The following is a 71,307-nucleotide window of genomic DNA, read 5'->3' as shown; positions in this document are numbered from 1 at the left end:
TTCCATCTCAGTCGTAAGCTACTGTTTATAATTTATAAGGAATTGATAACATGATCTTCTGTGTGTGACACCACACACCATGTTATCTACAATATAAATTAATTGAACAACTACACTTAGCATATAAATATAGATATTGACCAATGTGATTCTTATTTCTAAATATATATTTATACAAAAAACTAGGCTTTTATTATACATTCCAACAATAAGGTTTTCACATTTTCTTGAGAAAATGAGGGCAAATCTAGGATCAATTTTAGGTTTAGCTAAGGATTAAAGACACTTAAATAGAATATCTAAGTATATTTTATATATGCTAAATTGCATGATTATTTTCCCATCATATGCCATGACATCATATTTTGCATTCATGCTTATTATGAAAAACAAACAAAAATACCATGCCATGTTATACATACATCATGTAACAATAGTATATTTTCTTTTAAAAATTATTTCTTTTTGATGTATGTCATATCTCATCATGCATTATTTTAATTTCCTTATAATTAATGACAGTAGCATTTACTAACAAGTGACATTCTAGGTGGATGTTCAAAATTTCTAAAATGCCTAGATAGTTATACATGATCCCTAGTTTAGGGCAAAACCAAAATCTACATCTCACAAAGACTATAAGGTGACTTGTATGTGTGTTTGTGCACATTATATACAAGTGAGATGTTAGCATGATAAACAAGACTCAAGATGTTGATTTAGTGCATCTATTTGAGTTTTTATTTCATCAAAACACATAGTTATTGTTGGAGTATATACTGAAAGCCTAAGCTTTTGTAAACATTTGTTTTGAATAAAGAATCACATTTGGTCAAATTATCTACATTTGTTTGAAGTTGTTCAATTAATTTATATTGTAGATAACATAGCATGTGGTGTCACATGCAGAAGATAATGTTATCAGTACCTTATAAATTATAAACAGTAGCTCACGACCAAAATGGAAAGGAACAAACCATTAGAAGGTCATAGTGTAATTAGGTATTAGTTTATCTTGACTATATAATTACACTAGTACACTCAGAGTGTATTGAGTAGGACCATTTGAGGTCGTTTCTTTTATACTGACTTTATAAAGGAACAAAGACCTCAGTTATTATGGAAGTGTGTGCTCTTAATCCTAATGTAATAACAAGCACATATATTTGATATTTATTTCTTTAATTTATCAATGGGTGAGATTTAGTTCGTTGAATCAATAAACCCGATAAGTTGGGAAATGGTATCACTTATAGTGTGTGTTGTTGATTATAGAAGGAAACTGTGTCCTAGAGATATTAGGTTGATAATGTCCTCAAGAGGAGCTCATAAAGATTGTCATGTTAAACCCTGCAGGTGGACTTAGTCCGACATGATAATAAGGTTGAGTGGTACTACTCTTGGATTTAGATATTAATTAAATGAGTTGTCAGTAACTCACTTAATTAGTGGACATTTGATATCTTAAACACAGGGAGACTAACATACTCATAATAAGAAGGAGCCCAAAAATATAATTTGGGATTGGTGCGGTAGTTCAATGATAGTTCTCTAGTAGAATGAATTATCATTGATAAAATTAAGTTGTGTGTTCGGGGCGAACACGGGATGCTTAATTTTATCGGGAGACCAAAACCAATTCCTCCTCTCGGTCCCTATCGTAGCCTCTTATTTGTAGAGTTCTATACCCACCTATACCCACCTTATATACCCACCCAATAGGGGCCGGCCAAAGCTAGCTTGGGCTAGGTATAAAATTGGGTGGCCGGCCCTAGCTTGAACCCAAGCTAGTAGGGCCGGCCAAATTAAAATAAAAAAGAAATTTAATTTTAATTTTTATTATTATGTGGAAGATATAATTTAAAGAGAATTAAAATTAAAATATCTCTCTTGTAAAAGATCTACAAAAGATTAAAGAAAGAGATTAGATCTCTTTCCTTATTTGTAGATTGGAGAGATGTTTTATTTTTTCTTTAAAAATTATTCACATGTTGATAAAATTAAAATTATAGAAATTTCCTTTTATCAACTATGGAGAGATTTTAAAGAGAAATTTTATTTTTTAAAAATTTCCGGAAACAAATTAGGAAGTTTTAATTGTTGATTAAAACTTGTCCAATTTGTTCTCCAATGATGTGGCCGGCCATTGAAGTTTGATTTGGAAAATTTATTTTATTTTTCTAAATTAAATCATGTCAAGGAAATTGAGGAAATTTTATTGTAATTAAATTTCCTAATTTACCTAGGCCAAGGAATATAAAAGAAGGGGTGAGGGTGCCTTCAAGGAACAACCATTATTATTTTCTCTCCCTCTTTTCCTTGGTGTTGTGGCCGGCCATCATCTCTTCTCTTCTTCCTCTTTGTGGTGGCCGAAACTTTCTATTGCTTGGAGCTCTTGTGGAGGCCGGATACTACTTGGAGAAGAAGAAGAAGAAGGAGAGGAAGTTTGCATCTCTTAGAGCTTGGTTGGTGTTTTCTTCTTCCTTGGTGAAGCTTTCTTGTTTTGGCCGAACCTAGCTAGGAGGAGAAGAAGGTGCTTGGTGGTTTCTCATCTCGGAAGATCGTTGCCCACACAACGTCCGAGGTTAGAAGAGGAATACGGTAGAAGATCAAGAGGTTTTTCTACAAGGTATAACTAGTAATTTTTCTTTCCGCATCATGCTAGTTATTTATGGAAATAATACCAAATACAAGAGGCTTACGTTCTAGTATTTCGAATATGTTTTTCGAAGTTGTGTTCTTTTGTTTTTTCTTTTCCTTGTGATTTGATTGTTCTCTTTGGTTAACCTAAAGTTATTTTAGGAAATTAAATATTAGCTTTCTATAAAAGGTTTTGTCTAGTCGGTGGTGGTTGCTCCCATATCCAAGAAGGCCATGTGCCTCGCCACGTCAGTACTGGGAACCAATTATGGAAATTAATATTTAATGGAATTAATAACTTAAGGAGACTTGGGTCGAACGTGTTAAGTTCCGCAGGAGATCCAAGTCAAAACCTAAAAGAACAAATAGATTAAGTTTTGGATCAAACGTGTTAAGTTCCGCAGGCGATCCAAAATTTAATTTAAAAGAACACATGGTAGCTAGGAAAAGGTTCAGACCTTTGTACAAAATTTTTGTACAGTGGAACCTATAGGTTTTCCGAGTAGCAACCAACAGTTATATGTACTCCAATCATTGGAAAAGCTAATGTACAATCCATGTGCATTGAGCCCAAAGAACATGGTTGGAAATTGGTTTTGAAAATTATTTTAAATGTACTTTGGAAAACCTGATGAAAGCTATCTTTTGATAGTAATCATCATTGAAAAGTTAGACACAAACTAGAAGAAAACATTGAAGTTTTCAAAAGTTTTCAAGTTTGTATTAGTCTTTGAAAATAAGATGGATTTTCTTAGAAAACTATTTTTCTATGATAATATATACCCTAAATAATAACTACAAGAGTTTTCATGATTTTTAAAATTTTATAGAATTTTTGGGATATTTCTGAATTTCCCTGAAATTCACTTTCAAGAAATCAGAGTTTCAATCAATCACCCGATCTATTGGAGTATCTCAATCGATCAGGCGATCGATTGAGATAGAGTTTTCATGTGAGCAGAGACTCGCTGAATCGATCAGTCGATCGATTCACTCATGCCTGGATCGATCGGGCAATCGATTCATAGGCATTTTAAGTGAACAGAAGCTCGCAGAATCGATCAGACGATCGATTGAGAAAATGGCAATCGATTGAGTCCTAACTCAACCAATTGAAAAGACTGATTTTGGCTGGGAAAGCTTGATTTCAGCACTTTAAGCTACTTTTAGTTCCTTTAATCACTTCTAACCCCTTAGAATATATTTATATACATTTAAGGATAGTTTTCATGATGAAAACAAGCAGAAATGGTTAAGGAACACTTGATTGAAGTTTAGGACGAGGTTGGCTACAATATTGAATCTGTTAAACCTCAAAACTTCAAGTTTTTAGATTTCCTAAAGGTTTAGGGATTCCGAGTCATTATTGGTGCAATGACAGAAGTTTGGAGCATGTCTTTAAGGGGAGTTACTCTTTAAGGACATGAAAATTATTTTTTTTTCAAACACCATGGAAGGTGGTTTAACCTTCTTTAGAGTAAATGCTCAAGGTTGAGCATTAAAAAATAATGGAGGGTGGATATCTTCATTGTTAAGTTGTGAATACTCAAGGATGAGCATTATGAAATGGATTAATGCTCAAGGGTGAGCATTGGATACAATGAAGGGTATGAGACCTTAATTATGGTGTTGTGACCAACATGGTAGGTTATGAACAACATTGAGTAACTCTTTAGGGAGAGAATTTTTGATGTGTGCCAATAGAGGGGAGAATGTAGGGTTTAAATTAGACCTTCATTGCCCTCTAGGAAAGTTTGAGGGAGAATGTAGGGTCTAAATTATGCCTTCATTATCCCAAGGGGAAGTTTGTCCTCTAGGAAAGGGAGAGAATAAAAGAAACTCTCATTCATGCATTGGCATGAAGAAAAAGTTGAGGCTATGGGATTAGCCTAACTTAAAGATATTGTCAAAAATCAAAAAGGGGGAGATTATTGGTGCAATATCCCTTGGGTCAGGTTGACCGGGTTGACTAAGTTTGAGTTGGCTCAAGCTTAAGTCTTGATGTTTGAATTTCGATGTTTAACAATATATGGATATTGCAGGAGCAATCATCCGATTGTGGAGTTATTGGAGCAATTCTCCTCTGGTCAAGGTTTGACCAGTCTGATGTAAAAAAGAGTCAAGTAGGTCAAAGGATTGACCAGATACTTGATTGAGAAAGTTCTAACTGGAGGTTAGGCAAGGGGAAGTCCTGGTGAATGAAGTCAGACAATTGAAAATCCTGGTAAGTGAAGCCAGGTGAAAGACCTAGTGAGTGAAGCTAGGCAGTTGGAAAATCCTGGTGAGTGAAGCTAGGTGAAAGACCTAGTGAGTAAAGCTAGGTAGTTGGAAAATCTTGGTGAGTGAAGCCAGGTGAAAGACCTAGTGAATGAAGCTAGGCAGATGGAAAGTCCCGGTGAGTGAAGCCGGGCAGTGGGAAAATCCTAATAAGTGAAGCTAGGTGAAAGTCCTGTGAGTGAAGCAGGCAGATGGAAAGTCCTGGTGAGTGAAGTCAGGCAGATGAAAAGTCCTAGTGAGTGAAGCTAGGCAGATGGAAAGACCTGGTGAGTGAAACCAGGCACGTGGAGATCCAGGTGAATCAAGGTTGACTGGACACCTGCGTTGGGAAGCCCAAGTAGGTCAAAGGATTGACTGGATACTTAGCACGAGAAAATTCAGATGGGTCAAGGATGACCAGACATCTGGTGAAAGTCTAAGTGGGTCATGAAGGGTCGAACACTCAGCACAAGACGGCAAGTCCAAGTGGGTCAAGGTTGATCGGACACTTGGCACGAGGAGAAAAATTTAAGTGAGTCAAAGGATTGACCAGACACTTGGTGAAGAAGTCCCTGCAGGTTAAGATTGACCGGATGTTAGGCACAAGGAGTTCCAACAGGTCATGGTTGACCGGATATTGGATTTGGGGACCCTTGAGCTTGAGTTAAGCAAGTCAAGGGTGGTCAATCGATCGACCAATAGATTGGAACAAAGCCCAATTGATCAGCCGATCGATTGGGAGAATCCTACGATATACAGCAGCTCAATCGATCGATCGATCGATTGGGGTGTTTATCGCACAAACAGAAGCCTCCCCAATCGATCAGCCGATCGATTGGGCACTGCCAATCAATCAACCGATTGATTAGGGGTTGAAAATCACGTGTGACGCCAGAAAGCTGAATCGATCGGCTGATCGATTCAGGCTTTTCCAGCGAAGAGCACATAGGTGCTCTGAATTGATCAGCTGATAGATTTAAGCCTCCCCAATCGATTGGTCAATCAATTGGGATATGACCGTTGCACAGGATGTAGGTTTTGGATGACCGAGATCGCTGGAATCTGACGTGGCAATCAATTGGGAGGAGCCCCCAATTGATTGGAAGCCCTAGAAGCGCAGATATAAAGGCGACGAAGTGTTTAAATGTTGTAACTCTTCTTCTTCTTAAGCTCACTTGATCTTCTCCAACACTCACCGTCAATTCTTGGAAGTTCTTGGGGACAAGTGTTGTTGCACTTCCAAGGTTCAAGAGACGTTTTTCAACAACAAGGCCAAGCAAGGAGAGATTTTTCTTTTGTACACTTGTATTTCCTTCTTGTGTGTGTTGTATCTTATTGTGTGAGTCTTGTACGAGGTTTCTCCATATCCGGTAGTTACCGAGAAGGAATATTTTTCATAGTGGAGAGTGTGTCGTGTATGGATCCTTGGATTAGTCACCGCTTCTTGAGGTAGATACCAAGTAAATCCCTTGTGTTAGCATTGTGAGAGTTGCTTGAGTGTTTTCTGCTGCAACAACATCATCAAAGCAAGCAACCGAAGCACGACGAGCTATTCACCCCACCCCCCCTCCTCTAGCATTAATCTATTGGTTGCTACTCGAAAAGCCTAACAGTTCCACTGTACAAAAAATTTTGTACAAAGGTCTGAACCTTTTCCTAGCTATCATGTGTTCTTTTAAATTAAACTTGGATCGCCTGCGGAACTTTACATGTTTGATCCTAAATTTAACTTATTTGTTCTTTTAGGTTTAGACTTGGATCTCCTATGGAACTTAACACGTTTGATTCAAATCTACCTATGTTATTAATTCCATTAAATATTAATTTCCAAAATTGGCTTCCAGGACTGCATGGCGAGGCACATGGCCTTCTTGGATATGGGAGCAACCACCACCGCCTAGACAAAGCCTTTTAAGGAAAGCTAATATTTAATTTCCTTAAATAACTCTAGGTTAACCAAAAGGAACAATCGAATCACAAGGAAAAGAAAAATAAAAGAATACAACATCGAAAACTAATTCGAAAAACTAGAATCGCATGCCTCTTGTATTTGGTATTTTTACAAAGAAATAAAACTAGTATGATGCGGAAATTAAATACTAGTGTACCTTTTCTTTTGCAAGCAAAAAAAAACCTCTAGGTCTTCTACCGTATTCCTCTTCTAACCTCGGACATTGTGTGGGCAACAATCTTCCGAGATGAGAAACCACCAAAGCACCTTCTTCTCCTCCTTGCAAGGTTCGGCCACAACAAGAGCACCTCCAAGGATGAAGAGATTCAACCACCACCAGTGCTCCAAGGGATGCTAGAAAAGAGACTTCTTTTCTCTCCTTCTTCTCCTTCTTAGATCCGGCCACCAAAGCTATCTCCACCAAGAGAAGGTTTCGGTCACACAAAGGAGAGGAGAGGAAAAGGAGGGGCCGGCCACACCCAAGGAGAAAAGAGAGGAAAAATAGAATAGAGATCTTAGCTATGAAGGCACCTCTACCCTCCTTGGTTTTAGCAAATAAGGAAATTTTAATAAAAATTTCCTTAATTCCTTTGCCATGAAAAATAAAATTTAATTAATTAAAATCAAATTCCTTTTCTCACATATCATGGTCGGCCACATTCAAATCTCCAAGCAAATAAAATTTTAAACACAAATTTAAATTTCCTTATTTGCTTCCGGAAATTTATAAAAATTTCTCCAATAATTTTTCCCTTCATGGTGGATTATAAAAAGGAAATTAAAATCTTTCTTTTAAACATGTGGATAAAAAGAAAGTTATCTCTAAAAATTAAAATATCTTTTAATCTACAAATAAGGAAAGATATCAAATCTTTTCTTAATCTTTGGTAGAAACTTATAAAAGAGAATATTTAATTTTTTTAAACTCTCTTTTAAATCATGAACATGGTTAAAAGGAAATTTTTCTTGAAATTTAAAATCCACCTTTTAATCAACAAATAAGGAAAGATTTCAAATTTTAAACTCTTTTTTAAACATGTGGATGATTTACAAATAAGGAAAGTTTTTACCAAAAATTAAAACCATCCTTTTAATCTACAAATAAGGAAAGAGATTAATCTCTTCTCTTAATCTTTTGTAGAAAGCTATAAAAGGAAACTTTTAATTTTTTAAACTCTCTTTTAAAACCATGATATCCACATAAGAAATAATTTTAATAAAAATCCTTTTTATTATTCTAGTGGTCGGCCAGCTAAGCTTGGGACCCAAGCTTTGGCCGGCCACCAACTTGGCTCATCCACTTGGTCTTGGCCGGTCCTAGCTTGTGTTCCAAGCTAGCTTGGCCGGCCCCATTGGATGGGTAAGAAGGTGGGTATGTGGTGGGTATAAATCTCTATATACAAGAGGCTACGATAGGGACCGAGAGGAGGAATTGGTTTTGGTCTCCCGATGAAATTAAGCTTCCCGTGTTCGCCCTGAACACACAACTTAATTTCATCAATAATAATTCATTCCACTAAAGAACTATTATTGAACTACCGCACCAATCTCAAATTACATTTTGGGCTCCTTCTTATTATGAGTGTGTCAGTCTCCCTGTGTTTAAGATGTCGAATGTCCACTAATTAAATGAGTTACTGACAACTCACTTACTTAATATCTTAGTCCAAGAGTAGTACCACTCAACCTCATCGTCATGTCGGACTAAGTCCACCTACAGGGTTTAACATGGCAATCCTTATGAGCTCCTCTTGGGGGCATTCTCAACCTAGATTACTAGGACACAGTTTTCTTCTATAATCAATGACACACACTATAAGTGATATCCTTTCCCAACTTATCGGGCTTATTGATTTATCGAACTAAATCTCACCCATTGATAAATTAAAGAAATAAATATTAAATATATATGCTTGTTATTATATTAGGATTAAGAACACATACTTCCATAATAACTGAGGTCTTTGTTCCTTTATAAAGTCAGTATAAAAGAAATGACCTTTAATGGTCCTACTCAATACACTCTAAGTGTACTAGTGTAATTATATAGTTAAGATAAACTAATACCTAATTACACTACGACCTTCCTATGGTTTGTTCCTTTCCATCTTGGTCGTGAGCTACTGTTTATAATTTATAAGGTACTGATAACATGATCCTCTGTGTGTGACACCACACACCATGTTATCTACAATATAAATTAATTGAACAACTACATTTATCATAAATGTAGACATTTGACGAATGTGATTCTTATTTCTAGATAAATGTTTATACCAAAAGCTAGGCTTTTAGTATGCATCCTAACATAATCAACCCTAACACAAATGTTACGTTGTCTCATACTATCATCCAGGACATTTTAGGATTACGACCATCTGCATGCCCCTTCCAGTGATACCCCCCCCTCGGGATCCACCATTTAGCGATCGCTACTCGCATATCATGCTCGATACGATCTTTCATATTTTTTCGGGGGTCAGTGTGTACCGACTATGAACCTGTTTTGATCAGTCACCCTTAAAGTACAGGACTATGCCCTTTATAGGGTCTTAGTCACATGCATTTTGCCTCTGACTACTCGTGACATAGCGATGATACGTCCTTTTCATTCATTTCTCCTTTATGCATTATGTTATAAATTAGACATAGATATTAGTTTGCACATATTTCATATCATCATCTACTTATAAGGTATTACCACTAGTCGATGAGTTCATATGCCTTATTGCCACATTTTGACTGCCTACATAGCCTCATTGGACATTGATGTTGTTAGGATCCTTTGTACGGCTAGAGAGGGGGGTGTGAATAGCCGACCCCAATTCGTTCTCGATTCTTTCTACAATGTCGAGTTAGCGCAGCGGAAATAAAACAATAGAAGCGACAAAGAAAGAAATCAAACCTCAAACTCGATGGATGTAACGAGGTTCGGAGATTAGGGCTCCTACTCCTCGGCATGTCCGTAAGGTGGACGAGTCCGGTCAATCCGTCGGTGGATGAGTCCCCGGAGAACCGGCTAATATAAACTCCTTATGGGTGGAGAAACCTCGCCACACTCTTTTGCAACAGCAAACAAAGGAGTGCAACAATGGAGAAAACAAACAAGAACAATAGAAATTGTAATACACTTGCTTGCCTCTTGTTGTCGACTGGAACCTTGATGAAGCAGCAGCTTCTCGGATCCAACACCAGCAAGAAACTCACGCAGAGCTTCAACACCCAACGAGCTCAACAAAGCTCACAGAAGAAGAAGCAAAAGCTTGAGGAAGAGTACTTCGAAAGAAGAAGAAGAAGCCCAGAAGCCCTCACCCCTTTATACCGCGAAGAAGAAAAGAAACTAGCCGCTGCATCGCAACGGAACACCGATCGGCCGCACCGATCGCCCAGCGCGAAGCTTTTTGTCACCGATCGGTCCCCGCATCGATCAGGTGTCGCGATCAAGCCCCGATCGGTCGTGGACCGATCAGAACCTCCTGATCGGTCCATAGACCGACCGGCTTCGGCTCCTCCGCCACCGATCTCTTACGGATCAGTCGACCGATCAGGGTGGATCGGCCGACCGATCCACGGTTTCTTCGCAGGTTGCGTTGCCTCGATCGGTCTCCGCACCGATCGATTGCAACCGATGAGCCATCGATCTAATTCGATCGGTCACCGCATCGATCAAACGCAGATCACCGGATCGGTCACCGGACCGATCCAACTTTAGAGTGCCCTCTAACCTAGTTCGGAGAACGAGCCACCGAGCCCTCTCCGACTCCATATGCCAAGCTTCACTCACTTGACTTCTCAACACCGGATGTCCGATCACCCTTGATCCATCTGGATTTTCCTCGCCCGCTTCACTCACGGACTTTCCACCGGCTTCACTCACCGTGATTTCACACCGCCTAACATCCCACTTAGGACTTTCTCATTCACCTAGCTTCACTCACTAGGATTTTCACCGCTTCACTCACCAGATTTCCAATCTGCTCGGCTTCACTCACTGTGACTTTTACCTCCTGGCTTCACTCACCAGACTTTCCTCTGCCTGGCTTCACTCACCAGGACTTCCCAACCGCCTAACATCCCAGTTTAGGACTTTCCACCGCCCGGCTTCACTCACCGGACTTTCCAACCGCCTAACATCCCAGCTAGGACTTTCCGCCCGGCTTCACTCACTGGACTTCTCCGTGCCAAGTCTTCATACTTGGACTTTTCCTGCCAAGTCTCCATACTTGGACTTTTCCCGTGCTAAGCTCCTCGCTTGGACTTTTCCAGCCAAGTCTCCATACTTGGACTTTTCCTGCGCCAAGCTCCTTGGACTTTTCCATGCAAGTCTCCATACTTGGACTTTTCGCGCGCCAAGCTCCCTGCTTGTGCCAAGTCTCCATACTTGACTTTTCCCGAATCAGCTCTTGGACTTTTCCGCCAAGTCTCCATACTTGGACTTTTCCATGCCAAGCTCCTCGTTGACTTTTCCGCCAAGTCTCCATACTTGGACTTTTTCCCGAATCAGGTCAACCAGGTCAACCTTGACCTACGGTTGCACCAATAATCTCCCCCACATCTATTCTTGTCCCATACCAAGACAAGAACTCTCACGAGTGTCAAACATCAACATGCAACACAACTAGGTCAACCTTGACCTAAGGTTGCACCGACAATCTTCCCAAGTCAAACATCAAAATACAACTCGAGTCAAGTCAACTCGAGTCGGGTCAACCAGGTCAACCTTGACCTAAGGTTGCACCAACAATCTCCCCCTTTTTGATGTTTGACAAAACCATAATCAAGTTAGGTTAACCCGATAACCTAACTTAGGTTTTCCAACCATCTTCCAATGTCCAATGTTCTTTCCTTGAACATTCTCTAGACATTCTCCCCTTAGGTTAACCTGATAACCTAACTTGGGTTCTCTAATAATTCTCCCCCTTTTTGACACACATCAAAAAGTATTCCAATGTTCTTCCTCGAACATTCCTTGACAATCTTCCCCTAGCTTAGGTTAAACCGATAACCTAACTTGGGTTCTCCAATAATTCTCCAATGAACACTCTCCCCTTTTTGACACACATCAAAAAGAATAAGGAGGGTATCAAGGTCAAGAGTTTCTTCCTAATGAAAGTCCCATACCTTTCATTTGAAACTCTTATTTTCCCCTTGATACTAAGCTCAACAGTCCACTTAGTGATAATCCCATATCACTAATCCTCAAGGAGTAAAAACTCCCTAAAAGTCAACTCCCTTGACTAATAGTTAAAACTCCCCTAAAGGCCAACTCCCCTCGACCATTGCACCAACAATGTCTTGGAGAGTTTCAAACCTTTAGAAATCTAAAACCAACTTTCACCGAAATTTCGGACATGCAATTTCAAGACATTGCACGCTTATCGAGACCTCGGATCGGTCACCGACCGATCCACAAGACTGGATCGGTCCGGACCGATCCAGCCCTCCGGATCGGTCCACCGATCCAGACATCGATCACAGTGATTTGATTTTCCTCTCCGAAATTCGAAACCCCTAATAAATTCCAGAAAATTCAAAAATTGTGAAATTTTGAGGATACATTCCTCATATCATACACTACCATGGAAAAATAATTTTCTATGAAAATAGTTTCCATTAAATCTTGATACAAATTTCAAAAACTTTGAAATAGTTCAAGTTTTAACTCAACTTTGTATCACAATGTTCAATGATGAATGCTATCACTAGGAAAGCTTCATCAAGGTTTTTCAAATCAATTTTAAAATGCTTTTAAAACCATTTGAATTTAGGACCATAATCTTAGGGCTAAATGTACATGACTTGTACATAAGCTTTCCTATGATCCTCTATTTCTTGAATTAGGGTCATCTAGGTACAAGAATTATGCACCTTGATCCTAACTCATGATCCTAATATCTCACACACATCTAAAGTGTATCAAACCACATTCAAGTCAATTTGATGTGAGATATGGGTTAAGGTCAACTTAGGCTAAGTTCTCATGCATTTTCTAAACTACACTTTGATCTCAATATCAAAATGTGTTTTTCATCCTTAAACCAATTCAATTGATTATTAATGCAAGAGATGATGACATGGCATATAATGATATCATAAGTAAAAACATGTGCCAATGTCATGATGTCATGGCATAAAGTTTGAAAACTTAAATAAAGCATGACATATAAACTAGCCTAGCACTATCATGACATTTCAAATGATGATAAAACTAAACATGATGTCATGACATGTCATATGGCAAACAACCATGGTAAGTTAACACAAATAAAATACCTAGATTACCTATCTAAGTATCCTTAATCTCTTAGTTAACTTAAAATCTAACCCTAGATTGCCCATATATCCCTAAGAGAAAACCAAAATCCCAATTATGGTATTTCTCTAGGTTTCCTTAAATTGTGCCAAATAAGATTAAAATATTCTCACTTTGGCACACTTTACTCTTCCAAGGAGTGAATGATAAAGATTATCCCTTTCATTTTCAAAGGTTCCCAAAAACCTTGAAAATGCTCCTTGAGTGTCAATTTCCTCAAAGTTGGGTTAACTACCCTTCTTATTGGAGTGTGACACTCTCTAACCCATCTATGGGGTAGAGAAGATGCTCCTAGGAACCCAATACCTACTTGAGCTCATTGGGTTCACTAAATATTCACTAGGGATGACTTCCTAGCAACCCTCCTAATGACCCTCTTAGGCTTTAAAGCCTTGGTCATTTGGGTCTCATCAAGATCAACTCTAGGGGTGACTCCCCTTGTGACCTTGGTGGTGATCTTCCTAGCCCTAGGTTTTATTCCATAATCGAATGGAACATTGTGGTAAGTGGGCTTGACCACTTGGGACTTAGGTTTGTGACCCAAACCTTTCTTGTCCTTGGGCTTTGGTTTTTGACCCTTAAACCCTAGAGATGACTTCTCCAAGTTCTTAAGAGCCTTTTCCAAAGTATCAAGTCTTGACCTCAAGACTTGATTCTCCTTCTCTAATACCTCAATTTTTGATTTGTCATTTTTCTTTGAGGCATTCCTAGGCATGTGTCTAGTTGTTTTGGGGTTTCTACCTAGGTTCTCCTTAGCCTTAGATGAGTTAATTCTAGGGTTAGCATTTCTAGAATTGTTCTTATCTAGGCTAACATGTTTGGCACCTAAGCATGTGTATCGATTTCTAATGTTATCATGCTTATCATTATTGACTAGTGCAATAAAATTTCTAGCATGCATCTTACTAGTATTGCACGAATGAGACTTAAATGATACCTTAGGGTTTGCCTTAGCTCCCCCTATCGATGTGCCCGGTCTCTTGCCCTTGTGAGGTTGCCTCCCCCTCGGACAATGGCTCCTATAGTGTCCCCTTTGCTTGCATTGGAAGCACACGATGTGCTCCTTGCCTTTGCGTGTCGGGACTCCGGCTCCCTTGACTTTTGGTGCCGGTGGAGTCTTCCTAACCCTCCTTGGACACTTACTCTTGTAGTGCCCAAACTCCCTACACTCAAAGCATATTATATGTAACTTATTTGAAATTACGATGCTTGAGTTACCTAGGGTTGAGGATGGATGAAGGCTCTTTTCCTCATCCCTTCCGGAGGTAGATGCTTCTTCTTGCTCCGATCTTGAAGAAGAGCTCTCCTCCTCTTCTTCCTTGGATGTTGAGTAGCCCTCAACTCCCAATTCTCTATCTCCATGAAGTGAGCTACTTGATGACTCACTTGTCTCCTCTTCATGACTTGAAGTGGAGTTCTTCTCATGAAGTTTGGCCAAGTTGTTCCACAACTCCTTGGCACTATTGTATCCTTCTACCCTACACAAAACATCATTAGGTAAAGAAAATTCAATGATTTTCGTTACCTCATCATTGATGGTTGATTTGTGGATTTGCTCCTTCGTCCACTCCTTCTTCTTGATAGGTTTTCCTTCCTCGTCCATCGGAGGGGAAAAACCTTCTTGTACACAAAACCAATTTAACATATTAGTCCTAAGAAAGTACATCATCCTTACCTTCCAATATGTGAAGTTGTCGTGAGACTCGTAGAAGGGTTGAATCGTGACATCTTCTCCATAGAGATCCATTCTCTAGCTTTGCTCCCACGGGTGTTGATCCGATGAAGAGCGAACCTTCGCTCTGATACCACTTGTTAGGATCCTTTGTACGGCTAGAGAGGGGGGTGTGAATAGCCGACCCCAATTCGTTCTCGATTCTTTCTACAATGTCGAGTTAGCGCAGCGGAAATAAAACAATAGAAGCGACAAAGAAAGAAATCAAACCTCAAACTCGATGGATGTAACGAGGTTCGGAGATTAGGGCTCCTACTCCTCGGCGTGTCCGTAAGGTGGACGAGTCCGGTCAATCCGTCGGTGGATGAGTCCCCGGAGAACCGGCTAATATAAACTCCTTATGGGTGGAGAAACCTCGCCACACTCTTTTGCAACAGCAAACAAAGGAGTACAACAATGGAGAAAACAAACAAGAACAATAGAAATTGTAATACACTTGCTTGCCTCTTGTTGTCGACTGGAACCTTGATGAAGCAGCAGCTTCTCGGATCCAGCAGCTAGAACACCAGCAGGAAACTCACGCAGAGCTTCAGCACCCAACGAGCTCAACAAAGCTCAGCAGGAAGAAGAAGCAAAAGCTTCAGGCAGAAGAGTACTTCCAGAAAGAAGAAGAAGAAGCCCTGTAGAAGCCCTCAGCCCCTTTATACCTGCGAAGAAGAAACAGCGAAGAAACTAGCCGTTGCATCGCAACGGCTAGAACACTGATCGGTCTGCAGACCGATCAGCCTAGGCGCGTGAAGCTTCTGTTTGTCACCTGATCGGTCCCCATCGATCAGGTGTCGCGATCAAGCCCGATCGGTCGTGGACCGATCAGGGAACCTCTGATCGGTCCATAGACCGACCCCTTCGCTTCTTCGCCTCGTCTCTTCGATCGGTCCGCCGACCGATCAAGTGGATCGGTCGCAGACCGATCCACGGTTTCTTCGCAGGTTGCGTTGCCTCGATCGGTCTCCGCATCGATCGATTGCAATCGCGAGCCATCGATCTAATTCGATCGGTCACCGCACCGATCGAAACGCAGATCACCGGATCGGCCACCGCACCGATCCAACTCCTGCTTAGAGTGCCCTCTAACCTAGTTCGAGAACGAGCCACCGAGCCCTCCCCGACACCATATGCCAAGCTTCACTCACTTGGACTTCCCATCACCCGATGTCCGATCACCCTTGATCCATCTCCATTTTCCCTCGCCCGGCCTCACTCCCCAGGACTTTCCACCTGGCTTCACTCACCAGGATTTCACACCGCCTAACATCCCACTTAGGACTTTCTCATTCACCTAGCTTCACTCACTAGGATTTTCACCGCGCTTCACTCACTAGGTCCCACCTGGCTTCACTCACCAGACTTTTCCTTCTGCTTGGCTTCACTCACTGTGACTTTCCCTCTGCCTCACTCACCAGGACTTCCCAACCGCCTAACATCCCAGCTTAGGACTTTCCACCGGGCTTCACTCACGGACTTTCCAACCGCCTAACATCCCGTTAGGACTTTCCACCGGCTTCACTCACTGGGACTTCTCCGTGCCAAGTCTTCATACTTGGACTTTTCCTGCCAAGTCTCCATACTTGGACTTTTCCGTGCCAAGCTCCTCGCTTGACTTTTCCAGCCAAGTCTCCATACTTGGACTTTTCCGCGCCAAGCTCCCTGCTTGGACTTTTCCAGCCAAGTCTCCATACTTGGACTTTTCGCCAATCAGCTCCCCGACTTTTCCATGCAAGTCTCCATACTTGGACTTTTCCAGCCAAGCTCCTCGCTTGGACTTTTCCAAGTCTCCATACTTGGACTTTTCCAGTGCCAAGCTCCCTGCTTGGACTTTTCCGTTGCCAAGTCTCCATACTTGGACTTTTTCCCGAATCAGGTCAACCAGGTCAACCTTGACCTACGGTTGCACCAATAATCTCCCAAACATCTATTCTTGTCCCATATCAAGAATAGAACTCTCTCACGAGTGTCAAACATCAACATGCAACACAACTAGGTCAACCTTGACCTAAGGTTGCACCGACAATCTTCCCAAGTCAAACATCAAAATACAACTCGAGTCAAGTCAACTCGAGTCGGGTCAACCAGGTCAACCTTGACCTAAGGTTGCACCAACAGATGTCACCACGGATGATATCAGAGCCCTAAATGAGTTTAATATACTAGGTGCTAGAAACTTCATTTTAGCTAGTCTACATATAAATAATGAGGGTGTCCTATCCTGGAGGAGAGAGGCCCAGCATCAACCTGACCCAACCGCCCAACCTCCACTTGATCCGGCAGCCCAGTCCTAGCCTAATCTCGCAGCACAGGATCAGCCTGATCCAGCTCCAGGAGAGGAGGTAGAGATAGATGAGTACATCGCTAATCTTTTTGGGTTGCCCGCACCTCCAGCCCCTCGTACATTAGACGATGGAGTTATCAGACTTGAGGGATCCATGAACAGTCTTCGACAGGAGGTCTCCAGCCTTTGACAAGACGTCTCTAGTCTTCGAGAGGAGCAGACTTGTCATACTGGGTTGATGGACCTGTTGTGATCCTTGGGCTCTGACCCCTCTTCCTCGTCTTCTCAGTAGACCAGCTTCTAGTTTATCTAACTGATGTTATTTAGTGTTGACTTTGGTTATTTCTTTTATCATATTAGGTTGACTATTTCAGTAGTTTATGCTCACTATGGTTATTAGATGTTTTAGTTCTTTTATCTTATTACACTTATGATTACATCTACTTTTCCTTTAATTATTCAATAAAAATATCAGTTTCAGGGGAGGGTATCTGAAAACTATTTTTAAAAGTATGATATTTTCAAAAAGTGTTTTTAATGTATGTTGTTTAAAGTTTTTAATATATATAGTTCAAAAATTACCTTGAAAAGTGTTTTAAATACTTGCATCATTTGAAAAGTTCATTTTTAAAACCATATTTTTTTAAAAAAAAATTCTTAAAAATTTCTTTGAAGGTTTCCTTAAAAATATTTTAAAAATCTCTTTGATAAATATCTTTAGAATCTTTTGAAAAATTACTCTGCTTAAAATTAGCTTTAAACTCTACGTGTTGAAATTCTTGCAAAAATTATCTTTGAAAATGTTTTTTAATTATTTAAACATTTAAAAAATATTTCCAAAATTTTGAAACTCCTTTCAAATTTTTATGATAATTTCTTTCACAATATTTTTACCAAGTCATTATATAAAATCTTTTGAATATCATTGTATAAATTATTTTATCGAATTATTTGAAAAAGCCTTGTAAAATTTTCTTAAAAATATTTATTCTTCCCTCCAATGAACCTAAGCTTTTACCTTTGTCAAGTTGTTCAAAATCTAGCTGTAGTTTGGTAAAATAGGCCAACTCCTTGATCGAATTGCTATTATTTCTGCTTGATGCATAGTATTAATTTTTTTATGTATGCCAAAAGGAGAGGGATAGTGGGATAGATTAGAAAAATCAAATCATGTTAACTCACTTTACTCAATTTTTAATATTTCCTTAATTATATTTTTTTCTAACTTTAACCCAGGTTGTCATTACATCAAAAAGGGGAACAAATAGGTTAAAGTTAGATGTGTTGTTTGTCTAATCTTTTTACCAAGTATACAGGAGTTGACTGGTTTGAAGGACCTGACACCAGGCTGAAATCTAGCTAGGTCCGTGGGACCCAATAGCTGGTGCGAAGTCCAGATAGATCTATGAGACCCGATATCTGGCAGGAAGTCTAACTGGGTCCGCGGGACCTGACAACCGACCAAAGTCCAATTAGGTCCGGGGACTTGACAACTGACGGGAAGACCTGGTGGGTCAGAGGTAAGTCAAGTGACTGCAAGTGGTAAGTGAAGGTAAGAAACTTGAGGAGAGATCTAGTGAGAATGTGTTTCCCATTGAGGGAACTGTAGGTGTCGATCCGGCTTAGGTTTATTTCGGAATCCTAAGTTGAGACCCTGACTAGATCCTGGTCTCGGGGAGACAGGATCTAATTACTACTATTTTACTGAATTGGGCTAACTTTATTTTACAGGATATACTTATTTTTGCTGTCCAGGACTAACTCTTTTTTGTAGGGAAAAAGGTTGGAAAAAGATGAGTCCGGACGCCCGAAAAGGATTTGGGCCCGTAGTCCGGACCCTAAAGCTGGTCTGAGCGCTCGAACTAGCTCGCCCGGGCAGGTGTCGTGGGCACTCGGGCGGTCCGAGCGCCCGGAGTCGGTCCAGGCGTCTGGACCTGAAAACTCATTCAGGAGCTGAGTTGGAGCATGTTGACTTGCCGAACCACGTCGACAGGCGTGGTCCAAGCGCCTCGAGGAGCTCCATGCACCTGAAATGGGCCTATATAAGGGCCTTCGACTAGCAGCTTCAAAACATCAACAATTACATCTTTCATATTCAAGTGCTACTCTGAAAAGACTCCGACGACACTAAAAGGTTACTCCGAAGTTCGAAGAACGAGAGACTTCATTTTTCCTTTCTATTTGTCGCTAACTTTGTTATTTTCAGTTCTGGCACTCAACTTTTGTAATACTTTTACGAACTGATAGTGATTGTACAACGAAAGCACTCGACGAGTATAGACCTTGGAGTAGGAGTCGTCAAAGGCTCCGAACCAAGTAAAACTACTTGTATTAGCATATGATTTTCTTTCTTCTTCCGCTGCATAATTCGCTGTCGATTTTTGAAAAATGTTATTCACCCCCCTCCTCTAGCATATTTACAGTCCTACAGAGGATAGATCCAGTGAGGGCGTGCTCCCGGTTGAGAGAATAGTAGGTGTCAATCCAACTTAGGTCCATTTGAGAAACATAAGCTAAGACCTTGACTAGATAATGATCTCGAGGAGACAGAATCTAATTAATACAACTATCTTATTGTGCTAACTTTGTTTTGCAGGATAAACATATTATGGTTGTCTGGACTAACTATTTTTTATAGGAAAGACAAGGGTGAAAAAGAGGTGTCTGGGCGCCCGGTCTCTGGGTGCCTAAAGTTGATCTGGGAGCCTGAACTAGTTTCGCCTAGACGGGAGCCTAGCCAGGCACCTGGGTCGTTTGGGCACTCGGAGTTGGTCCAAGTGCTCGAACTAAAAAAGTTCATCCAGAAGCTGAGTTGGTACGTGACTACTCGCCGGTCCACGTCAACTGTACAAGCGCTCAGAGAAAGTCCTGGCACCCGAAGGTGGATGAACTTCGGGGATGAAGTTTCGACGAGAGCTCACCACGTCAGCATTGTCCTAGCACCCGGGATGGGCTCCAGGCATCCAAACGGGGCTATAAAAGGAGGCTTCAGCTAGCAGCTTCAAAACAACAATTGCTACAAACTTCATACTCACGCACTGCTTCAAAAAGATCTTCAGGATACCAAAAAACTACTCCGACAATCTATGCTCAAGTTTTCCAAGTTGTATTATCGGTATAATTTAATTTCTACAATTGTACTTAAAATTCTATAATTACCTTCATGATTATAGCGATTGCCCAATGAAAGCACTCAGTGAGCGCGGGCTTTGGAGTAGAAGTTGTCGAAGGCTCCGGATCAAGTAAAATCACTTGTGATAGCTTTCGCTTTTCTATTACTTTGATCATTTCCGCTGCGTCTTCTCATGATTTCCAAAAAAGCAACGAATACTATTCACCCCCTCTAACATCTTAACAAATCAACACTCCAGAGAAGTCAAAATATGCAATGGATGACATCATTAGACTCCTTGCTACCTCATAAATCCACAGGACCTGAAATGCACTCAATTGGACTTATCTAGGTCCATTAGTGAGTTTTGGTCAAAATCCATTAATCGACCAAGAGACCTCAGATTGCAACCAATTCAGGTTCTATGGATTTATGAGGTTACAAGGAGTCCAACGGTGTCGTCTATTGCATTTTCTTCTTTGTCAGAGGTGTTAAAATTTTATCAAAAAAATCAACTAAATCATAAAACATTCACATCAAGCCTAGGGGGTTAGGGTTTAGCTGATTTTTTTTGATAAATTTTTAATATCTATGGAGATGTTAAAAATTAAAATCCACAAGTTCTGAAATGGGTCCAATCTTTGGAGATTGTCCATTTCAGGTCCTGTGGACTCCTTACAATCTTAGAAATCCACAAGACCTGAAATAGGTTTAATCTTAAGTCTCTAGATCGATCAATGAGTTTTGACTAAATTAAATACATTGATGAATTTAAAGTTCTTGTGGATTTTAAAGTTACAAGAAGTTTAAATATGTTATCTATTATTTAATTTAATTTCTCAAATGTGTTAAAATATAATAAAGAAGAATCGACAAAAACCTTCACATTGGGTCTGATATGGAATCATATCAGATCCAACAACTTAATAAAACATGATATTGAGGGTTAAAATGGGAAGACTAATAAATTGAATATGCTCTTTGATTAATACCAGGGTGCACCCTATGCTAAATTGCCAAATTTATTTACACAATAGTGTTGCTCCTTTTTTTTATTCAAATAATTTTAAAATTTTAATAAGTGTTTATAATTTGATAATGATTTTTTTTTATAAAAAAAAAATAGTGCGAGCACTAACGTGGTGGTATTGTATGGACCCAAAAAAACAAACATTTTCGTAGCTCCTACTAGAGGTGTCCTAAGAGCATCCGCTTAAAACTCCCATTGTAACGTGGATGGAATGAAGGCGTTCCCTCTCCTTCGTTTTCTCTTTTCTTTTCTTGAAGAAGCGGCTCCGTGATAGAGATGTTCGTTCGTTCGTTTGTTTTTTTTTTTTTTTATTAAATGTTATTTTATTTATGTTTTAAAAAATAAAAATATTTAAAAAAGAGAGATGAGTGTTGAGAAAATTATTAATGTTATTTTAGGTTACTAATTTGTGAATTTAAATTTTATATAAATTTAATTATATATAATATAAAATATAAAGGACAGATAAAAACATATATAATAAAAACTATGAGACCCATAAAAAAAATTAATTTTTTTAATAATAGAGAGACATGTAAAATCCAAGGAACTCTTCTTTTAATTAAGTTTTTTTCAATTTTTAAAAAATAGTAAAATGGCGTTTATAATATGATAATGTTTTTTTTTTTTTTTTTTTTTTTGAGAAAAAATGGGTGGATCATTAAAAAAGAGTTGTTGAAAACAGTTTTTTGTTTTTTTTAACGGAGCCTGCAATTTAGGAGCCCCAATAATAACACAATACAATATTATAAGCTCGATGTGCTGGCATTAATTATCCATTTTTTCAGGGCCTTTTTATGAAATATCATTAAATAATTACTTCGATAACCACAAAGATATTTCAAACTATTTAAATGCAAATTTCGAAAACTAGTCCACGCCATGTCCCTATCATGGTCAGCAGCGCGACGATTACCAAGCGAAAAAAATCATTAAAATGTGTTACACGGGAATACTTTTAAAAATTAAATAAAAGCAAACGTCATTCGTACAATTAACCAACAAAGTCAAATTAATAACAGCAAATGACTTTGATCAGATCCTGAACCATTCGTAATTTTTTTTGTTTCTTTCAGGAAAAAATCATTCTGAAACTAAATTAATAATAATATTAATTATCTCAACGAGCAATTAATAATAATAATAATATTATAAATGTAAATTTATTGAAATCTGTTTCGGGGAGATTAAAATAGATATTGCACTCCTTAATTAAAAGATTAAAAGCATGAAATCTAGGTTCTTTTACGGCTCTCAAAGCAACGGATCTGAGTTCTGTGCGAATCTTAAAGCTACGGATACCTGTTTCCTCTACTCGCCGGAGTTGAGAAAGGCGGCGACGGTCTTCAACATGTTCGCCGAAATATCGCAGGCGGGGTTGATGAGGTGGAAGACATGGGAGGCGTCCGGGCCTTCTGCCTCCTCCAGCCGCGCTTCCCCCTTCCAGCCGCTCTGCCTCAGCAGTTCGTGGTACGCCCGCCCCCTGTCCTTCAGCATGTCCTTCTCTGCCACCGCCACTACCACCCGGCGGCCTGGAAGCGCCACCAGGCTGGCCGCCCCCTTCGCCGCCGGGTTGATTAGCGGATCGTCCGCCCCGTCGGTCCCTGGAGACGCCACCTGCCACAGTTTATCTATCATCTCTCTGTCCGCCGAAGCCCTAGATTCCGACCCGATCGGCTCCGATCCCCAAAAGAAAGGGTGAATCAGCAGCAAACCCTCGATCGCCGCTTCATCCCGCCCCAGCCCCTCCGCCGCCGCGCGCAGCGCTGCGTGGTGGACGATGTTGGCCCCGGCGCTGTCGCCGGCCAGGAACAGCCGCCCCAGATCCGCCCGCCCCTCCGCCAGCCACGGCTCCTCCGCCGGCCGCGACGCGACCCACCGCAGCGCCGCGAAGCAGTCATCGTACGCGGCCGGCAGTGGGCACTCGGGCGCACGGCGGTACTCGACGGACACGGCGACCACGCCCGCAGCGGCGACGAGGGCGTTGAGGTAGTTGTGGTAGGTAGGCGAGGCGGCGCTCTCGATGACGAAGCCGCCGCCATGAAAGTAGACGAGGACAGGGAGCGCGCGGTCGGGCTGGGGGTGGCCCGGGAGGTAAAGGCGAGCGGAGAGGTTGGTGGCGGGATCGACGAGAACGTCCTTGGAGACGACGCCGGTGGCGGAGTCGACACCGGCGGGAACGACGCCGGTGCCGAGGAAACGCTCGACGCGGCCGCTCTTGTAGACGCGGAGGAATGGAAAAGCATCGAGGGCAATTTCGTCGGGGGATTCGACTGGAGTGACGGCGGCCATAGCTGGAAGAAGAAGGGCTCGACGCTCGACGGGGTTTCAGTGAGGAAAGGGTTTAATTTATAATGAGCCTTTGTTTTTAAAAAACAAATTAATAATATTATTATTTTAAGATTATCGGATAATCCATAAGGTTAATATGAACAAATGATAAAACAAAAGGTTATTTTTCTTTTATTAATTTATTTTCCATTTTTTTGGAGTTTAAAAAATAATAATAATTGAGAGAAAAAAAAAGACAGTCTAGAAGCTGGCAATAAATACTCTTTTAATTAGTTTGGTATCGGCGCTAGAGTAGGTAAGACATTCAGTGACATAGTAGAAATGCCTTCTATTTTTTATTTTAATTTTGGAAAAATATTAAACTTGTAATAAACAAATTTACCTGTAACCGCTGAGCGATATCAATTGTAGATGTTAAATTTTAATATGAATTATAAACATTATATTTAATAAAAAAATAAAAGATAATAATTTTAGAACTAAGAATTACAGTACTATTAATTACTTTCCAACTGGATATAGTTTTAATAACTAATTTAATTTACCATGCACAATAAACATGAATCAATTTGCGACCTAATACTAAGATTGAGCATGTGTTTTTTCATATCTTGATTACATATACTAATAATTAATAATTATTTATAATTTATCTCTTTCGTATTAACTTAAGAATAAATTGATGGAGACATTAAGTGTGAGGAAATCATCTTTTACCACATGACCTACTCCTGAGATGAAATAAGAAGATCAAATTCAGATTTTAAATAGAAAAAATATTCTAAAAATCTCAATTTTCCCTGGTATGTGAATTATTATAGTAAAAATTAATTATGTTAATTTTAAACATTCCTCATAACTCATTTTTTAAATGATATGAAAAGAGATAAATCATAAGTGCAATTTACAGACAATCATCAAAAAACTAAAAATCTAAAGAATAGAAGAATTTTTTTTTCCGAAAACACGTGCCGTCCAGACCGGACCAATAGGTGAACTAGGAGGAAGGTAAGATTGTTTACCTCCCAGATTAATTGAGTGAATCTTGAACACTTGAATTATCAAAAAAATATATATATATATATATATATATATATATATGGTTCAGTTTACGACAAGCCTGTAATGGCTTTAGCAATGCTGCTCTGGAGCATGGCAATAGAATCAATGGCAGTCTTGGCAAGCCAACTCACGCCAACCTTTAACCGGTGCTCATCGGTCGGCATTCGGATCAAGTACGCTATCTTCCTCGCTGCAATGTTAGCAGAGCCGACATGAAGAATGCGACTTCAATCGTCATCGACTATTGATTATGCTGCAAACGAAGGAGAAGATTCGAGAGTGATGCTTACCTGCATGACCAAGAGGACCATCCAAGGTGAGTCCGTCAATGAAACTAGGTGAGATGGCAGCATCATTCATTCCCAAAGTCATCATCTCACCCAGGTTTTGGAACCTAAAAAGGAAGGGAAAAAGTGTGAATTGTATGAATTGGTTTTGAACTCCAAGTATATGTATGATATTCCACACTTTTTGCTATACATAACGGAAACTACATGCAGATGCGATTCTGTGCATGGTTATGTCGAAAGCGAGCGAGCTATATTCATCGGAAAATAAAAGCTGAACTAGTTACAAACCTAAATGGTAACAGAGGTCGACCATTAATGGCAGCCCAGAGATTCCAACCAGTAAAATCCGCTTGCTGAAAAGCAACCTGAGAAAATTTACAGTTAGTGTAGATCATTGGTTATCAGATGATGAGTCAAACAGATTGTAGCAGGTACTTGTGCGGTGGCCGGAAGTATTTTGCCAGAAGAATCTCTCAGAGCTGATGAATCTCCGATTGCAAATATTCTGGGATGCCCTCTTACACGGAGAGTTTCATCGGTCTCAGCTTGTCCCTTTCCATTCAGTGGGATTCCACTGTAATAATCAGTCGATGTCAGCTGTGGAATGAGAGGTTTAGACCCTACTGTCCACAACACCAAATCGGCTTCAAGAATTTGACTTCCAAGGCCTCTTTGAGCAGGTTGAAGGTTTAAAATGAATTTCTCGCCGCCAGTTGAAGCACCACTGCCTACTTCTGTGGATGCTGTCACCTTAGTCAAATCTTCAGAACTTGAAGTCTCTTTTATGCAACTTACGAAATATCCCAAGAAAAGCTGGACATTCCGAGATTGAAGAATCTGTAACATACAAATACACTTGTTTTATTTACAATTAATCGCAAATACAATGGCACTCTTCTAGTCAGCGACAACTCATTTTACACTCTGAGGAAGAAACTAATACGTTTTCAAATTTATGTAATAAAAATGATATTATTTGGTTCAAATTTATCTTTTCATCTGATGGGCTCTAGTAGTGCACCAGGCATTTTAAGCGATAATATAGTTAGGAATATCGATTTTAAATATATCACATAAGAGCTTATTAATACCCAAAGTATATTGTGAGCTGATACGAAACATGGATGCACAAATAGTTCCTAATTCTAAAATAAAATTGGACTAAAGTTCAAATTATAATTTTGCTATCGTTCTATTCATTATTCATAGTTTCAGATTTTTTGTATGGTAAATTGACCCCACTTCACATTGACTCCACTCCTCCCAGATGAGAAAATCTATGTACTATTGATTGTGGTTTATCGAAACATTTTCATCTCAAACATGTGGCAAGCTAGACCGAGAACACAATGTTGTGCAAGTTGTCCAATTCTCCAATAACTGGGCAGTTCATGATATTCACCATAAGGTAAAATCTTTCCAAGAGAGAGACTTTAAGTTAGCAAAAGGAGAATTCGATGACTACTGCTAACCCGCATAGACTGGGGACATAATAAGACAAACAAAAATGTTCAGGTAATTTTGATTGCACACACATTACTAGCTAGCCACACTTAACAAATACAAATCTTAGGCTTGATAAAGCTACTGACAGTAGTAAGCCTCTTCAACTAGTCAAAAAATATAATATGCAGAGAACTACCAAAAAATAAGTGAAAGATGAATAATTTAGGAGGTGATCGGAAATCTTACTCTTAGTGCAACTTCTCTATTTCCAGGAGGAGCATTAGGACAGATGGTTGGTTCAACATTAATTGCTTGAACTATTCCTTTATCCTTTAATCTTTCTGAGATAGTAGCAGCTAACTCCACTCCTGAGTAGCCACAACCAACAATAGCTACGGAAATGGGAGAACAAGCCTTTCCAAATCTGTTCCTCTCCAAACTCTTCAAGCGTTCATCAACTTTCTATAGCACAGAAAGAAAAAAAGTTACATACAGGATGTACAAAGAAAAAACAGGATTCATGAACAAAAATCTATTGTATGTAACTATGTTACTCAGATTTGGATGATTTGTCATCAGTGATCAATACTCAATAGGATGTCAAATATCAACTTAAGTGTCACTGTCAGACAGAATAAGAGAACCAAGACTTCAAGTATAAGAGCAAGGATGAAGCCAAGACTCACTAATATAAATACAGCAAGTGGCCCTACAAAGATAGTTATGAACACTTTCAAATCAGATTTGGCTGTCCTTGAGCAGGAAGATGATTGTCCAATTGGCAGTTGGTACCATTTTGTTTTTTGGTCAGCTTAAGTTTTACCTTGCAATAATCATGTCAAATGACATAAGAATGGTAAAAAGATTATTCTGTTGACAACATCATCATGATCCTTGCTTTCCTGGTGTCTAAGATAACAAGCAGAAAAATTAGAAGAAATGACAAACACTCAAACAGGAGAGTAAGTCAATTGATTAAGATGTTATTCTATATCTGATGCAGAGAAATCTAGAAATTTATCTGCATCTTGAAGATTTGAAATTTTTTGTTTCCAGTCAGAAATTATAGTTACTCATCAGCCCAAGAAAGAACTGCTACTTTTGTGAATGCAACTTTAAACAGTGTTAAAAAATCTTCATTGTATAACCTATTCTTTGTTGAGTGAACAAAGCATTACCTTAATCTAGTTGATATTACATATAGATAAATTAACCAAAAAGTTGGAATGCTATATGTAACATGAAGTAACATGCATAAAACCTCCAGGAGCTTACATGAGCATCTGCCAAGGTTGAGAATGGCAACGCATATTCAGCAGATCCAGGAACAACATCCAATTTAGATTCAGCTCCTAAAGCTAGGACCAGCCTGGCTGCCCGGTAGAAAGGAAATGTTGGGTCAGCAAGAGATAAACAGAACAAAGGACTAATAATTCAGTCATGCCGGCAACAACACCAGACTAGTATAAGAGATAGATTGAAATGAATGTTTCTGTTTAAAAGATGAAATCAGGCTTCTTAGAGATTAGAATAAGTGTTGATGACAGTTATTTTTTCAAGGATCAGCAAGGGACTAATAATTAATTTAGCATAATCTTAGATTAACAAAATGGTATTTTTCTTTCCATAAATGAGATTTATAGCAGAGGAATCTAATATACCAATCATATTCGATCATAACTCCACTTTCAAGATGAACAGTTCCTCCTAATGTGCTTCCGCGATCAGGGGTAGATTGATTCAAATGATCAGAAGGATGCAACAACTTTACTCTATCTTTGATGAACTGTATGCTGGTACTCTTCAGCAAATCTGTAAATAAAGGTGCTACTTCCCATGCATCTACTTCTGTCATATGATAGTAATCGAGGGAGGAATCACAACGATGCACAAATTAGGTGTCATATATATAAAGAAGAATCATTTCATCTGAGCTACAATATCTATACCTCCCGATAGCAATTCATACAGCATCGGCTTGAAAACAAATCTATCAGACTGGTCTACTAGCACAACCTGAAACATCAGGTTAAGGGATTAAAAAACACCAAAAGACAACCCATTCTTTCACAGTTATGAACACATCATAATCAACTCTCTAAGCCTCTCATGATCTTTCTCATAAGGTGGCTTTTCTATAGCCAAATTCTTCAGATATTTGAAAGGTCAAAACTTATATTATGTAGCACGAGAAAAAAGTAAGAAACTTCCCAGTCTAAAGTCCTGAGATAAACCAATATAGTTAGCATCTAAAATGTGGATAGTAGTATGGTTTCTTCAAACAAACAAAAGTTATAAAAGAAAAAGGTAACCATATCAAGACACCGGTAGTACATTAGGCATCACAACTTAGTAACTGAAAGCCTACCTGAGGTCTTTTGTCATCTGCCCAGACAAGAGATTCCAACCTAAGAGCTGTGTATAGTCCCCCAAATCCACCACCTAAAATGCAGATTCGTGGTCTCTGAATGATAAACATATTAATTAGTTGAAGAAGGAAAACAACTATATTTAAAGAAAAGCATCATCAAACTGAGTCTGAGACATGAATGTAAAATGTTGATAATCTCGGATTTGTTTTTGGTCTTTTAATCTCAGATTTTTTTAAAAAAAAGAAACAAGTTTAAGCAACTCCAATCTGGTAATGGCAAAAATATACACCTTAAAATAGAGTAAAATCATAAATTGATTATTCTCAATCATGTCCCAAGAAACATTTTTTAATTTTATTTGCTTTATGCAACAGTTTGTGTGTGACTCTGGGCCTACAGACAAGCGATCAGGTATAGTTGTACTGACCTGTTTCTCTGGCCATGTATAAGATGTAGATGCTGCTTCACCTCCTGATGCTTGAGCAATGAATTTAACTCCATTTCCACCCGATAATGTACTATGGAAGAACCCCAAGTGAGTTGCTGCAAAGATTGCCAAAGCACCTGCACATCTCTTGGAAATTCCGAAAGCTGATCTCCCGAAATGGTCTCTTAGTCCTGCAATCATTTGAGAAGCAACTAAAGTATTGAAACCCTTTTTCCCGAGAATTAATAGTTCCCAAGACAGCAATAGAAATCCAAGAAATTGACAGAATGCAATAAAATTGCAGCTATTACTTCACAGTGGTATGGAAAAAGCTAAAACTATATAGATTGCTAACAACACATAACACAGAATAGATGCAAATAAAACAAAAACTTAGATATTAAGTTACAGTGGCAGTACATCCTTAGATTTCCGTCTGTAGTATGTAGACTGAGACTGCGAAAGAGGTGGACACTGGTAATCGAGCATAAGCTATAGTAAACAGCCTCAAGCCCATTACCAACTCTTTGCCCTAACCTCCAAGACTCATGAATCCGACATTTCGAGCCATTACAACAACTCTAATTCAACACTACCAGAATCAACAAGCATCGAAGGTCAAAAGGGGGACCTTTGGAAGGTACTGAGGGACCGGCGTCGTTTTTGAACAGCCGAACACCAGGTCTGGGCCCGACCACCGACGGCCCTCCGACGAGAACCGGGAAGCGCCAGCAAGCTGAGCTGTTCATCGAGGTGGCAAAGGGTGGAGGAGATTGCAGTCGGAGAGCCAAAACCAAGACCATATCGGCAGAAGACGAGTGGAAATGGGGATGACGATTGAAGAGCTTCTTCCACCCGCGGCAGAAACGCTAGGGATGTGGCCACCCCCACCACCTACAAAAGATTTGGCTTCTTCTTGATATTTACAATTTTAGGAGGCGTATTGTGCATATTTTATATTTACGGGCCTGATTGTTTATTGGACTTGAAATGGGCCTACTCGATTACCCATTGGACTTGCATGCTTAATTCACAACCCACGTGAAGAGTGTTTTTTTCGTTTTTTGAAGTGTTTGTAAGTTGAAATTTTGATTTGATCGATAGTGTATGGAGCGGTGCGATGGTTTGACGTTGAATGTTATCACATAAAATCTTAGAGTTGAAATTAAGAAATTAAACGCATGTCTTATCACTTACACTAATGATTAATAGTCATCCTTTATTTATCTACTCCGTGTTGAACTAAGGACGAATTGACGAAGATGTTAGGACAAGTGAATTATCTTTTTGACACATGTTAACAAGCACACATTTTCAAAAATCTGTAGTCGGAATTGATTCCACCCCCATCAAGCATTTAGAATGATCCTGGTTTTAGAAACATCATATAAGTGACTTGTGCAGGTTTGCGAAAACTAGTAGATGTGGTCGAAACAAGGTAAATCGACATGAAAGGTGAAAGCCCCCTTACACTAGGAGGGGGTTCAACGAGACTTGGTAACATAAAAGCCCTCTCACTGTTTCACCATCATTTTCAAGATCCAGACTCAAGAAATGCATATCAAAACTTCTACGAATCCACTCCACAATAGAAACATTTCACCAGATTGGTTGAAGCATGTATTACAATCTCATTCTTTCATTCATCGCTAGGGCCTAATATCTTGTCCTTGGTATCTTGAAGGTTCGAGAAAAATTCATCCCTGTTTTCCTGAAAATTTATCAAAAACACAATAACTATGTAAAAGAATTTCATCCTTGTTTTCCTGTAGATTTATTATGGCAAGAACAATAACTATGTAACTGGTTTCAGAATTTGGAGGAAAAGAGGGGTTAAATTAAAGGGAAAAGAAATTGCACCTTGAAGATGAGATATCGCGAGGTGAACCAGATGGTGAAGCTGAGGCCAATAACTTCGAGAACCTTAGGGACCTGTTTCGTGGGGCAGTTTGGATTAATTGAATAAGTCTGGTAATACTGCAACTAGTTTGATCAATTAAACTTGAAATGGAAAGTATACCACAGGGACTGAATCAAGTGTAGAAATAACAGTAGACGAAATCCAAAGTGCAACAAGAGAACCGACTCCCAAGAAGAGGATGGGATAAGATTGTTCAGCGTCCTTCTGCATCATACAATAGAATGATTCATGTGAGCTAGTCAAACCACAGAATGTATAAGGATTTTTAAGGGGAAAAAAAAAACAAGGCCAGAGCATTTTCGAATCTTTTACTATGCTTAGGATATGATCTACTCTCATCTAAGAGCAGGTTATAACAATTAATATGAAAGCAAAACTAATCCTATGCATAAGCATAGTAATGTGTTGAAAATGGGCTATGAGTTGGAATTTAAAGTTTGGGACATTAAAGCCGAAAGTGGAGAAAATTATGACTCACTGGTTTAGAGTCACATGGTGGGTTATGATACAATAAAGAAATTTTATAAGCTTAAATGAGTAAGATACTAATAACTTGGGCTCAAACATTTTGAGTCAGTATTGAGCCTCACAAATTAATGAATTAGTTCTCTCATCTAACTGGGTTTCCGCGATTCATTCTTCTAAAATAACCATGCCACAAGAACAGATGTGTTATGATTTTTATCTCTAAAGTCTAGGCCAAAGGTCAGATTCATAAAATAGGGCATTTTGCAGACTGGAATATGTGCCAGCAGTTTGTATTTTCCCTGAATAAAACTTAGGCCAAGAAAAATAGATGGTTATTTTTGAAACAAGAGGCATGAAGAAGTCAGTTTTGTTTGCAGTTCATACCTTTGAAATAGCGGAAACATGATTAGCAAGTTCCCAAAACTTTGACCAAATCCAAAGCATAGTATAAGCAAGATTTCCTGATTCCTTAACTTTCTATTATCAACAAATGTCATTTCCTAAATCCTCAAGTCATTTTATATAGTAAAAGATTTAGCAAGATGAGTGTATGGAAGATATAGATACACACAGATCCATGACAATGGTTGTTAACTTATTGTTTCTTTAATATAATGTTATCAAAATCTTACTAAAATCCATTTAATAATTTCAACTGGCAACCGTCAAGCATAATGAACCAGGCTTTCATATAGTCTGTACAAACCCTATCAAGTTACAATTAAAGTATGTTTAAATGTACAAAATCTTCATTCCAATTGAAGAAACACTAACTGAGGTTCTGAAATTCAAAAGGTCATGCAAATTGTAGATAACAACAACATATTTTAGTCTTGATGTGCTTCTTTCAATTGTGGCCTTTTGGAAAAATCAGAAGGATATAGATTGCTTGGATCTCGGATCTCAATATTTTCATCTCTCAAACCAGAATTGATCTACACAAGCACAAACTGGACCAACACCACAAAGCAATGAGGCACCTATATAAGCAAAAACATATTTAAGCAAGGAGGCAACCCTTTATCACCATACCACAAAAATCAATACTTTGTTATCTTGAGAGATATCACGGGGAAAGTGATTTTGAGGATAAACTGTTGACAGGACATAAACTGAAATGAAAAAACAGGCTCTGAAGTTTTCATTCAGACAGCAACATGATGTGGACGCCTTTGTTAGACGTCATTTTAATCGGAAGTAAATTACTAGCTTGAAATAAATATACTACTACCGATAATTTGGAATAAATCTATTACTACCTAATTAGCTACTAAATAAATCTGCTACTACCTATTTGATTACTGTCCAAATTCTGCTACTGTCCAAATTTGCTATTATTATAAGTAGAAATAAATAAAGGGTATTTATTTATTTGATTCTTATTTCCTTTAGGGATTGTCTTTTCCTTTTTCTCCTTGAATAATCCATGTAATTAACTCCTAATAAACGGAGTGTATCAATGAAGAGGGAAGAAAATTGAGTAATTGGGACTCTGTCTAGGACGAGTCTTTCCTCCTCCATTTCCCCCTTACGTGTTGCATGACCAAGTACGGGACTCGATCCTATACTCGGGACCATATCAACTTGGTATCAGAGTCGATCATGGGTGACACGGATCCGATCGCATCCAAACTCGATGACTTCATGGAGAAATTGACCTCGCATCAACAAGTTTTTATGAAGCAAATCACCTCCCGCCAGTAAGAACTAGAGGAGCAGATTGTCGAGATTTCCCGTACTGTTCAAGATGCTAGATGACGACCTTTACCCACTGCAGGCAGCCCTACCAGCGCAGAGTATGGCCCTTCTAGAGGCTCGGGGGTCAGACCTGAACTGCCAACTAGCGGCATCATGGCTCCGCGATACTCAAAGATGGAGCTCCCCACTTATTTTGGAGAAGGGGATCCGCTGAGCTGGGTTAAAAGATGCGAAAAATTCTTTACCAACCAAAGGACCGCAGAGGCTGACAAGGTTGGCCTTGCTGCCTTCCACTTGGTAGGGGAAGCCCAAGTTTGGTTTGATCAGGTAGAGCAAGAAGAGCCAGAGATGACTTGGAAGCGGTTCAGAGACCACTGTCATATCCGCTTTGGCCCGCCTCTAAGCAACAATCCTTTGGTAGAGCTAGCAAATCTGAAGCAAGGCTCTGTAGAAGACTACCAGCGCCAATTTCAATCTCTCCTCGCCCGAACCTCGGACCTCCGACCCCGACAACAGGTTGACTTGTTCACAGCAGAGCTAGTTGAAGATCTTCATATCGACATTGAGCTACAGAAGCCTGGAAACCTGGGCATTGCAATGAATATGGCCAGGGCATTAGAACGGAAGCAATGCTTCCATCGAGGCGGGCGCCCACTGCGTACTAATTGGGGCGGAATCACATCCAAGTTCAACCCTAGCAGTGGAGGCCCTCCTGTAGCAAAGACCAAGGCCATGGGGGACAACAACAAAGGGACTCCACCTACCTCATTCTTCAAGCGTCTATCTCGCGCGGAGATGGCAGAACAAAGAGATAAAGGCCTCTGTTTTAATTGCGACGAGTCCTACTCCACGGATCACAAGTGTAAGCGCCTATTCTGGATTAAAGTACCGGATGATGATAGTTGATCTGGCGGTAAGAATGAGGGATCCACTTCCTGAAGGGTCTCAGCTTGAGGACAGATGGAGGGCTGACTAAGCGGTTAATGGTCGCGCCGAGCAGCTGAGTAGGTCCGAGCGGAACCAAAGATAACCCAGTCATGGACCAGGGTTTCCGACGCCAAGGCAGGAGAACCGAATGGCCGATCGGGGCGTCTGCCAGGCTGGGACCGAAGGTCCGAGTGGGTGGTCCGTTCGGCCAGGCTAAGGGCGAGGGTATGAAGGTTAGCCGAGCGGCCTATTCGTTCGGCTCAGGATACGGGGTGTCAGCAAGGGTATGTTTGATGATTACGCCGTACACAAGAGTGTACGATGGAGGATCTCGCCGTCATATCATGGAGAGGTTGATACAGTGGCGGTATGGCCTAATGGGCGTCTTTCTGACAGACCCATACCTGGACATGATCCTTCTGACAGACCCTTACCTGGGCATGGTCGAAAGCAGGTGATTGCTTTGATTGGCGCGCCCAGGCTCCTTCGAGAGGTCTATATAAGGTCTCCATTTCTTCACCGGAGGTACGCAAGTCTTCATCTGGAGGCCACCTTTTTGTTATTCCTCGCCTGACTTGAGCGTCGGAGGGCCGTCGCCTGGACACCCCTCCCGGCTCGGTTTTGCTGCAGGTTCGCCGGAGCACTCGAGGATCCAGCAGGGAGCGCCACGTGCCCAGTGTCCGTTGACTCCTGGTTCGGACAGGATCAATAGTGAAGGTGAGGAAGAAGGAGAGACGCACCCAGAAATTTCCCTCCATGCTATCAGTGGGGTTAGAAACTCACAAACAATGCAGCTGTTGGCCACATCACACGGGATACCTGTCTCGGTATTGGTGGATTCAGGAAGTACACACAACTTCGTGCGTGAAGGGCTAGTGCCAGACCTGAAGGTGGAGATTCAAAAGCGACCAGGCTTGAAGGTATGTGTTGCCAACGGAGACACGTGCCAAGCTTAGGCCTCTGCAAGTCGATACCCCTATAGATGGGCAAAGATACCTTCTCTGTTGATCTCTCTATGCTTCCGTTGGAGAGGTTTGACATGATTTTGGGAGTCAAATGACTGCGCACCCTAGGTCCCATTATATGGGACTTCCGTTCCCTGACGATGAAATTTGTCCTGGCAGGCAAAGAGGTCCTCTGGCGTGGTCACCCGTTGGAATCGAAGCCAGGTACAGCCATGATACGCGGCGAGGAATTCATGGGAAACAAACTGGAGTCATTGCTTGAGGATTACGATGACTTATTTCAAGAACCTGCAGGCCTCCCTCCACCTCGAAACTGTGATTACCGTATCACACTCTTGCCAGGATCCACCCCCGTGGTGATCCGCCCTTACCACTACCCGCAGCTGCAGAAGGATGAGATCGAGCGACAATGCACCCAGATGCTCATCCACGGTATCATCCGACCTACTAAGTCGCCTTTTTCGTCATCAGTTCTTCTGGTAAAAAAACAGGATGGCTCATGTCGTTTCTGTATCGATTATCGTGAGCTCAACAACCGTACGATTAAGGACAAGTTTCCCATTCCAATAGTGGAGGAATTACTTGACGAGCTCCATGGGGTGCAGTACTTCACCAAACTAGACTTGCACTCCGGATACCACCAGATTCGGATGGACTCGAGGGATATCGAGAAGACAACCTTCCGTACCCATCATGGACATTTTGAGTTCCTGGTCATGTCGTTCGACCTCACCAACGCCCCGTCAACCTTTCAAGCACTAATGAATGAAGTCTTCCATCCATATCTCCGTAAGTTCGTTTTGGTTTTCTTTGATGACATCTTGATCTACAGCCCCACGAGGGATACTCACTTGGGACATTGTCGGCTTGTCTTTGAATTGTTAAAGGCTAACCTTTTATTTCTAAAAAAATCCAAGTGTTCCTTTGGTCAAGTATCCTACTTGGGTCATGTTATCCATTCCCGAGGGGTCGAGGTGATTCACAACAAAATCCAGGCGATTGAGGAGGGGCCCAGACCTCAAACTTGCAAAGCTCTCAAGGGATTTCTCGGACTAACAGGCTACTACCGCAAATTCATCTAGACTTACGGGCAAATCACAACCCCTCTCATGAGTCTTCTTAGGAAGAATGCATTCCAATGGTCCCAAGAGGTTGAAGAGGCATTTGGCCAATTAAAGAAGTCCTTATCAGAAGCACCAATGCTTAGTTTGCTTAATTTTTTCAAGGTATTTGTAGTAGAGTGTGACGTTTCAGGAAGTGGATTTGGAGCAGTTCTTCAACAACTAGGGCACCCCATTGCTTTCATCAGTCGAAAAATAGCAGAGCATCATCTCAAATTAGCAGCATATGAACGAGAACTCATTGGTTTAGCCAAAGCCATTATCCATTAGAGGTCATACCTGTGTGGTCGCCACTTTCTGATACGAACAGACCATTATAATTTGAAGTATTTGTTGGAGCAGCGCATCACCACATCACCCCAACAACATTGGATTAGCAAGCTAATGGGCTTCGACTTTCGGGTGGAATTTAAGGCGAGCCATTTGAATCGTGCTGCAGACGCCCTCTCCCGCTGTCACGAGGAGGAACCTATTATAATGGCTCTTTCTATTCCCAGTGCAGAGATCTTTGATAAGATACGAAGCGAAGTGAACTCTAATTCTGAGCTGTTCCGGTTACTACGCCGAGTTCAAAGTGGAGAGGAGGGGCCCGAGTGGGAAACTCGAGAGGAGGGGCCCGAGTGGGAAACTCGGGATGAATTAATCTTCTACAAGGGCCGGGATTTCCTTCCCGGCAAATCTCCGCTGCTTCCCATAGTGATCGCAATTTTTCATGAGGCGGGGCATGAGGGGATACAGAAGACATTACACCGCCTTCGTGCCGACTTCTATTGGCCAGGTATGAAGCGGGATATCTTGACCTTTGTGCAATAATGTGTTACCTGTTAGTGCAACAAATGGATGAACTTGCAACCAGCAGGTCTACTTCAACCTCTTTCCATCCCTGAACAAGTATGGGCAGACATCTCCATGGACTTTATTGAGGGTTGATCCTGTCTGGAAGCTAAGAAAACGAACCTGCCGGTATGACGTGTCTGGAAGGTTGACCGCATCCCCATGACCCGGTCGATGAGCTGTCCGCTGCGTTGACCAGATCGTCAGAAGTCCTCCTCCGGTCAACTGTACCTGTATCCAGCGACCGGGTTCCCCCGGTCTCTGGTACCTCGATGCTCGAGGCGAATCCCACAGACATATAAGTAACCGCATAATAACATGAGAATAAAATAAGTATGAAACGAGTGCAATGACGTACCCTGGCCCAGGGGGGCGCCCTCGGATGGGTGGATGAGCTGATCGGGCTACTGACCGAGTCGTCGCGACTCTGAATAGTAGATAAATGTCCGCTCGGTGAGTAGTTGGCTCTAGTGGCTCGGATGATGCACTATCCGACTACAACCTCGGCTCACAGGCCAAAATACAACAGTGGCTCGCAAGCCGGAACACGGCACGCAGGCCGGATAAACCCAATAACCCACCATGATGATAACGATGCAAAGAGTAAAATACCTCGGCGCGATGGCCGGAATTACCCAAATAGTACCAAGCTGCGGCTACCTGGACGGTGACAATATCTACTAAAGACAGCAGCAGTAGACGCGTGAGGGGGAGGCAACGGCTGTCGGCGGCGGCTGTGGCCGCGGGGGAAGGCAGCGGTGGATGCTGTGGACTGCAGTGAGCGACGGAGGATGACGATGGTGGTCGCCGGAGGGTGGCGCCAGCTGGGAGCAGTGATGGCGGCTGCTGGAGATGTCGGCAGCGACATCTGTTGTCGCTGGAAGCCGTGACGACGGTATACGCCGGAAGTGGCGAAGCGCCGGGGGCGACAGCAGTGATGGGAAGCGTCGGCTGAAGATCTCTACAGGCGAGAGAAAACGAAAGCCGGCAACGCGAGGAAGAGGAGAAGAGGCTAGGCGATGGCGGCCGGCGATGGCCCCGGCGAACAGTGCCCGATGGGGAGGAAGAAGACCTCCCGTCATCTCCGCTGGCGGCGGCCTCCTCAACCACGAGAAAAAACCCCTCCCTTTTTTCTGTGAACAGTGCTGCCTTTATCTCAAAAACCTACCCCTGCCAAATGTCCATACTGCCCTCCTCCCTAATCTCTTCACCGGATCACAAGCCTCCCCTTCGAGTCTAGTCGAAGGAGGCGTGAGTCCGACTGACTGGACAGTCTATTGCAAAGAGTTGAATCACTCTCGATGTCAAAGCCAAATCGCTAAACCAATAATATAATATCGCTCGAGCGGTCGCTATAATAGTGGTGTCGTAGGAGATGGTAGCGATACCGAGCGGACAAAATCTGTAATCAGACCAATGCTAAGAGCGCAGTCGCGAAGATACAAACCGGACGATCGAAGTGATGCCGATCGGATGGATAGACGTCGAGCGGAAGATGCCGAGCGAGCGACAACAAGCTAAGTGATCGGCGTATAAAATGACAACCAACCGAATGACACGTGGGATACCGAGTAAACCGAGTGGACCAGCGATGCTGTGTGTGACCATGGAGGTGCCGAACAAAAACATCTCTACGAGCGATGACGATGCTGGGCACAAGACAACGAAGATGCTGAATAGGCGATCTGAATGATGTCGATCGATCGGATAGATGCCGGGCGGGCGATGCCGCGCGTATGACCGGAATGATGTCGATCGGTCGGATAGATGCCGGGCGGGCGATGCAGCGCGTACGACCGGAATGATGTCGATCGGTCGGATAGATGCCGGGCGGGCGATGCAGCGCGTACGACCGGAATGATGTCGATCGGTCGAATAGATACCGAGCGGGCGATGCAGCGCGTACGACCGGAATGATGTCGATCGGTCGGATAGATGCCGAGCGGGCGATGCAGCGCGTACGACCGGAATGATGTCGATCGGTCGGATAGATACCGAGCGGGCGATGCAGCGCGTACGACCGGAATGATGTCGATCGGTCGGATAGATGCCGAGCGGACGATGCCGCGCGTACGACCGGAATGATGTCGATCGGTCGGATAGATACCTGGCCGCGACGACTTCTCGACCCCGAACGGGGGAGATAGATGATCATGAATCTGGTCCGTGACCAGTGAAGGCCGCTCATCCCCGAACGGGGGATATAGATATATGATGTGCTAGTTCGCTGAACTGGTCCGAAACCGGTGATGATCGCTTGAATATAATCCTCCCGGCCGATCAGCTCGGGGGCCTTCGGTGATAACTCGACCCCGAACGGGGGAGATAGAATATATGATATGCTGGTCCGTGCAGAGGTCTTCAGCCCGGGAGGTTTATAGTCACCGGCCCGACTGCGTCCCGACTCTTGGTCGGTCGCCCGAGAGGTTTATAGTCGCCGGCCCGACTCTCGATTTTTAACGACGGTGCTCGTCGGTCTCCAAGTGAGACTACACACCCGGCCGAACGGCTCGGGCCTTCGTCGTCGAGTGCTTGGCTCGGAAAACCATATACCCGGCCAACCGGCTCGGGCCTTCACATTGAGCGCTTGGCTCGTATATAATCCTCCCCGAGGTAGTCTCGGCTAAAATGTACCTGGCCGAGCGGCTCAGGCCTTCGCTCCCTGAGGAAGTACTCAGCTAAAATGTACCTGGCCGAGCGGCTCAGGCCTTCGCTCCCTGAGGAAGTACTCAGCTATAATGTACCTGGCCGAGCGGCTCAGGCCTTCGCTCCCTAGCGACCAGCGGAGATCTGCATTAGCTCCCTACTCCCGAACACCCGTGGAGTTAGGAGAACATAAGACACTCTTCATAATACAAGGCAATAACCTCCCTCTATCATCCTGAACAGCGCAGGGTTTTGGTTTCCCATCCTGCCATAATAGTATGCAGCCCGGCCCGGCCGACCGGCTCGGGGATATTTACGATAATCTCGACCTAACCGAATGGTTGAGGTCTCAGATTTCAAGCGTCTAGCCCGTATCACCTACGCAGCCCTGCCTAGTGGTTCGGGGTCTTCGATTTCGAACGCTGCTTATATTCTATGCGCAGCCCGGCCGAGCGGCCTGGGGTCTTCGGGATATCCTTCCCGACCGAACGGCTCAGGATCTTCTATTTCAAGCATCGCTCGTATCCCATACGCAGCCCGGCCAAACGGCTCGGGGTCTTCGGGTTCGAGCTCTTGGCTCGGATATAAACCTCCCGGCCGATCGGCTCGGGGGCCTTCGGCTTCGAGCCCCTGGCTCGGATATAAACTTCCCGGCCGAACGGCTCGGGGGCCTTCGGCTTCGAGCCTGTGGCTCGGATATAAACCTCCCAGCCGAACGGCTCGGGGGCCTTCGTCTTCGAGCCCCTGGCTCGGATATAAACCTCCCAGCCAATCGGCTCGGGGGCCTTCGTCTTCGAGCCTGTGGCTCGGATATAAACCTCCCGGCCGAACGGCCCGGGGGCCTTCGTCTTCGAGCCCCTGGCTCGGATATAAACCTCCCGGCCGATCGGCTCGGGGGCCTTCGTCTTCGAGCCTGTGGCTCGGATATAAACCTCCCGGCCGATCGGCACGGGGGCCTTCGGGGCTAGTACAGATCATATAACTGACAGAACAAATAACAAAAAAACTGACCGTGATCATGAGGATGGTAGAACTATCCGGCGTCGTTCATCTTCACGTTCCAGATCAGGCGCGTTCCCACAGACGGCGCCATTTTGATCCTGTCTGGAAGCTAAGAAAACGAACCTGCCGGTATGACGTGTCTGGAAGGTTGACCGCATCCCCATGACCCGATCGATGAGCTGTCCGCTGCGTTGACCAGATCGTCAGAAGTCCTCCTCCGGTCAACTGTACCTGTATCCAGCGACCGGGTTCCCCCGGTCTCTGGTACCACGGTGCTCGAGGCGAATCCCACAGACATATAAGTAACCGCATAATAACATGAGAATAAAATAAGTATGAAACGAGTGCAATGACGTACCCTGGCTCAGGGGGGCGCCCTCGGATGGGTGGATGAGTTGATCGGGCTACTGACCGAGTCGTCGCGACTCTGAATAGTAGATAAATGTCCGCTCGGTGAGTAGTTGGCTCCAGTGGCTCGGATGATGCACTATCCGACTACAACCTCGGCTCGCAGGCCAAAATACAACAGTGGCTCGCAAGCCGGAACACGGCACGCAGGCCGGATAAACCCAATAACCCACCATGATGATAACGATGCAAAGAGTAAAATACCTCGGCGCGATGGCCGGAATTACCCAAATAGTACCAAGCTGCGGCTACCTGGAAGGTGACAATATCTACTAAAGACAGCGGCAGTAGACGCGTGAGGGGGAGGCAACGGCTGTCGGCGGCGGCTGTGGCCGCGGGGGAAGGCAGCGGTGGATGCTGTGGACTGCAGTGAGCGACGGAGGATGACGATGGTGGTCGCCGGAGGGCGGCGCCAGCTGGGAGCAGTGATGGCGGCTGCTGGAGATGTCGGCAGCGACATCTGTTGTCGCTGGAAGCCGTGACGACGGTATACGCCGGAAGTGGCGAAGCTAGATACCGAAGGCAGTGGTGTCGAACGCCGAAGACAGTGGCGACGGTGACAACTGCCGGGGGCGACAGCAGTGATGGGAAGCGTCGGTTGAAGATCTCTACAGGCGAGAGAAAACGAAAGCCGGCAACGCGAGGAAGAGGAGAAGAGGCTAGGCGATGGCGGCCGGCGATGGCCCCGGCGAACAGTGCCCGATGGGGAGGAAGAAGACCTCCCGTCATCTCCGCTGGCGGCGGCCTCCTCAACCACGAGAAAAAACCCCTCCCTTTTTTCTGTGAACAGTGCTGCCTTTATCTCAAAAACCTACCCCTGCCAAATGTCCATACTGCCCTCCTCCCTAATCTCTTCACCGGATCAAGGGTCTTCCGAGGGTAAAGGGTAAATCAGTCTTGTTTGTAATTGTGGACCGTTTATCCAAGTATGCTCATTTCATTCCCCTAGCCTATCCGTATACAGCGATCTCAGTGGCTACGATCTTCTTTACTAAGATATTCCGCCTCCACGGAATGTCTGAATCTATTGTCTCTGATCGTGACAAGGTTTTCCTTAGCTCCTTTTGGCGGGAATTGTTCCGACTTTGTGGAACCAAGATATCTTTTTCTTCAGCCTACCACCCACAGACTGATGGACAAACGAAGGTGGTTAATCGTATCATTGAAATGTATCTGCTCTGCCTTGTTGGGAATCAACCGTAGAAATGGCTTGAATGACTTCCATGGGGCTGAGTATTGCTACAACACATATTTCCATACTGCTTTAGTCACCATTTCAGCTAGTGTATGGATGAGAGCCCCTTCGTCTCCTATCTTATTCTGGAGGCTCTACTCGTGTTGCTGTAGTAGATCGTGCCTTGATGGAGACGGATGAGGTGCTTCAGGTGGCGAGGGCACGTTTACTGCAATCCCAACAGCGGACCAAATTGGCTTTTGACTCCTCTCACCGTGAATTGAGCTTTGCAGTGGGTGACTGGGTCTGGTTGCGCCTACAGCCGTATCGCCAACTATCGGTGGCTCGCCAACGTTATCACAAGTTGCTTCCCAAATATTTCGGTTCATTTCATGTGGCGGCACGCATTGGGTATGTTGCTTACAGACTTCATTTACCGCCTGATAGCCACATCCATGATGTTTTTCACGTCTCATTGCTAAAGCCATATAAGGGCTCTCCACCAGATAATGCGGGAACCTTACCTTAGATGTGTGAAGGTCAAGCTTTACATGTTCCCCATACAATTCTGTGCAGCCGTCTTAACAGAGGGACACGGGAGTACTTAGTGCATTGGGCAGGTTCCTCCATTGAAGATGCTACTTGGGAACCGGCCGGGAAGTTCCTCTCCGTCTACCCAACCTTCGAGCTTGGGGACAAGCTCAACATTGAGGAGGGGAGTGATGATGTGGACGCCTTTGTTGGACGTCACTATAATCGGAAGCAAATTACTAGTTTCGAATAAATCTGCTACTACCTAATTTGACAATTTTGTTACTACCTAATTAGCTACTGAATAAATCTGCTACTGCCTATTTGGTTACTATCCAAATTCTGCTACTGTCCAAATTTGCTACTGTTATAAGTAGAAATAAATAAAGGGCATTTATTTATTTGATTCCTTGTTTCCTTAAGGGATTGTCTTTTTCTTTTTCTCCTTGAATAGTCCATGTAATTAACTCCTTATAAAAGGAGTGTTATTATCAATGAAGAGGGAAGAAAATTGAGTAATTGGGACTCTGTCTAGAACAAGTCTTTCCTCCTCCCTTTCCCCATTACGTGTTGCATGACCAAGTACGGGTCCGGATCTCGACCTGTGACTCAATCCTATACTCGGGACCATATCACAACCATTCAATTCATTACAAAGGAACCCAGTTAAAAAACAAGAATGTGTACAGCTTCTTAACATCAAGATATAAAATATTTGCTGCTAACCCATGTTAGCAATTGCGGTACACAATACTAGTCACTTTCCGTACAGAATAAGTATAATCAGAAAAGCAAGAAGAAAGTTTCTTCATTCATTGCAGTTAATGTGCTACTCGTATTTAGATACTTCATCAGATTTAAATGCTTTAGAGGAGGTTCATTACAGCATCAAAGACAGTGGTGAAAACGAGAGAAGGCCATGGACCAATCTTATGCTGAAGCTGGAGTTGGCAAAGGCACACAGGACATAAGCAGAATGCCTTCATGGAAGTTCCTACCAAGATTCGATACTCTACTCATTTAAAGTATCATCAGACTCCATACACATCTATCATTGCCTGTTTTCACAAAATCGTAGCTCCACGAGCATGCCAAGCTAACACATCTACCGTTCTACCTAAAGTTAATACCATTGATCCAGTAACACTAACCGATTTATTAGGCATAGTGAACTAGTTAAGTTAGGAATTAAACAACGACTCCAGTACGAAACAAGAACCCTAGAACTGATACATGTACCTTGATGTTGAGCTTAGACAGAGGGCTATCAGCAGATTCATTAACCCCTTCACTGCCATCCAGATTATCTTTCCAGCCTGAGTTCCAGTTCATGTGTAAGGAAGGGCCTTCGGCCTTCTTCGTGGTATCATCGTCCACCAAGTCGGACGTGGATGTCACCTCGTCGGAGACATTGGCCCGCAGCGGACATGCCCCAGAATTGCGAAATCCTGGATCGAAAGTCAAGTACAAGAAAGTCTATAGTACTTCAACGATCTATCAAATCGATCCGAGGCACCATCAAGAACAACAAGATTAAACCCCTGAAAAGAAAGGGATTAGACCAAGACAGGGCGACGAACCTGACTTGGGCTCCAAGGAGCGAGACGAAAGGAGGAGCTCGGTCGAAAAGAGGCAAGGGGAGTGAAGGAGCAGGACAGGGGAAGGGGCTGCGACGGCGAGCGGTCGGTGGAGGTGGCGGAGCGAGAGGAGGCTGCGGGGAGGCGACGAAAGCTCCATTTCGCTTGATGCGTGCGTGCGTGCGTGACAGACTGTCTGTCTTTATCTGGGCGAGCCCTGTCATTTGCTTAACTTTTGCAAAATGACCACGGAGTTTTTAAATTCTCAACATCACCCGCTAAAGTTTTCAGACAATAATTCTCTACGTTTTTTAGCCGCCGAAGATAATTATATTCACCCAAGCCAGATATTCATCCACCAAGACGTTTCAAATTATGTGAAACGAGATAGATCATAGAGCGGGAGAAATTTTTCTCCTAATAGCTACATCCCCTAAAAATTGAACTACTAACCAACTGAGCACTGCACGGACAAAAATTATCTACCCAAATATTGACAACATCATGCAATTATTTTCATTAAATAAAATTTTCAAAAATTTTTAATGATTTTAAAACTTTAAAATAATTTAAAATGGGACAGAGATGGAACATATTATCGGAATTGGAACTTTGATTCTTGATGTGCCAAATATCTTGTAGGTTGGTTCTTCACCATCACAAATTATTCTTTAATTTGTAGCCATCATTTTTTGTCAAGGATAGATCCTCCACTATATCAACATTTTTTTTTTATTAATCAAGACGTTTAAATTTTGGTTATAGATTTGTTCTAATATTTTCATGGATAGAAAAACATTTTTATTAAGCGCACAACACAGAACAATCTAGTGAGCATCGATCATGGAGCTTGATCACTAACAGTGATGTAGTTTTGTTTCTTCTTGCTCTTCTTCTCCTTCTGTTCCGTGTATTCTCCGTAAGAATAAGAAGCCAGGCCCCAGAGGGAGAGCAAGAGGGCGACCACCTTCTGGCTCGTGAATTTCTCGTGGTAGAAGATGGCGGCGAGCACCTCGGTGATGGGAATGAAGACGGCGATGAGGATTCCGGCGAGGAGCGTGTTGACGCAGAAGATGACTCCGACGGTGCCGAGGAAGAAGAACTGCCAGAAGATGGCGGACCAGACCAGGACCACGTAGTATCTCACCTCGCCGAGATCGAAGTGCCTCGCTTCTCTCGGAATTGCCTGCAAGACTCGATTTTGATGGGATGAATTAGAGTGGAGATTGTAAGAATTCGAGTTGGAGATGAACCTGGAAATCGTTGTTGACGATCATGCCGACGGTGCAGAAGGCGGTGGCGAAGAAACCAATGACGAGCTGCATCTCCATGACGAGGGTGTAGGTGATGGTCTGTTCCGCCTTGGCGTAGACGAGCTCCACCAGCGGGAGGACGAGGCCGTAGAGTGCCGCCGCCCCCAGGGTGAGCACGAACCCGCGGTAGTACCCGGCTTGGCTCACACCGGCGGGACGGTCGGAGCTACCGTGGAGTCCCAGCATGACGGCGCCCACCGTGAGCAGCGCCACCGCGTTGATGGAGTAGGCGGTGAAGCGCTGGCGCACGATGAGGAAGGCGAAGAAGGCAGTGAAGGCGAGCTGGGTCGAGATAAGGAGGGCGGAGGTGGAGACTGGGAGGAAGGCGAGGCCGTAGGCGTAGAGGAAGTCGTCGAGGCCGGTGAGGAGGCCGAGGACGGCGGAGGCGAGGAAGATGCGCGGCGTGAGGAAGAACAACTTGGGCTTCGTCGGAGAGCGGCGGCTGCGGTAGCGGTAAGAGAAGATGAGGGGGAGGAGAAGAAGGGGCCACCCACCGGTCTCCAGCCAGCTAGCGAGCCACTGCCGGTGACCGCCTCCGCGGAAGTAGAGGCGGGAGATGAGGGGCCCGCCGGTGTTGCCGAGCGCCATGAGGACGCAGTTGAGGGCGACGAGTGCGCGCTTCAAGGATTTGCTCATGGTGGCGGGAGGTGGATCAGCCGAGGCGGCGGCGCCATTGTCCCGACCTTCGACGTCCATGGCGATCGAGGCGTTCGCCGCTGCGTGCGTCGTCTTGTGAATCACGATGGGGAACCAGAACAAGTGGAGGTGCGGCCGCATCAATGGAGATAAAAAAAAGGCCCTTTTATTATTATTTAAAAAAAATAAAGAAAAATAATGTTCATCAGGATAAAAGTTTACCTTTATTTGACTATATATCAATTTTATATCATTTTTAATAATCACTTGATATATCATAGAGGGATAAGTAATAGTAGTCGGTCCAGGACTAGCTCAGTATATGGGATAATAATAATAATGGTCGAGGTCGAAACTGGATTTTATTTATCACCTCCATCTACGAGGATGAGAGAATGATCCACTATTGGTTAATTAATTTTGATGCTCTTCATCTATTTAATAAGTGGAGATTACTAAAATCGTAATTTTAGGGACCAAAAAATCCCACCCGCTTGTTTGTCTATGTACTTATCAATTTAGATTTGTATTAAACTCACTTTTAAGAGCATCCAATGCAAACTTTTTAAAATATTTGTAAAATTAATAAAGCTCAACAAAAGAAACTCTAATGAGTTGGGAGATGAGCTTTAAGGTTTTTATTTTAAGAACAAGTTTGATTTTTCAAATTTATTTGTTTCTCTTGAAAATGAAATTATTAATCATTGAAAAATAAATATTACATGTTTAACTTTTTAAAATCATTAATTATTTTATTTAATAATTAAATTATACATTTTTTTTTGAAAATAAACATATTTGATAAATTAAAAAAAATACAAATGACTATAATTAAATTAAAATTCATATGTTAATTAAATATTAAATAAAAATTATAAATAAAATTAAATTAAAAATCATAAGTTCAATAATTTATTAATTAAAAATTACAAATAAATTAAATGAAAATTAAATAAAATATTAGTAAAAATTATATAGAAATATTAAATGAAAAAATAATAAATAAAGATGTGTGATTTGTAATGTATGACCTATAAAAAAAATTATATGGAGATTTTTTTTTTATTATGGAGAGAATAGTAAATTTTTTTTTATTTTTGATGTGCTATTGATGTGGCATATTGAAAAAAAAAAAAAAAAAAAAAAAAATTATGGTGAGACTTAACTATTGGAGATGCCATAATAGCATGGAACAGTCTAACGGTACTACACGTAAAGAATAATATTACACTGAATACCGCGTGAGCTTCATAATAAATACAACGAGAAGATGTAGTCAAAGAAAGTGAAATTAAATACTAAAAAGAATTCAATGTCATGACATGTTTGCAAGGATTCGATGCATGACAATATTCTGAGCAAAGGAATTAAAATTGCGATTTAACCTAAGGCAAAAAAGCAACTTTCACCATTATTTTATATTAAATGAAAAGGCATAAATAAAGCCTACATGAGTTATCATCTACAGTGAAAATATAAATTTACCTTATGTTTGTCACTTGCCCTTCTCTCCTTTCAAGGGATAACGAAGAAGTAAACAGGTTGCAGCAGATAACGACGAAGTAAAGTAAACAAGTGTATATCAACGGGTCAAGCTTTTCTTTGTAGAGTCCGCCTGCATACAGCAATTTTGTTTTTTTTATTTTGTTGTAGGAAAAAAAACAATATTTGATTGTTATCCATTTCACAAAATAATAAATTGGATTTATGCCACCGCAAAACGACACCATAATATGCCAAAGTCGAAGCAAGAGTAAATCAAAATCCAACGGCACCAAAACAAAATAATAATAATAATAATAATAAGTGGGACTGAATAGAGTTTTGGTATCTAGTGATAATTTTCCACGGTCATCATTAATGAACATATAAATGTTACTACTACAAAAGTCAAACTTCTTTAGAATTGCACCATTTAGTTTGTTTTTTTATAAATGTTTCAACTAAAACAACAAAATTAACCCTCTTATAATAATCATGCAAAATCACTCTCTCAATATTGAATAAAAAAATCTTCAAATCTAGCCGAATTATTACTCAACTAAATACTGTAATTATTAAAGATATTATTGTTTTTCAAGATATTATTGTTTTTCATATTAGATAGAGTCTCCTCTAGTTCATATGCTTAATATTATTGCCTCTGAGGCCGTGTGATGGTAAGAAATAGGACGGATTCTCATACAATGAAAAATTTAGATCTCTCACAAGATATATTATATATTCATGGTGTTTGAATCATTCGTGATGTTGAACTCGTCCGATTCAAAGAATTAGATATTTAGATTATAAAAAAAAAACTGAGAAAAAAAATCCCTGTTCATCAACGGAATGGAGTCTGATGAGTTGTGACCCGCAGCTGGATTCAACTTCCAAAAATATGGATAAAATATGACAATAATAATAATTAAGATTAATAATTATGTTATGGACTAAGATAAAAGATACCCCAGAAAAAAAAGCTCACTTGCCCACCAATTGAAAGAAAAAGGATGCTTCAAGAGAATAAAAAAACAAGGGATCTTTCATCAAAGCATCCGTTCCTTTCCCTCAGTCGAAAGCTTTGTAAACGCTACACAGTCATCACACTACTTTATGTCCACTAGAATTATTCATCCTTAGCATGTGTTTTCAAGTCATGACAAAGTAGCTTGCTCAAAAGTTTGTCTGAACCGACTCGACCAACAGGGTTGCATTGTTCTTAAGATATATTTATACTTTCTGTTAACCAAAACATTAACTTTCTAATGACCCTGAGTTTATATCATACTAAACACTAGAAAATCTAAGAGATTTAGTGAACAAACGGAGCCTTAGATTGTGACTTTCTGTTCCCAACTTCATCTAACTTAAGAGTTGGACTGCTCACATTGAACTAAGTCTACAACCAATCGATTGCCCAATGCAGTACCCAAGTTTAGCTGATAGAACAGTGGTCCAATTTGATTATCTCGGAACGAAAGATCTATCATTGGTTTAGTTAGCTTATTAATGTGTGAGTTTTGATCGAAAATGGCTATTAAACTAGGAGACTTGGTCAAATGCAAAATCCACTTATCAACAAAAAAATGAAAAGAGAGGAAGATTCAAAGGATGGCAAGGCTATATTGAATAAATTATCAACGAATCTTTCCCTCTAGTCTATGGTCAAATGAATGAACCGCCGGGAGCTCGTATGAGAGTTGGTTTGACTACACTAACCATGGCGGAATATTTCCGGTATGTTAATGAGCAAAACATACTTCTATTCATTGACAATATCTTTCGTTTCATCCAAGCGGGATCAGAAGTATCCGCCTTATTGGGGAGAATGCCTTCTGCAGTGGGTTATCAACCTACCCTTACTACAGAAATGGGTTCTTTACAAGAAAGAATTACTTCTACCAAAAAAGGGATACATAACTTCAATAAGGCTATATTGAATAAATTATCAACAAATCTTTCCCTAACAACTCTAGGTTTGATGATTAAAACTGTAGCCACTTTGGTCGACTTGTGTAATAGATAACCTCAAGGAATCCTATCACAGTGTTCAACTCTTATTTCTTCTAGGGTTTAATCCATCCGTCTATGGATCCCATCCGGGCAAGCACTATACTGATCAATGCAAAAGTAGCCTATTCAACATAGAAAATCGGACATTTGCCTATTTCAAGGTTACTCTAAACCAATTCGAGGGTAGTAACTAGAAATACAATGAACAGCATTTAAGCAAACAGATTATCGGCCAACATTGAGATGCATTTTTAATTCATGTTAGTGATGTGCACAATCTTGCATGTTCAAGTTTGAATTATCTGATTTTGAAGGAGATGATGTTGCAAACTCATTCATTTAACAAATAAAAAGCAAGTAGGATTCAGTGTCATGCCTGTTTAGCAAGAGAGCAAACTTTGTCTGGCGAGCTCAAGATCTCGTAGAAGAATACTAACAAATGCAGCGCCAGCGCCAGCCTGATCTCTACGCATTGTCCTGCAACAACAACTTATCAGCAAGAGAGCAAATCATGATTTACTGCAAATCTGCAATAGTATGAATCGATCAACCTAAGCGAGCGGCGTGGTAGGTGTCTAGGGTTCCATAGGTCCCCTTTCATCTCGAGGTAGAACCATAGAAGAAATTGGGATCCGCAGAGGCGGCAGTCGGGACGAGTCGATCGTCAACGACGCGAAGGATCCCACTACTTCAACGGAGAGCCAACTCCGAAGGCGTTCTCGTAACCGACAGAAAAGAGATTGCGCCCCCTCGACGGGCGATCTAGATACGGCGACCTCCTCCATATGGACTCCGCCATCTCCTCTACGACAAAATAAGTGATAAAAGGGCTAAGTAGGAGGATAAAATTTTCTTAAGGACTCTCGCATAGAGTTGCGCATAGAATTTCAAGGGACATTTAGGGTTTGGTTCTTTTCTAATAATAGAAATGAGAATGAGAATAATATTATATGATAAGAATGAATATGAGTATGTATATTATTTTTAATAATAATATTAAGTTAGTTGAATATTTTTATCGAATACGTCTAAATTTTATTTTTCATCATTAGAAAAAAATAAAAGAAAAAATTAGATAGGAGAAAAAATTGAATGTGAGATAAAAATGTGATAAAAGAGGATGATGAAAGAGAAAATATAACGAGGAAGAAAATATGATGGGGATGAATAAAAATAGAGAAAGTATAACGAGAGAAAATGAGAAAAGAGAGTGTGACGGGAGAGAACATGGTGGCAAAAGGCGAATACGCTCGCCCCCAGCGCCTCCACCAACCTGTCCCAAGACCAACACGAAGGAGGTAAATCACGGGCGGCTACTAGCCTTTGAAATAATGACTAGTACATAAGGAAGGCATTACCTCGACTCTGCGGAGATTCGAACCTCAGACCTTATGGTGGCAACACCTCATGCACTAGCCACTAGACTCATCCGAGGGGACGTGATGGGAGAGGATATGATGAGAGAAATTAAGGAGAGAGAAAATATGATAAGAGATAAATAAAGAGATAGAAAGTATGATGAGAGAAAATAACGAGAGTGTGTTAGAGCATCTCCAATGCAAAGTTTTTAAAGAGGTTTGTAAAATAAAAAAGTTCTAGCTATTGTGGATGTAAGGTTTGAAGTTTATTGTTAAAGAGCATTAGTGAAATTTCAAAGCTGTTTTTTTTGTATTGAAATTGATGTAATATGCATGTAGTCATGCAATTATATATTATAAAATTGAGCACACAAAAATCATTTAAAGCTCTAACTATTGGAGATATTTCAATAGGTTTTTAGAATGTTGATGTGACATTTGAGACCATAAAAAAAGCTTTAGTAAAACTTTAACTATTGGAGATGCTTTTATGGAAGAAATTAAGGAGTGAGAAAGTATGATGAAAAAAAATATGAAAGAAAGTGTGATGGGAGAGAAAGAATGATGATATATGATGAAGAGAGAGAAAATATGATGAGAGAAAATGAGGAGAGAGAAATTCAGGAGAGATAACATATGATAAGAGAGAAAGTGTGATAAGAAAAAATGATAAAAGATAGTGTAATAGGAGAGAAGGAGCATGATGAAAGAGGATGAGGAGAGAGAAAATATGATGAGAGATAATGTTGAAAGAGAGAATGTGTAATGAAATAAAATAAAGAGATAAAGTATATGATGGGAGAGATTGAGAAGAGAGAACGTGTGATGATGAGATGAAAAGAGAGAAAGTATGATGGGAGAGAACGAAGAAAAAAAAAAGTGATATGAAAAAAAAATGAATTAATATATTAAAGGTATTTTCATCCAAAATTTAATTTTCACTTTCATTTTCATCAAACCCCAAAGGAGGAGGTGAGTTTCATTCCTAAATTTTAATTTCATTTTCATCAACCAAACACAAGGTTTGGGAATAAATTCATCCCCAAACCCCTAAACCAAACGCCACCTAAGTGTCTTTAGTTTTGGGGTTTGAGAACGATGGAATGGATTTATTTCTAAATTTTATATTTGTCTTTAGTTTGGGGTTTTAAGAACGATGAAATAGATTTATTCCTAAATTTTATATTTGGTTGATGGAATGAAATTAAAATTTTAGAATAAAATCTAAAAAGTTGGATAGTGATGAAACTCACCTCCTCCCTTAGGTTTTGATGGGAATGAAAACTATGTTTTGGATAAAAATATTCTTAATATATTTGTTTAATTTTTCTTTCATATTAGTTTCTCTCTCTTTATTCTCTCTCATCATATTTTATCTCTCCTAATATTATCATTATATTTTCTCTCTCCTCTATCTCTCCCATCATATACTGTCTCTCAGTTTGTCCCCTCGAATGGGTCTAGTGGCTAGCGCATGAGGTTTTGTCATCATATACGGGCTCTCATTTTATTTCATTATACTTTCTCTCTCTTCATTTGATCTCTCCTTATCCTTTATCATCATGTTTTCTTTTTCATCACACTGTTTTTTCTCATTTTGTTAATCACACTTTCTCCCACATCTATTTTTTCTCTTATTTTTCTTCTAAGGGTAAAAAAGGATATTTTTATTTTTTTCGATAGAAAATATTATTTCTAAGAGTGATATTAATACTTATACTTATTCTAATTCCATAATACTATAATTCTCAATCTATTTTTAGAAAAGAATCAAACGTGCCTTAAATCTTGCAAAACGGTCATACAAATATCTGTTGGTGCAACATTCCTCAGTTCAAGGTTGACCTGGTTGACCAAGCTTGAGTCTTGGTTTGGATTTCGATGTTTGACAATGCAAGGTTGATTGAAGAAGAGTCAAGTAGGTCAAGGATGACCGGATACTTGACTGGGAAGTCCTAACTGGAATGTTAGGCAGGAGAAAAATCCTGGTGAGTGAAGCCAGGTGAAAGACCTAGTGAGTGAAGCTAGGCAATTGGGAAGTCCTAGTGAGTGAAGCTAGGCAGGAGAAAAATCCTGGTGAGTGAAGTCAGGTGAAAGACCTAGTGAGTGAAGCTAGGCAATTGGGAAAGTCCTGGTGAGTGAAGTCAGGCAAGAGAAATCCAGATGGGTCAAGGTTGACCAGACATCTGGTGAGAGTCCAAGTAGGTCAAAGGGATTGACCGGATACTTAGCACGAGGAAGAAAAGTCCAAGTAGGTCTTAGGGAGTGACCGGATACTTGGCAAGAAGAGAAAAGTCCAAGTGGGTCAAAGGGATTGACCAGACACTTGGTGAGAGAGTCCTAGCTGGTCAAGGGTGACCGGATGCTAGGTCTTATGTACCAACAAGTCATGGTTGACTAGATGTTGGTTTAGGGGGCTTTGGGCTTGGTTTTGGGCAAAAACCAAGATCTGGATTGATCAGCCGATTGATCCAGCAGGTTTGGATTGATCCGTGGATTGATCCAGCAGGTTTGGATTGATCCGTGGATTGATCCAGCAGGTTTGGATCGATCAGTGGATCGATCCAGAAGATTTGGATCGATCCACCGATCGATCCGGTGAGTCCCCGCGAACAGAACCCCTCTGGATCGATCGGTGGATCGATCCAGAGCTCCCAATCGATCAGTGGATCGATTGGACGCTGCTGCTTCGCGCGATAAGCGCTGGATCGATCCAGAAGTTTTTCCAGAGCACAGAGGCACTCTGGATCGATCCGTGGATCGATCCAAAGCCTCCCCAATCGATTGGGAGCAATCCAATCGATTGGGATTCGACCGTTGGCGTCGTTTATAGCTGTTGGCGTGCGGTTCCTTCAGCACAACTTCACCGATTCATTCTAGAATCATCACAGCTCCTCCCCAGCACTCTCTAAGCTCCTCACCGCCAGTTCTTGAAGGTTCTTGGAGGTTCATCCAAGTCAAGAGGCGAGTTGCAACGAGAAGAAGAAGAAGCTAGGGTTTTTACTGCATCTCTTGTAAGCTTTCGCTTATTCTTTACTACCCTTTCTTCTACTTGTATTGAGAGTCTTGTAGGGCTTCTCCGCCTTCGGTAGTTACCGAAAAGGAGTGTTTATTAGTGGAGGTGTGTGTGTGTACGTGGATCCTTGGATTAGTCACCTCTTGTGAGGTGGATACCAAGTAAAATCCTATTGTTAGCATTGTTGTAGTTTGTTTCTTTGTATTCCGCTGCGCATCACTTTGAAGAAACAAGCAACGAAGCACGACGAGCACACGCGAAGCTATTCACCCCCCCTCTAGCTACTTTTCGGTCCTAACAAGTGGTATCAGAGCAAGGTTGCTCTTCACCGGAATCACCGCCGGAAGGGGCAAACATAACAAGCAAAGCTAGAGGGTGAAGAAGTTGGAGCAAATTCATCAAAGTCAAAGAATTCAAGAAGCTCAACTTCAAGATGCAATTCCAAGATGGACTTGGATTTGATACAAGGGTGGCTCCACCATACACATCCACAAGCTTCGATTCTTGGAGATCAAGAATTGAAAATTTCTTGATGATGGAGATAGAGCAATGGTTTGCTCTAATGGAAGGTTTTAAGGCTCCAAGGAATTCAAAGGGCAAAGTTCTCAAAAGGAGCAAATGGAGCCAAGAACAAATCCAAAGATGTGAGGCCAATGACAAAGTGACCAAGCTTTTGGTCAATCTATTGCCGAGCAACATCTTGGAGAAAATTGGAGAAGTTGAAGATGCCAAAGAGCTATGGAGCAAATTGGAAAAGGCTCATGAGATCCCCTCCACTGTACCTAACCAAGAAGAATCCAAAGAGGGTGACTCATTGGAGCAAGATCAAGAGGACTCCGAAGTTGAGAGATGCTCAACTTTCGAAGAAGAGGAAATCCAAGAAGCTTCATTCTCAAGGGAGTGTAATCAAAAGAGCAAGGAAGGAGCATATTCCTTGTTTCATGTACAAGAGGATGAAGAAGAAGGTGAAGCCTCCACCTCTAGGATTGAGGGGGAGCAACTCTTGGTGACACCGGATCAAGAAGAAGGAGAATCCTCCACATCCGGGTCAAGAGAAGAAGAGGATGAAGAAGCTTCCACCTCCACAAGTCAAGATAAATCAATTGGAGGGAAATCGATTTCGGATCAAGAGGAAGCCTCTACATTCATATCAAATGGAGGAGCAAGTGCCACCCCTACACAAGAAGGTATAAATAGTTCAATTAATAATAAGAATTATATTATATGTTTTGAATGTAGGGAACATGGGCACTACAAAAGCAAGTGCCCTAAATTGGCCAAGAAGAAGGGCAAAGTGGCACCTAAGGGCAAGGAGAAGCCAAAAGAGACCATCCCCGGAACAAAGAAGAGCAAGGAGCACATTGTGTGCTTCTCTTGCAATCAAAAGGGGCATTACCGGAGTCAATGTCCTAAGGGGAAGAAGATGGTCAAGGCTCAAGGAGGAAGCTCAAGTCAAGGGGGAGCCTCTAAGGTAAAAAGGAATGTAACTTTTATTGAGCCTATCCCTTTACATTATGGTAAAAAGCATGCTAGTTCTAACTTATATCATTTTAATGCTATTTACCATAAGAATAGAGAGCATGGTAAAATTAAGGAAAATAACGTAACTTACCATGCTAAAACTACCACACCTAGGATTAGGAAGGTAGATAAAAATCTAGGCAATCACACTAAGGACCTTAGCTACAAGCCTAGAAATAAAAATGCTCATAAATTTAATGGAAAACCAAAAACTAAGGACTTAGTGATAGAAAATCAAGTCTTGAGGTCAAGGCTTGATAAAATGGAAAAGACCCTAAAATGGATGGAAAATATCCTAAAAGGGCAAAATGAGCATAGCCTAGGTCTAGGAGCACAAAGGTCATCTAATGACCATAGTGGTTTGGGATACAAACCAAAGGCTAAGAAGGATGTAATCTCTTACCATAGGGTTCCATATAGTTATGGAACCAACCCTAGGTCTAGTGGTCAAGCCAAAAATACAAGGGGAGTTATCCCTAAGAGTATTTTTGCAACAAATGTGACTAAGACTTCTAAGAAGTCTAAGAAAGTCACAAAGAAGGTTACAAGGGAAGCAATCTCTAGAGTTGACCTAGAAAAAGTGACCAAGACTTCTAAGAAACCAAACAAGGTCACTAGGAAGGTATCTAGGGAAGTTATCCCTAGTGAATACCTAGAGCATTCAAGGAGCACCAATAGGTTTTGGGTTCCTAGGAGCATTTTCTCTATCCCATAGATGGGTTAGAGAGTGTCAACTCTGAGAAGAAGGGTAGTTAACCCAACTTTGAAGAAATTGACACTTAAGGAGCATTTTCAAGGTTTTTGTTAACCTTTGAAAATGAAATGGATTTATTGTTAATCTTGGAAAGAGTAAAATGTGCTATAAAGGAAGAAATTTGAGATGACTTTAAATGGCACGAGAAATCAAGTGTTAAGAAATACCAAATTGGGACTTTGGTATTGTCTTAGGAATTTAAGGCAAATCTAAGCCTTAATTTAAAGTGATTACTCTTATGGGAAAATGAAATATGCCAATATTTGAGGAATGTTTTAAATTTTTAATTGGCATAATTAATTCAAGAGATTAAATAAATGTCAAGTTGGGTTTTGGCATTTTCTTAAGGAAATTGGGCAATCTAGGGTTTATGCTTTAGGATTAGCTAAGGGTTAAGGATACTTAGATAGATAATCTAGGTATATTTTAATTATGTAAAATATTGCCATGTTTGGTTGCCCATTATATGCCATGACATCATGTTTTATTTGTGCATTCATGACTTATTATGAAAAACTCAAAAATATCATGTCATGACATACATATATCATGTAGTTATAGGAAATTTTCTTCTGAAAATTATTTCTTTTTGATGTATGCCATAACATTATCATGCATTAGTTTAATTCCTTGTAATTAAGGACAAATGGCATTTAACAACACTGATTAACAAGTGACATCCTAGGTGGATGTCTAATATCTCTAAAATGCCTAGATAGATATGCATGATCCTTAGATTAGGGCAAAACCAAAATCTACATCTCACAAAGACTATAAGGTAACTTGTATGTGTTTTAGTGCACATTAGATACAAGTGAGATGTTAGGATGATGAACAAAGCTCAAGATGTTGATTTAGTGCATTCTTTTGAGTTGTTAGGTTCATCAAAACACATAGTTATGTGTTTTTCCATCATTAGGAAAGCTAATGTACAAGTCATGTGCATTAAGCCCACGGAACATGGTGGGATATTGGTTTTGAAAATGTTTTTAAAATGATTTTGGAAAACCTTGGTGAAGACTATCTTTTGATAGTAATCACCATTGAATAGTTAGACACAAACTTGAAGAAAACACTAAAGTTTTTGCAAGTTCTCAAGCTTGTGTCAATTTTTGAAAATATGATGTATTTTCATAGAAAACTATTTTTCCATGATAAATTATACCCTAAATAATGTCTACATAAATTTTTACAATTTTTGGAATTTTGTAGAATTTTCTAGGGGTTTCTGAAATTGGCTGAAATTGAATTTCAGTAATTTCAGGCCTTCAATCGATCAGTGGATCGATTGGAGTGCCTCAATCGATCAGCCGATCGATTGAGAAGGCATTTCTTGCGAGCAGAAGCTCGCTGGATCGATCAGCCGATCGATCCAAGAAGACTGAATCGATCAGTGGATCGATTCAGCAGGGTTCAATCGATTGGAACCCAACTCCAATCGATTGAAGATGTTGATTTTGGCTGGGAAAGCTTATTTTCAGCATTTTGAACCTATTTTAGTCTAGGAAACCATTCCAAACCCCTGAAAATACAGTTGTATACATAAAAAGGGTGTTTTCGTGTGGAAAACAAGGATGGAATGGTTAAGGAAGGCTAAGTTGAAGTTTAGGTTGAGGTTTGTTTCAAATTTTGAATATTTGAACCTCAAAACTTCTAAAATTGGGTTTCCTAAAGTTTTGGGGATTCCAAGTCATTGTTGGTGCAATGACAGAAGTTACCACCATGTCTTTAGGGGGAGGGACTCTTTAAAGATATGAAAATTATTTTTCATGAACCTTGGAAGGTGGTTAACCTTTCGTTAAGAACATGCTCAAGGTTGAGCGTTTGAACTTTAATGGGGAGTGGATATCCTCATTGTTCAAGTGGTTTCAAGTGGATAGTGCCCAAAAATGGGGCATGGTTTGATGTGTGCCAATAGGGGGAGAATGAAAGGGAGTAAGTTAGGCTTTTATCACCTAGAGGGAGTTTGCCCTCTTAGGGGGAGAATGAAGGGCTTAACTTATGTATTCATTACCTAGTGGCATGAAGAAGGTTTAGGCTATGGGATTAGCCTAACTTACATGTGGTATTGTAAGTGATAGTGTTGGTATTGTCAAACATCAAAAAGGGGGAGATTGTTGGTGCAACATTCCTCAGTTCAAGGTTGACCTGGTTGACCAAGCTTGAGTCTTGGTTTGGATTTCGATGTTTGACAATGCAAGGTTGATTGAAGAAGAGTCAAGTAGGTCAAGGATGACCGGATACTTGACTGGGAAGTCCTAACTGGGATGTTAGGCAGGAGAAAAATCCTGGTGAGTGAAGCCAGGTGAAAGACCTAGTGAGTGAAGCTAGGCAATTGGGAAGTCCTAGTGAGTGAAGCTAGGCAGGAGAAAAATCCTGGTGAGTGAAGTCAGGTGAAAGACCTAGTGAGTGAAGCTAGGCAATTGGGAAAGTCCTGGTGAGTGAAGTCAGGCAAGAGAAATCCAGATGGGTCAAGGTTGACCAGACATCTGGTGAGAGTCCAAGTAGGTCAAAGGGATTGACCGGATACTTAGCACGAGGAAGAAAAGTCCAAGTAGGTCTTAGGGAGTGACCGGATACTTGGCAAGAAGAGAAAAGTCCAAGTGATTGACCAGACACTTGGTGAGAGAGTCCTAGCTGGTCAAGGGTGACCGGATGCTAGGTCTTATGTACCAACAAGTCATGGTTGACTAGATGTTGGTTTAGGGGGCTTTGGGCTTGGTTTTGGGCAAAAACCAAGATCTGGATTGATCAGCCGATTGATCCAGCAGGTTTGGATTGATCCGTGGATTGATCCGAGTTTGGATTGATCCGTGGATTGATCCGGCGAGTTTGGATCGATCGGTGGATCGATCCAGAAGATGGATCGATCCACCGATCGATCCGGTGAGTCCGCGCGAAAACTCGGATCGATCGGTGGATCGATCGGAGCTCAATCGATCGGTGGATCGATTGACGCCGCCTTCGCGCGATAAGCTGGATCGATCCGTTTTTCGAGAACAGAAACTCGGATCGATCCGTGGATCGATCCAGCCTCCCAATCGATTGGGAGCAATCCAATCGATTGGGATTCAACCGTTAGGCTGGTTATAGGTGCGTGCGGTTCCTTCAGCACAACTTCACCGATTCATTCTAGAATCATCACAGCTCCTCCCCAGCACTCTCTAAGCTCCTCACCGCCAGTTCTTGAAGGTTCTTGGAGGTTCATCCAAGTCAAGAGGCGAGTTGCAACGAGAAGAAGAAGAAGCTAGGGTTTTTACTGCATCTCTTGTAAGCTTTCGCTTATTCTTTACTACCCTTTCTTCTACTTGTATTGAGAGTCTTGTAGGGCTTCTCCGCCTTCGGTAGTTACCGAAAAGGAGTGTTTATTAGTGGAGGTGTGTGTGTACGTGGATCCTTGGATTAGTCACCTCTTGTGAGGTGGATACCAAGTAAAATCCTATTGTTAGCATTGTTGTAGTTTGTTTCTTTGTATTCCGCTGCGCATCACTTTGAAGAAACAAGCAACGAAGCACGACGAGCACACGCGAAGCTATTCACCCCCCCCCCCCTCTAGCTACTTTTCGGTCCTAACAATATCATTCATTCTTATATAAGAAAATTATATATTTAGATGGGTTAATATGAAATTTCGACTTTGTATAAATAAATTAATATAGAGAATAAAGTTACTAATGGTTGCAACAAATTATGACTGTCGTTGAACCAATCTTAGACTTGTAACTAATACAAGATAAATAGGTGTGAATTTTTAAATAAATAAAATATTTATGGGATTAAAAGTGACAAAAGGTGACCAAGAACCACCTAAATATGATAATGTCAAAAGAATGTTACGGGTGAAAATACCAACAAACCATGTTATTAGGATTTAACTAGAAAATCTTTTAATTAAAAAAAAAAACAAAACATGATGAGTAAAATAAGATGGGCGATTGGGTTTTAACACGGAGAAGGTTTGTTGGTAGGTTGGTTTTTTATAATATGTAGTGGCTAATTTTTAGAAGAGTTAATTAGTAAAAAGTTTAGGATGTTTTCTCAAAAATCATAGAGCAAGTTGAAAAGATGATAAATTAAAGGAGTGGAATGAAATTTCCTCGGTCGCGTTTTAAAAAACAGATTTTGTCACTCTTCTGCATCTTCTTCTGTACCACCGCGAATTCGCCTCCTCCATTATGGACTCCGTCGCCGGCGGCAGCCTCTGCTCCTCCACCGTCGCATCCGGCGTCGGCGACAGCCTCAGATCCCCCATTACATCCTCCTTCCCTCCCTCCCAGTTCTTCGACCCGATCTCCTACCTCAACTCCATGTCCTCCTCCAGCCCACCGCCCCGCCCACCTGCCCGCTCCCTTTCCCCGCCTTCGCCTCCACTTCCGTCGAGGAAGCGCTCCCGGTCGGCGCGCCGCCCACACACGACGGTGCTCAACACCGACACCTCCAATTTCCGCGCCATGGTGCAGCAGTTCACCGGCGTCGCCTACCCGCCTTTTGACCTCGCCGCTGCCTCCGCCTCCTTCTCCCGGCCGCGCCTCAACCTCTTCGACTCCGCCACTCAGCCTCCTCCGCCGCCCTTCTCCCAAAAGCCCCAAAATATATCATCCACCGACTTAAACCTTAACACCACTACATCTCATAACCCTAGCTTTGGCCCCCAAATCGAAAACGCCCAGAGCCAAATCCTTGCTCTGCAATCGCTTCTCCCTCTCCTCGGCGCAAATCAACAGGGCATCGGCCTTCAACCCGCCATCGCCGGTGTCCTTTCGAGCTGGCCGACAGGGCCTCTACCGGAATCCGGCGCCTCGCTGCAAAGAGCGACCAGCTACACGACGAAGAACCAAAATCAGCAGGGTTCGTCGTCGCCGGCACCGAATGCGAGGCAGGGATCGTCGCCGACGGTGACCGCATCATCGTCGAAAGGTGAAGAAAAAACAGCTAGTAATTACACGATCGAGTCGTGGATTAATTAATCAGTGTTGTTGGCTGCTAATTAGAAACTTTACCTTCCCTTTCCGCATTAATATATTTTTAATAACAATTAAAAGTTATTTAATAATAATAAGAAAGTTTAAAATATATTAATTTAATTATAATAATGGCGCCGTGCTCAGAGTTAGAGCCAACTGCCAACCCAAAAGATGAAGAACTTTTCAGTTCTTCTGAGAGGCAAAAGCCTGGCAACCGCAAGAGCTAGAGACTTTTTCCATTCAGGGGTCTGTTTACTAGGAGGGAATAGGCTGATAAACCATGAACCTCCTTTAGGATTGGGCTCAACCCAACCCGTGTGTGTTTAGATCAAGCTGGACCTCGACTGACTATGCAATGTCTGGACGGTCCAACCACTCAATGGACACTTCTATTGGCCATCGAGTCGACATGATCGAGTGATTAAACCCCATCGTAGCAATCTTAAAAATCAATCAATAGTTTGGGAATGTTGGGTGAAATCCTTTTCAATGATGTGAAATTATCAGTGGACGGTTTAGAGTTAGTGCATATAATTCTAAAGCGTCAATCTAAACAAATATTATCTCTAGATTTCCACTTAGTAAATTAGTGATTGCATTAGTAGTTTGGCAAAAATCAAAATGCTATCCCTAATTAACTAAATCATCAAAATGGCTCTTCTTTTTTAAAAGTGACTTTCAATTAATAGCTATCCCTAATTATTGACAAGCTGTTGCAATTAATAGCTATTACATCAACTATTTAAATTTTAAAATGACTTTAATTTTTTTTAATGACAATTTTCACCATTTTTATAAATATCAATCAATATTAATTTAATTAGTAAAGATTTTTTTTTATAAAAAAAACTCAGTGATAGTTAGCGAGTGTATCTTCTTCATCAATCAATCAACCATCCAAAATGTCTGATCTTTGCTCAGAAACACGATGAGAAAGCATTCCTATTAACCTGCAAAACATCATAGTTAGCTTCACCCCATGAATAGGTGTGCGATGAACAAATAGAGGTTGCTATTTCACATCTATATTACAATCACAAGTTTCTGAAATCCAACTTCTCATACACAGAACCATGCAAATTCAATAACTTCAGGAAATCGTTAAGCTGCCCTGTGTAGAAATCTAGATGTGTAGATAGATATCAGTTCTGAGAATTTTTTACAGGCGGAGAGGTTGATGGAATTGCTCAAGTGGCTGAAGGGATTGCTCCTCCGCTGTCCGATTGGTTGGAGCAATTACTTGCCAGAGAAGGGCTGTTGTTCACGGATATCAAAGAACACTTCTCCTTCTGCTCATCTTTGCTTATCTGCTGCTGCCGGCACTCCGAGCTACAAAAGGCGATGTCACCCCTGCAAGATGAAAGATGGCACGCGAATGAATCCATTGATCTTTTGATTGCATCAGAAATTTTGATGGCACAGGATCGTCGGGGTTGTTCTCGCGATCGTTGAGAAAAGGGGGAGATCTAGCTTTTGAAGGATACGAGAATAAGAAACTAGGCATGGCGCCGAATAAGAAAGGAGAAAGAAGAGGGGAGTATCGAAGCGAGAATTTGAAGAGAAGGATTAAACATGTCCACCTCGATCGAATCAAATTCAAAAAAATGGAAAACAAAATAAACCCTAGAAGGCGAAAAATCGTGCATCGCAGTCAGGAAAAGGCCCCCCCAAATGATAGTCTTCTTTTATGGTGACAAAAGCAGCAGCAACATGGAACCTTACCTGTACATGTAGGCATCCTGGCCAGGCCCGAGGCGGCGGCTGCAGAGCCCACAGGCACGCAAAAAGGGCGCCGGCACGGCTACGGTCGGATCCTCGATGTAGACGCCGGATACGTCGACTCCGTGGTGCGATGGCAGAAGATACGGCGAACCCGAAGAGAGATCTTTCCCTCCGATCACATGCTCATCCGACGACCGGAGAGCCTCTACATCGAAGACGACGGCGGCAGAGGAAGCATGAGGGGCAATGAACTCCGCCGAGCTACCGCTCCGCCTACTTGGAGGCCTCGCCCAATTTCCCAGAATCATCCCTCGTTTCCTCTTCTCCGACTATCTCGCCGGAGATTCGAGAGGGCGGTAAAGGAAGGCGAACTGAGGCGGGCGGTGGTGCGATTCGAGAGAGAGTGGACACGAAGAAGACGGAGGTGGAAGAATATATAAGCAGGAGAGGATAAATCTCGACCGTCTGATGAATTTTAACAGTCTCGAAGTGTTTTCTTTTTTGTTAAAAAAAAAACAAAAAAGGTTTCTTATTTTCATTATTTAAAAAAACATTAAAAAAATATAAAAAAGCATCCCCTCAATTTTCCTTTAGATTTATCCTTTCACTAAAACTTATCATAATTTAAACTAAAATTAATATTATAACAATTTTAATAGTGTGAAATTAATTTTCACTAATGTTAAAATAATTTTCATAATTGTTCATGTAATTTTAATTAACATTATGTTTCACATTATAATAGAATTTTAGTGAAAAATATTAAGCTTTAATTAAATGGCAGTGTTATAAAAAATTAAAACAAAAAAATAGGACGTTTCTTTTAATAGTTTTAATAAATATAACCTATTTTAATAATAATAAAATTAGAGAGATTTAATTCTTATTTTTTTTCAAATAGAGTTCTGGATAAAAGGGCGTTCGCAATTATAATATATCATAAAAAGCTCCTTTTTCAAAAAAAAATAATTAAAAAAATTACCTCCAAAATATCTCTCATCCCAACGTTAAGTAGCTAGCTTAAATTAATATAATGTGTAACAGTTGTTTAATAGATGTTATAATATTATTCCTTATTTCTTATTATATTAGCTGTAAAACGTTAAATTATCACCTTAGTAATCTTTTTAATACAAATAGATCCTCTGATCCCACGTATCCTGATCCTCTCCTAGATTTGGAGTAGTGATAGATGAGATTAGCAAGTGGAGGCAGTTGATCATTGTATTATATCAGAGTGTCCATCTAATACGGACCAGAGCATCTTTGCTCCTCTTTAATAGAGATGACATGAGTTTGATTCAAATCAAATTTTATATTCTCCGTTTTAATTTCGATCGGAATCAGATATCTATCCTCATACTCATATCTATTAAAAAATTAAAAATCGAATATCTTCTATACTAATAATTTTTCTTTTATTTATCTAACTATTATCATTTAATAAAAATATATTAAAATTAACATCATGTTTTATATATATAACCTACTCTTAACATGTACAAAAAAAATAGTGGATTTTGGGAATGAAATAATTTTAATCGGGTATTCGGGTATGATATCATATCAATAATCTCTTCATAACCTCCATTCGGATTGGATATCGGATCTTTCATCAAGTTCGAAGGAATTTGTCATCCCTACTCTTCAGAGTATATCCCCACTATCTAAAAAGGAGGTAAATCACGGAGAGTTTAGCCTATCAATATCAATCCATGCAATGAGAGGTTGACGCAACCAACGGAACATTCCGTACCTGTTGAAAATCGATCGCAATTCTATGGGCAACAACATCCTAATTATATGAGCCTATTGTGTCTGTCTGTGGGGCATCGTTACTTCCAAAGGCGTAGCTAAGAATTAAAATTACTTAGAGTTGGTCGTCAACTTTACTTGCTTCTTCCATGCTCACGTCCTTTACGCGTGACAACTACTAGTCAAAATAGTACAAGAGGTGGGCACCATCGCCGACGACGTCATGCTCACAAGCCTCTCTAGGTCAAACACCTTTGGTCTCTCTCTTATATCCGGATCCCTGTTGATTGCCCATGCGTTCGTGTAGATGGTCGTCTTAGGAGGAATTTGGTACTTGTCGCTTAAAGGACCAGTGGTAGCACATGGTCGGAGTAGCTATAGGTGGCCTTGGTATTTTAGAGATGACATTCACTACCAAGTCACGATGAAAGGGTGGAGTCAACGTTGCTTGCAGCAAAGTGAACAACAACAAAGAAACTCTCAATGAGGAGAGCATTGAACGTGACATTGTGGTGTTGAGGGAGGAAAGCAATGACGTAGGGTTGGGGTTGCCGCTGCAGCGATGGTCGTATAAATATCACGCGATGTATGGGAGAAAGGAGACCATAGTTGTTCTTGTTGAGTCACAGTCGGACGCTTGTGCCGAGGGCAAAGGAAGTCAGCTACGCACATTGGTTGCTCGTGTGTTAGATCACAAGTAGTGTAGAAATCAATAGGTAGAGGAAAGAAACAATATAAAATTTTTTGATGATCTTATTACTAAAATCAATAGGTTTATTTATACAAATTGTCCAAAATAATAATGGAAAGATTAAATAAGGCATACAATCATAATAAATATAAACATAGTAATATAATATAGTTTTACTTTTACTATTTGATTCATGTCAATCTTGATTGGGTGGCGGATCCTCTGGTCCGTAAAGGTTGGACCATGAATTGGTCCAGCCTTTGTATTGGTGGGGGGCAATGCCCCCCCCCCCCCACTTGTTAACAAGTGGGGGTCATTGCCTCCCATCAATCTTCTTGTCCCGGTCCAGGAGCGGACCAGGATAAGGGGACCAGAGGATCTGGTCCCTCTTGATTGTGTGTCAAATATAATAAATCTCAATTGATTGAAATTAATTAAAGATTATTTCCATTATTATCATTACCCCCCGACAAACTCAACGAGAGTGTCTGAACGTTGAGTTTAAGTTCTAACTTGGTGAAACGTTGTCTAGATAATGACTTGATAAATATATCAGCAATTTGATCTTCCGTAGAGATATAAGAAATCGAAAGTTGTCAAGTCACCGCACGCTCGCGAACAAAATGAAAATCAATCTCTACATGCTTGGTACGAGCATGAAAAACAGGATTTGCCACAAGATAAGTTGCTCCAATATTATCACACCAGATTTTAGGTGTAGTAGTTGGGAAAAAGTGTAATTCCGAAGGAAGAGATTGTAGCCAAATAATTTCTGACGTTGCGTTAGCGATAGCTTTATATTTAGCTTCAGTACTTGAGCGAGAGACTGTAGGTTACTTTTTTGAAAGCCAGGAAACAAGATTTCGCCTAAGAAATATAACATATCCACTAGTAGAATGTCTATCTTCGGAAAATTCAGCCCAATCTGCATCGCTGTAGGCAATCAACTCTCGTGAAGACTAACGATATAAAAGAAGACCATGTAGAATAGTACCTTTGAGATATCGAAGAATTCTCTTAACACCTTCCCAATGAAGTTCAGTAAGAGCATGTATAAACTGATAAGCACGATTCACAACGAAAGTAATATCGGGTTGTGTAATTGTGATATATTGTAGGGCACCAACAATACTACGGTAGATCTGGGGGTTAGAATAGGCCCTGTCGTAGGATCCTTCACAAGACAATGATTAGGATAAAATTCAAAAAAATACATTATTATCAAGAGAAAACTGAGGGACAGAAAGCAAATTTTTAGTAATAGAAGGAACATGATGAAGAGTGTTATGCATGCGAAAAGTATGACTACATGAATGAAATGATGTGTTTCCAATGTGAGCAATTTGCAAACCTGAGTCATTGCCTATTTGTAGCATGTCGGTGTTGGTTGCTATTGAGAATATCGTATCAGTTCCCCTGTAAAATTTTTTTTTATAAGTCCTGAACAATTCCTAACAATCTATTGTGTTCTTTAGAAATTAAATTTGGAATCGCAAACGGAACTTAACATTATTGATTCCAAATTCAACTTATCTGTTCTTAGTGGTTTAGACTTGGATCGCAAACGATGTTTAACATTATTGATCCAAATCCACCCATGTTACAAATTTAATTAAATATTAATTTCAGAGATTGACTTTCAGGTTAAACATGGCGAGACACTAGGCCTTCTTGGGTATGGGAGCATCTACCACTTCTTAGACAAAGCCTTTCAATGAAATTTAATATTTTATTTCCTTATAATAATCCTATGTTTAACCAAAAAGAACAATCGAATCATAAATTCGAAAAATAAAAGAAACACAAAATTGAAAACATAAATTTGATAACCTAGATTCATTAGCCTCTTGTGTTTGGTATTTCAAAATTCATACAAAGAAAACTAGTATGATGCGGAATAGAATTACTAGTTATACATTTCTTTGTAAGTAACAACCTTTTGATCTTCTATCGTATTCCTCTTCTTATCTCGGGCGTTGTGTGGGCAACGATCTACCGAGATGAGAACCACCAAGACACCTTCCTTCTTGCAAGTTTCGGCCACCAACCTTCAAGCTCTAAGGGATTCTAGAACAAAGCCTCCTTTCTCTCCTTCTTCCCCTAGCAAGAACCGGCCACCACAAGAACTCCAAGAGAGGGATGCACCGACCACTAAAGAAGAAGAGAAAAGGAAGAGTATAGGGCCGGCCACACCAAGAAAGAGAAGAGAGAAACAATAGAAAATATGTTGTGAGGTGAGGCACCTCTACCCTCTCTTTTATATTCCTTGGTATTGACAAATAAGAAATTTTAATTATTATTAAAATTCCCTTATTTTCCTTGCCATTGGTTAATAAGGAAAATTTAATTAAAAATTCCTTTTAACCCTTCTCATGGTCGGCCCCTATTAGTGCTCCAAATAAGACAAGTTTTAAACACAAAATTAAAACTTCCTTATTTGTTTCCGAAAATTTTAAAAATAAAATTTCTCTTTAAAATTCCCTTCATGATTGTAAAAGGAAACTTTTATAAATTAAAATATCTCTATTAAAACATGTGGATGATTACAAAAATTAAAGTTTTCTCAAAATTAAAATCTTCCTTTCAATCTACAAATAAGGAAAGATATCAAATCTTTTCTTTTAATCTTTTGTAGAAACTATAAAAGGAAAGATTTAATTTTAAAACTCTCTTTTAAAATCATGAGGATGGTTACATAAAAGGATTTTTTTTTTCAAAAATTAAAATATTCCTTTTAACTACAAATAAGGAAAGATATTAAACCTTTCCCTTAATCTTTTGTAGAAAACTATAAAAGGAAAAATTTAAATTTTAAACTCTTTTTTAAAACCATGGCTTCCACATAAGAAAAATTTTAAAAAATAAAATTCTTTTATTTTATATGGTCGGCCACACCAAGCTTGGGCTCCAAGCTATAGTCGGCCACCCTACTTAGCTCAAGCCTTTCGCTTGGCCGGCTCAAGCTTGGGCTCCAAGCTTACTTGGCCGGTCACCTAAGGGTGGGTAGGAAGAGGATATTTGGTGGATATAATTCTCTATAAATGAGAGACTACGATAGGGACCGAGAGGAGGAATTGGTTTTGGTCTCCTGATGAAATTAAGCTTCTCGTGTTCGCCCCGAACACCCAACTTAATTTCATCAATAATAATTCATACCACTAAAGAATTATTATTGAACTACCGCATCAATCCCAAATTACATTTTGGGCTCATTCTTATCACGAGTGTGTTAATCTCTCTGTGTTTAAGATGTCGAATGTCCACTAATTAAATGAGTTACTAACAACTCACTTTAATTAATATCTTAGTCCAAGAGTAGTATCACTCAACCTTATCATCATGTCGGACTAAATCCACCTGCAGGGTTTACATGACAATCCTTATGAGCTCCTCTTGGGGACCTCATCAACCTAGATTACTAGGACACAGTTTACTTCTATAATCAAAAATACACACTATAAATAATATCATTTCCCAACTTATCGGGCCTCTTGATTTATCGAACTAAATCTCACCCATTAATAAGTCAAAGAAATAAATACTAGATATATGTGCTTGTTATTATCAGGATTAAGAGCACACACTTCCACAATAATAATGGTCTTGTTCTTTTATTCAGTTAGTATAAAAAGAACTTACCTTAAATGATCTAGCTCAATATACTCTGAGTGTACTAGTATAATTTTATAGTCAAGATAAACTAATACCAAATTACACTACGATTATTCCAATGGTTTGTTCCTATCCATCTTAGTCATGAGCAACTGTTTATAATTTATAAAGAACTGATAACATTATCTTCTGTGTGTGACACCACACACCATGTTATCTACAATATAAATTAATTGAACAACTACACTTAGCATAAATGTTGACGTATGACCAATGTGATTCTTTATTTCAAAATAAATGTTTAAAAAAAGCTAAGCTTTTAGTATACACTCTAACAGTCAGATCTATGATAAGGTGAAGCTTCTGTAAGAATATTATACTTCGGTGTAACATGATGAGTTGCTCCAGAATTCGGATGTCATCCTGGGGTTTCAAGAACTGATGTCGTTGCATTATGAGGGATGGAAAGTAAAAATGCTTCAGAATTAGATGATTGAGTACTAGATTTCCAAGATGAGGGAGAGGGTTAACTTGATTATATAGGTCCTGTTGGTTGATACTCGGAATATCGTACCGGTTCCCCTTACAAAAATTTTGTTCAAGTCCTGAACCAATCCTAACAATCTATTGTGTTCTTTAGAAATTAAATTAGAAATCGCAAGCGGAACTTAACATTATTGATTCCAAATTTAATTTATCTGTTCTTAAAGGTTTAGACTTAGATCGCAAACGATCCTTAACATTATTAATCCAAGTCCACCCATGTTACAAGGTTGATTAAATATTTATTTCTAAAATTGGCTTCTAGGTTAAACATGGTGATGCACTAGGCCTTCTTGGTTATGAGATCATCCACTACTTCCTTGACAAAGCCTTTTAAAGAAATCTAATATTCAATCTCCTTATAGTAACCCTAGGTTTAACTAATAAGAACAATCGAACCACAAGATTGAAAAAGAAAAGAAAAGAACACAAACTAGAATCACAAATTTGAAACCTAGAATCATATGCCTCTTGTGTTTGGTATTTCAAAATCTATACAAAAAAAAACTATTATGATGCGAAATAGAATTACTAGTTATACCTTTCTTTGTAAGCAATAACCTCTTGATCTTCTATCGTATTCCTCTTCTTATCTCGGATGTCATGTGGTCGATGGTCTACCGAGATGAGAATCCACCCAAGCTACCTTCCTCTCCAAGCAAGATTCGACCACCTCAATAACTCTAAAAAAGGATGAGGTTCTACCACCACCACCAAGCTCCAAGGGATGCTAGAAACAAAACCTCCTTTCTCTCCTTCTCCAAGCAAAATACGGCCATCACAAGAGCTCCAAGAGATGATGTGGTTCGACCACAAGAAGAAGAAAGGAGAAGAGGAATAGGGCCGACCATACTAAGGAAGAAAAGAGAGAGGAATAATAGAGGATATGTTATGTGGTGAGACACCTTTACCCTCTCTTTTATATTCACTGGTCTTGGCAAATAAGGAAAGTTTTATAAATAAAAACTTCCTTATATTCCTTGCCATTGTTTTAGAAGTAAAATTTAATTAAAATCTCCTTATTAAACCTCTAATGGTCGGCCACCTTAATCCCTCCAAATAAGGAAAGTTTTAAACACAAAATTAAAACTTCCTAACACTACAACAAAAACTGCAAACGACAACACCCCTACGACAACGGTTTTAAGAGAAAGCGTTGCATATTTGCTCAAAGACAACGGTTTTGGCCAAAACCGTTGTCTTTGAACTCCCCATTGAATATAAAAGACAACGGTCTTGGCAAAACTGTTGTCATTGAGAATTTTTTTTTTAAAACGACAACACTTTTTACAACGGTTTTATAAACTGTTGTCTTTATCCGCGTTTTTAGTGGCTACGACAACAGTTTTGAAAAAAACCGTTGTAATTTAATTTGGTAATTTTCTCCCTCGCTGTTTTCCTTTCCCTCGCTATTTTCTTTTCGGCGCCGTGTTTTCCTTCGCGCTCCCGACCCTAAGGCAATT

The 71,307-nt window shown here is 40.9% G+C and overlaps 6 protein-coding genes across 7 annotated transcripts; 1 reads left to right on the top strand and 5 right to left on the bottom strand.

The window, feature by feature from the left end:
• Positions 1-22,434: 22,434 nt before the first annotated feature.
• LOC122017475 (tuliposide A-converting enzyme 1, chloroplastic-like) lies at positions 22,435-23,641 on the bottom strand. Its single transcript, XM_042575101.1, has one exon. The coding sequence runs from the start codon at positions 23,593-23,595 to the stop codon at positions 22,615-22,617; it is 981 nt and encodes a 326-aa protein (XP_042431035.1). The 5' UTR covers positions 23,596-23,641; the 3' UTR covers positions 22,435-22,614.
• Positions 23,642-24,540: 899 nt separating this feature from the next.
• LOC122016738 (alternative NAD(P)H-ubiquinone oxidoreductase C1, chloroplastic/mitochondrial-like) lies at positions 24,541-30,105 on the bottom strand. Its single transcript, XM_042574129.1, has 11 exons — positions 29,824-30,105; positions 29,193-29,383; positions 28,762-28,857; positions 28,343-28,409; positions 28,055-28,241; positions 27,669-27,762; positions 26,640-26,855; positions 25,383-25,784; positions 25,236-25,312; positions 24,948-25,051; positions 24,541-24,847 (listed from the first exon to the last, which is right to left on the bottom strand). The coding sequence occupies exons 1-11, from the start codon at positions 29,993-29,995 to the stop codon at positions 24,705-24,707; spliced, it is 1,749 nt and encodes a 582-aa protein (XP_042430063.1). The 5' UTR covers positions 29,996-30,105; the 3' UTR covers positions 24,541-24,704.
• A 585-nt stretch (positions 30,106-30,690) lies between these two features.
• On the bottom strand, positions 30,691-44,663 carry LOC122016601 (protein CURVATURE THYLAKOID 1D, chloroplastic-like). Of its 2 annotated transcripts, XM_042573957.1 has the most exons (5): positions 44,468-44,663; positions 44,127-44,335; positions 31,213-31,317; positions 31,053-31,124; positions 30,691-30,903 (listed from the first exon to the last, which is right to left on the bottom strand). In XM_042573957.1, the coding sequence occupies exons 1-5, from the start codon at positions 44,622-44,624 to the stop codon at positions 30,832-30,834; spliced, it is 615 nt and encodes a 204-aa protein (XP_042429891.1). In that variant the 5' UTR covers positions 44,625-44,663; the 3' UTR covers positions 30,691-30,831. The 2 variants fall into 2 exon arrangements, with proteins under 2 accessions (XP_042429891.1, XP_042429890.1); XM_042573956.1 differs by lacking the exons at positions 30,691-30,903; positions 31,053-31,124; positions 31,213-31,317; positions 44,468-44,663 and adding an exon at positions 41,225-44,004 and having other exon boundaries at positions 44,127-44,267.
• Positions 44,664-45,178: 515 nt separating this feature from the next.
• Positions 45,179-47,078, bottom strand: LOC122017028 (purine permease 3-like). Its single transcript, XM_042574491.1, has 2 exons — positions 45,718-47,078; positions 45,179-45,650 (listed from the first exon to the last, which is right to left on the bottom strand). Exons 1-2 carry the CDS (start codon positions 46,690-46,692, stop codon positions 45,306-45,308), a joined length of 1,320 nt encoding a protein of 439 aa, XP_042430425.1. The 5' UTR covers positions 46,693-47,078; the 3' UTR covers positions 45,179-45,305.
• Positions 47,079-60,732: 13,654 nt separating this feature from the next.
• Positions 60,733-61,524, top strand: LOC122013681 (flocculation protein FLO11-like). Its single transcript, XM_042569917.1, has one exon. It carries the CDS (start codon positions 60,733-60,735, stop codon positions 61,522-61,524), a length of 792 nt encoding a protein of 263 aa, XP_042425851.1.
• Positions 61,525-62,602: 1,078 nt separating this feature from the next.
• Positions 62,603-63,646, bottom strand: LOC122016370 (FCS-Like Zinc finger 5-like). Its single transcript, XM_042573641.1, has 2 exons — positions 63,244-63,646; positions 62,603-62,871 (listed from the first exon to the last, which is right to left on the bottom strand). Exons 1-2 carry the CDS (start codon positions 63,549-63,551, stop codon positions 62,709-62,711), a joined length of 471 nt encoding a protein of 156 aa, XP_042429575.1. The 5' UTR covers positions 63,552-63,646; the 3' UTR covers positions 62,603-62,708.
• Positions 63,647-71,307: the final 7,661 nt, after the last annotated feature.

This window comes from Zingiber officinale, chromosome 8B, assembly GCF_018446385.1.
Source record: "Zingiber officinale cultivar Zhangliang chromosome 8B, Zo_v1.1, whole genome shotgun sequence".
Lineage (NCBI taxonomy): Eukaryota > Viridiplantae > Streptophyta > Magnoliopsida > Zingiberales > Zingiberaceae > Zingiber > Zingiber officinale.
This window is presented reverse-complemented; position numbering and strand designations above follow the sequence as displayed.

Bases quoted from the DNA above. Each gene is read 5' to 3' on its own strand.
- LOC122016738 (XM_042574129.1), bottom strand. From the start codon at position 29,995: ATGGTCTTGGTTTTGGCTCTCCGACTGCAATCTCCTCCACCCTTTGCC. The intron at 29,384-29,823 runs GTCCCCCTTTTG...AAATGATTGCAG, and splicing joins TCCCTCAGTACCTTCCAAAG to GACTAAGAGACCATTTCGGG. The intron at 25,052-25,235 runs GTTTGTAACTAG...CTTCCTTTTTAG, and splicing joins CGACCTCTGTTACCATTTAG to GTTCCAAAACCTGGGTGAGA.
- LOC122017028 (XM_042574491.1), bottom strand. From the start codon at position 46,692: ATGATATATCAAGTGATTATTAAAAATGATATAAAATTGATATATAGT. The intron at 45,651-45,717 runs GTTCATCTCCAA...CGAGTCTTGCAG, and splicing joins TCGTCAACAACGATTTCCAG to GCAATTCCGAGAGAAGCGAG.
- LOC122017475 (XM_042575101.1), bottom strand. From the start codon at position 23,595: ATGGCCGCCGTCACTCCAGTCGAATCCCCCGACGAAATTGCCCTCGAT.
- LOC122013681 (XM_042569917.1), top strand. From the start codon at position 60,733: ATGGACTCCGTCGCCGGCGGCAGCCTCTGCTCCTCCACCGTCGCATCC.
- LOC122016601 (XM_042573956.1), bottom strand. From the start codon at position 41,911: ATGACGGGAGGTCTTCTTCCTCCCCATCGGGCACTGTTCGCCGGGGCC.
- LOC122016370 (XM_042573641.1), bottom strand. From the start codon at position 63,551: ATGATTCTGGGAAATTGGGCGAGGCCTCCAAGTAGGCGGAGCGGTAGC. The intron at 62,872-63,243 runs GTAAGGTTCCAT...TTCATCTTGCAG, and splicing joins CAGGATGCCTACATGTACAG to GGGTGACATCGCCTTTTGTA.